General features: G+C 29.0%; 6 protein-coding genes and 1 pseudogene across 8 annotated transcripts in view; 3 read left to right on the forward strand and 4 right to left on the reverse strand.

Annotated features, from left to right (window-relative positions):
* The window catches only part of LOC137826171 (AT-hook motif nuclear-localized protein 5), a 3,487-nt gene extending 1,537 nt beyond the window's left edge, over positions 1–1,950 (forward strand). The window contains exons 2-5 of the mRNA XM_068632047.2: positions 255–322; positions 436–558; positions 790–954; positions 1,396–1,950. Coding sequence (XP_068488148.1) covers positions 255–322; positions 436–558; positions 790–954; positions 1,396–1,779 — 740 coding nt within the window. The 3' untranslated portion in view covers positions 1,780–1,950. The remainder of the gene's footprint in view (positions 1–254; positions 323–435; positions 559–789; positions 955–1,395) is intronic.
* Positions 1,951–9,041: 7,091 nt separating this feature from the next.
* LOC137831856 (GABA transporter 1) lies at positions 9,042–13,932 on the reverse strand. 3 transcript variants are annotated; one of them, XM_068639714.2, is made up of 7 exons: positions 13,579–13,932; positions 11,938–12,168; positions 10,902–10,999; positions 10,558–10,744; positions 10,072–10,202; positions 9,760–9,993; positions 9,042–9,477 (listed from the first exon to the last, which is right to left on the reverse strand). In XM_068639714.2, exons 1-7 carry the CDS (start codon positions 13,685–13,687, stop codon positions 9,097–9,099), a joined length of 1,371 nt encoding a protein of 456 aa, XP_068495815.2. In that variant the 5' UTR covers positions 13,688–13,932; the 3' UTR covers positions 9,042–9,096. The 3 variants fall into 3 exon arrangements, with proteins under 3 accessions (XP_068495815.2, XP_068495823.2, XP_090152998.1); XM_068639722.2 differs by lacking the exons at positions 10,558–10,744; positions 10,902–10,999 and having other exon boundaries at positions 13,579–13,820; XM_090296872.1 differs by lacking the exons at positions 10,902–10,999; positions 13,579–13,932 and having other exon boundaries at positions 11,938–12,077.
* A 4,544-nt stretch (positions 13,933–18,476) lies between these two features.
* Positions 18,477–19,121, forward strand: LOC137833531 (uncharacterized). The gene is made up of 2 exons (XM_068641878.2): positions 18,477–18,560; positions 18,606–19,121. The coding sequence occupies exons 1-2, from the start codon at positions 18,477–18,479 to the stop codon at positions 19,119–19,121; spliced, it is 600 nt and encodes a 199-aa protein (XP_068497979.2).
* A 6,962-nt stretch (positions 19,122–26,083) lies between these two features.
* On the reverse strand, positions 26,084–29,913 carry LOC137831729 (GABA transporter 1). The gene is made up of 7 exons (XM_068639528.2): positions 29,622–29,913; positions 29,257–29,487; positions 27,873–27,970; positions 27,541–27,727; positions 27,057–27,187; positions 26,749–26,982; positions 26,084–26,519 (listed from the first exon to the last, which is right to left on the reverse strand). Exons 2-7 carry the CDS (start codon positions 29,477–29,479, stop codon positions 26,139–26,141), a joined length of 1,254 nt encoding a protein of 417 aa, XP_068495629.1. The 5' UTR covers positions 29,480–29,487; positions 29,622–29,913; the 3' UTR covers positions 26,084–26,138.
* On the reverse strand, positions 29,548–44,757 carry LOC137833540 (uncharacterized). Its single transcript, XM_090297320.1, has 9 exons — positions 44,696–44,757; positions 44,361–44,542; positions 43,683–44,266; positions 43,023–43,539; positions 42,553–42,917; positions 41,797–42,363; positions 37,359–37,564; positions 29,822–29,928; positions 29,548–29,735 (listed from the first exon to the last, which is right to left on the reverse strand). Exons 1-9 carry the CDS (start codon positions 44,755–44,757, stop codon positions 29,548–29,550), a joined length of 2,778 nt encoding a protein of 925 aa, XP_090153446.1.
* A 306-nt stretch (positions 44,758–45,063) lies between these two features.
* Positions 45,064–47,699, forward strand: LOC150023039 (uncharacterized; annotated as a pseudogene).
* Positions 47,700–52,190: 4,491 nt separating this feature from the next.
* LOC137827976 (GABA transporter 1) lies at positions 52,191–57,358 on the reverse strand. Its single transcript, XM_068634364.2, has 7 exons — positions 56,907–57,358; positions 55,404–55,634; positions 53,949–54,046; positions 53,617–53,803; positions 53,213–53,343; positions 52,905–53,138; positions 52,191–52,618 (listed from the first exon to the last, which is right to left on the reverse strand). The coding sequence occupies exons 1-7, from the start codon at positions 57,013–57,015 to the stop codon at positions 52,244–52,246; spliced, it is 1,365 nt and encodes a 454-aa protein (XP_068490465.2). The 5' UTR covers positions 57,016–57,358; the 3' UTR covers positions 52,191–52,243.
* Between the last annotated feature and the right edge of the window lie 14,731 nt (positions 57,359–72,089).

Consider the following 72,089-nt stretch of genomic DNA (forward strand, 5'->3'; position numbering starts at 1 on the left):
TAAATGTTAAAAAATGAAGTTTTGTAAGGTGAAATTAGAGTTATAATACACATATAAGAGGTATTTAAAGTTATACTTAATTTCACTACTTAATAAATTCTACAACTTTTTAGTCTCTCTTACTTTGTTGGCTCGACCATCTCTTAACAACAAATCACTATATTTTAATCTCATGTTCTATTTGGTCTATTTATAAGCATGTCATGCATACAAATGTTTTGATATGTTTCTCATGCTTGAATTATTTATCACAGGTGGGTTTATGCAAGAAACAGCAGGGGGAAACTTCATACCTCACGCACTGAGTGTGCAAATTGGAGAGGTAATAAAAGACTCCTTAAAGAATTGTTCATATTTCAGATTTGTCTTAGTTTTGTAGAACTGTTCTATAAATGTGATATCAACTGAAAATAACATGTTTTTGATCACTTTCAGAATTTGGTAGGAATGATAATGTCCTTTTTTGAGAAAAGCCCGCTATCAGTTTGCATACTTTCTGCTACTGGTGCTATTTCAAATGTGACCATTCGTGGATCTAATCATATTATGAGACTTGAGGTACAAATATACAAACTATCTCCAGCATAACAATGTTCATATGAATCTTACCCTGCTTTCTGTTTCACTTGACATCAAAGTTTTGCATTTGTTACAACATTTATATAGATTTTGGGTTAAGGAAAAAGGAAAAGAGAGACCGAAAACAATTATATATTGAATATTTTGCATGCTATATCCTTGTATTTCATTTTCTGATTTGTTTTTTCAAATTGATTTTGCTGCATACAGGGTACCTATGAGATATTGTCTTTATCAGGAACTTCTACCTTCACTTGTGGCATTAATGGTCCAGTTCGTACAATTGGATCATTGAGAATTTCAATGGCTAAATCTGATGGAAATGTTTTTGGGGGAACCCTTGAGAGTGCATTGGTAGCAGGTTGCCCTATTCAGGTAAGAATTTTACAAGATGTGGTGGAGATTTATCCTTTGATTTCACATAAACTGTGCTATTAAACATTGAATACCTTGTGAGATTTAAAGTAAATTTGGAAGATGATTCAATAAATTACTCAGGAGTTATTTATAAGTATAGCTGTATTGTACATATACCATATAAAAGGTGTCTTTACACAAACTTTAGTTTAAACCTTTGTACTTACTTTTGGAATCTTTTGTTTATCATTGACAAGAGAGTTAATCTTTAGACACTTGTTCTTCAATTATAAGTAGCTTTATCTCAATCTATGCTCAACATTTAATGCAAACCAGTAGACTGATACTAAAATTAGTTTGTTCATAAATTTTGTTAGATGTACTTAGCTTATTTGTTTATTACTGTACACTATTGCATTATGATCATTTTCAATCTTTTTTGTCTCTTGTGTGCATCAGCTTGTTATGGCCACTTTCAAGCAAAACATGAATACTCAAATCAAGAGAAAACAATTGTTTGGATTTTCTAATGTCCCCCTTATGCTGGAAAGTCCAGATTCAGAAAGGGGTAAAATGAAAGTTCCAAAGTGGACAGAAGGTGAGAAGAGTTGTTCTTCACCACCACCAACAGGACTTGAAGCAACAACAATACCTGATTGTGTAGCAGAGAATGTGTTTTCTGCCACACCTAATGGAGGAACAGATAATGGTATTACTCCACACAATGTGCATTCTGCATGTTTTATTGGTGTTGATATGGACAACCAGGCTCCACAGTCTGCATCAGATGATTCAGATCAGAAGACTTCTGCAGACGAGAATGCAAATGTTATAGAATTATGAAACTATCTGCAATAGCATCTTTGTAGTTTTCAATATGGAGATTAAGTTTTATGTTCTCTGATTCATGCCAGAGGTTGAATATTTATAGTGTATGACTTTGTCAAGAATTGTTCATCTAGTTAGTAGCATTGTAACTAAAAAGGAATAAAGTTCCTTTTGATTAATGTGATAGTTTTTCTGTGATTTCATTTTCTGCTTTAAATCTTGAAATGAGTATTCCACTGTCTAAACCAAGTCATATCTTGCTCAATGTGAGAGACTTCCTTTGTTATATAAAGTTAAGAAATGACAAATTCTTCCTATATTATAATTTGAACTTCCTTCCTATCATTTTTCAAACTTTTAAATTACTCTTTATTTTTAATTTGAAAATTCAAAATTTAAAAAACACAATTTAAAAATTAAAATCTCATTCGGAAAAAGTAAATTCAGAATGTATAAAATATATTTCGAAAAAAAAAATCAAAACACAAAATCTGAAAATGTATTTAAAAAAAATCCAAAATGTAGAAATATGTTCGAAAAATCCAAATCCAAAAAAGAGTTTCATAACTATTTTTCTATCTACACCCTTTTCTTTTAAGATTATTTTTATCATTTACAATAACATTTTCATCATTTCACTAAAAAAATTGGGTGCATGTTCGACTTCATATGCGTAGGTTGAATTTCATATGTGCAGAAAGAATTTGTCTTAAAAAATTCTCAATGAATAATTTTTTTCAGTCATAGGAAAACCCAGTGTCTGAGTTTGTATTGATTTTTTTTTAAATGTCTTTTTCTTTTCTTTATCTTGATTATGGAGTTGTTTTATTTAATCTTCATTTATAAAATTATATTATTAAGAACTTTATTTTAGATAATTGTTACACTCCACCGATGAAGCTTTTAAAATTTAGATTATAAAATTGCATTTGAGTCAACTTTATTTATTATTTCATATGATAATACTTTATTATAATAATATAAATTATTAAATTTATAGACATATGTAATAATAATTTATTATTTATATAAATTAGTTCAATCAATAATCTAACTCTTGAATAATTAACTCAATTCGTTATAGTTAATGACTGAATTGATTTTCAGAACCCTAACTTCAATCAAACACTTTAATAAACTAGTTTTATAATTATCAACTTCCAATTTTTCATTCACAGTCACGGAAGAACATGTTAATTTCTAACTAATTTTTTAATTTCACTTTTGTTCAACCAAAGATATCATGATATAAAGTGTAAGATTTAACTAAAATATTCAAAGCTCAACTTTGAATCTCTTTGCTTGCATAGAGTTAAAGATTATAAGGATTAACTTGTTAATTTTGTTTCCCTCCATTCTTAAATAAATATTATTTACTCCTTGAATATTGAGTTTACATAATAGTTAGTTTCTAAGTACTTCAGCACTGTAATTTTTTATCAAAATTATTCACAAAATATTATCTATAATTCTGTATTTATAGATAAATCTAACGGTACATACACATTACTATCTACGGATCAATTTAACATCAAATATTAGTCACAAATTTTAATAGTAACATATTTTAATCTGTCGATAAATTTAATATTATACACTAATTAACAATAATAATATTAACACTATTATCAATATTAATACTGTTATTAATATTATTATTAATATTAATAATGTTATTAATATTATTATTAATATTAATAATGTTATTAATATTATTATTATTATTACTGTTAATAATATTAATATATTATTAATAATATTAATAACATTATTAATACTAATATTAATATTAATATTATTATTACTAATACTAATAAATATTTATGGTATCATTAATATTAATATTACTTATATTATCATTATATTATTAACTGTTATTAATATTATTATTAGTATTTAATAATATTATTATTAAAAATATAAATATTATTATTAATTTTACTTATGATATTAACTTGTTAAAGATGTAATTTATAAGCGTTAACTTGTTAGTTTTGTTTCCTCAGTTCTTAAACAAAATTTTTACTCCTTGAATATTGAATTCATATAATAATTAGTTTTTACACTAAAAAAAATTATGAAATACAAACCAATTTTAGAGACAAAAAATAATTAATTGCTATAGTGACTAAATTAGAGACCATTTTAAACTAAAATTTTGTTTAGTTTCTAAATTAGTTTCTATTATGTTAAATAGTTTCTAAATTTGTATTTAATTAGCTACCTAAGTTTGGTAGCAAAAGCTTTGGTTCCTAATTAGATATCAATTTAGAAACTATTTAATAATAATAGAAACTAATTTATAAATCAAAAATATTTTTAGTCTCTAAAATGGTCTCTAATTTAGTCACTATAACAACTAATTATTTTTTATTTCTAAAATTAGTTTTTATTTCATAATTTTCTTGTAGTGTTAGAACACTACAATTTCTTTTTAAAATTAACCAAATATTAATTCAACACTACATACAAGTTACTCATAAACCTATATTTATAAATAAATTAAATATTACATATAAATAATCATCCATAGATATTATCAATAGGTAAAATTAATATTATTTATCAATTATTACCTACGTATCAAAAAAATCAATTTAGTCTCTATGTTTTTCAAAATGTATCCAAATTTGTTCTTTCCGTTAAGTCCACCTAACGACGTCAGATGTTGCTTATGTGGCAGGGAGAAAGTGTTTACGTGGCAGAGAGAATGTCTATATGACAAAGATAGTGTTTATGTGGAGAGAGAGGTGAGATTGAAAATTATTATTATTATTATTATTACTATTATTATTATTATTAATTTTCTTAATACTATTATTATTATTATTATTATTAATTTTATTAATATTAATATTATTATTATTCTTATTATTATTATAATTATAATAATAATAATAATTATTATTATTGTTATTATTATTATTACAATTCTTATTATTATTGTTATGATTATTATTAATAATATTATTATTTTTGTAACAGCTTGTAAAAAAAAAAGAAACCGAGCAGATCCCCACCCCTCACCCTCACGCACGTTTTCTCTTTTTCTCTTTTCCTCTTCAACTCTCTTCCTTCTCTATTAATTTTCTCTCCCAATCTTCATCTATTTTAGAATCTGATCGTACCACGCTGTAGCTGAGGAGTTAAGGAACATTTCTACCCGATTAGATTTTCAAACAGAGTAAGTTCATTTTTACTCTAAATATCCTTTGTTGTCTATTTTTTCTTAGGATTTAGTCATCAATATTGAAGTTTATCCAGACTGTGGGGAACAAAATTCTAGAAGTTGCTTGGAAAGCAGGCAATTGAGGTAAGGGAAGCTAAATTTAATTTTTAATAGCACCCTAGGATAGAAGATCTGAATGTGGAAGGGACGTGGTCCCAGTATTGAATTTCTCTTGCAGGGGTGTTATTTGTTTATATATTGTGTGTTTGTTTATATATTATTTAAACTTTATAAATATTATATTTTGATAGTTTGAGAGTTAAATATTGTTTTCAACGTTGGAAAAGTTCTGGAATGATATGAATTTTTAAATGTTATGTGATTGAATGATGTCATACATTTGGGATAATATATGAGTTGTTGTTTGATGGTACGTTAAGTATGAAAAGCCTATGTTTAACGGAGATCCTCTGACTTCACTAATGATCTAAGTCATGTAGACTAAGATATTAGGTGGTGAGAAGGTGGGAGGGAGTTCATACACACTGGGTCCCACTGTAGACACTCGGTATTGGATGTTTGAACTTACCCCGATCCTTTCTATTAGATTCGCAGGTAATCTTTGGATCAGGTGTTAGTATCTGGTAGGGGCATACTTAATGAGTCTTCCGGAAGATGAAGTGGGATTGAAATGAAATCCAATGATTGTGATTGAAAAATAGATCCATGTGTGGTCTATATGATTGATGAAATTGATATTGAAATTTTACATGATAACATTTAAAGAAATGCTTATAAATGATTTGTTTGGTTGGTTCTTTTTGCAAGAATTAGATATGATATGCAATTTCACTAGCTTACCCTTGTTTTTCTTGTTATGTTTGAACTGCGATGACTGTACTACGTACACGAGCAGATGATATTACAGGTGTCGGAGGGTCTGAAGAGCTTTAGGGTGTTGACTCTGAAACTTATATTGTAAATATTTATATTTCTATATGTCCTAATCATGTATGAGGAATGTTTTGAAAAACTCTAATTTTGTATAGAAATACGTAGAACGTTTTAAATAGTTAGATGTATTTTCGGGGTGTTACAATTCTTATTAATAATATTAATATTATTATTATTACTATTATTATTATTATTAGTATTAGTATTATTATTATTGTTTTTATAAGATTAAGAATAATAGTAGTAATAATAATAATAATAATAATAACAATAATAATACTAATACTAATAATAATAATAATAACTCTCAATCTTACCTCTCTCTTCACATAAATACTCTCTCCATGCCACATAAACACTTTCTCTCTGCCATGTAATCAACACCTAACGTCGTTAGGTGAGACTTAATGGAAAAGACCAATTTGAATACATCTTAAAAAATATAGGGACCAAATTGATTTTTTTAAAAATCAGAGTACTAAGTTGAATATTGATCCCAAATATAAAGATGAATAAGATAATTAAATCTAATTTTTATTGTAGGTTTAACAAAATGACAATTGGCTTTGCTCCTGAGTCGGATTGATGTTTTCAACCGTCAGCTCACTTTGATTTGTTCGGTCTTACTTGCCAGACTAATCTGCCAGTCTGTTTTTTTAGATTAAAAATTAAAATTAAAATAATTTAATTCTTTTTTATTATATTAGTTGAATGATGCAGATATGTAACATAAGTCATTAACAATTACAAATTAAATTCTAATTATTAATTATAATGGACTAATTTGTAAAAGTAATAATTATTTTAATTTATTCAATTAGAAACATTACTTAATCAATTAAAAACTTTCAAGTTTTTAAAGTATAAAATTAAAAATTAAAAAAGTTGGACAACCTGCTTAAGATTTTCAATTCGTTTTACTATGATGAGTCAACCAGCTTCGTCCCTTTTTCGGCGGGCCAATGATACACTAGATTAACTCGTTTTTTCATCCCTAATAAAGATGATCATTTTGCCAATGAGATCTTACGATTGATGATCTTTAGTATAGGATTGATGACTTTTTACGACAAATGCACCATGTTGTCAAAAGTAATAATGTCTTCCTAATGACGAATATCGAACTCACAAGGAATAATTGAATATTTAAGTAGAAGATTCGCTAAATATAAAATAGAATAGTAAAAGTTAGTTAGAATTTGTTGTGATGACAATAATTTACAAGAAAACAAGGCAAAGAGTTGTTGCTTCAATTGAAAAAATAGGGATTGAGTTTCATCTTTCTTACTCTTATGTATTTTGATTAGCATGGTAACATTATGTCCTTTGATTTATATTGATGCCTGTATAAAATTCATTTATATAAATTCCTCGCATATAAAATTATTATGATGCTTCCTAAGTATCGATTTCTCGCATATTTATAAAAACAATTTAGAATCCAGCTCAGACGTTGATAACAATTAACATTTCAAGTCTATTTCTAACACTCAAATATGTTAAATATTATTGTTTAGGACAAAACTATAAAAATACTTTCCAGTCAGATTTAATATTCTAGATCAAGAATTAGAAGCAAAACAATAATACCAATAATCAATCAAGAACAAAATATTATATTCGGATATCACCTCAATAATTAAGAACTTGAACAAATTACTTCCAATCCCAAATGGTAGAATTAGCCACTCATGATGACTATTACACGCAAGGATGACATGAAAAAAAGATATAGGATGTTTCTCCTTGACGACTACCTCCTCTAATGTTTCCTACACCTCCTATTCTCCCAAGTGGGTTACAAGTCACTCAGTGGTGTTTTCTTCTCAATCTGGCACACCAGGATTGTGCCTCAAGCCCCCTATTTAACCTAATTTGCTAGACTTAAGTGACTTTTTTGCGTGACATTGATAGGCTAATTTGATAGAGTAAAACGTAAAAAGGCCCAATGTCTTTGGTGCTATCTCGCTCAAGCGAGATATAGCTTGCTTGAGCGAGCAAAGCGTCGATTTTGTCTAATGCTGCTGGAGCATTCTCGCTTTGAGCGAGCATGGGCTTGCTTGAGCGATATGCTTTGATGCTGATTTGGGCTTTTTGTGCACTTGTGTGTTATGGGGCATTCCATCTTTCTCCTTTTATCTTATATTATTCTTCTTTAGCCTAGTCATCTCCATTCTTCCCTAAAAACCTGAAATTAACACCAAATTTGGGAATAAAATGTTCTTATTCAAATAAAGATCACAAAATATGAAAAAGGTATAAATTCATAAATTTTGGATTATTTTATATTTATTTTAGCAATTAATACTCATAAGTGCCTATATTTTAATATGAAATATTACTGAAATTAGACACTTATCAAGGATCATTAAGACAATCATTTTGTTAACAAGTTTATGATCTTTATTGTAGGACCGTTAAAATGATCATTTTGTTAATGAAGTCTTACAATTGATGATATTTACTATAAAATCATTAAGACAAACATTTAGTTTTATGTTCGATGACTTTCATTGTGGATTGTTACAACGATTATGTAGTTTATGAAATATTTTTGTTGCTTGTTTTATTATAAGATTTATAAACGATATTCCTAAAGAAGAACAAGTTCATGTAATCCTTAATAAAATTAGATAAAGAGTGTGATAGGTTCGTGAGAGAGAAAGTAGGAATGTAGTGGGTTACCTTGACCAACCTAACTTATTTTAGCATAGATAGATATTAGTTTTTTCAATCGAAGGATGGATGTTGAAAAATATTTGAATGTACCTCAGGATTAGCAATGCCATGATCATTTTAATATTTTATAAAGATCATTTTCATGTCTCGTAGTTCCTTTTGTAGTAGTTGTCAAAATAAATTAGAATAGCACAACAATTAGTTTCAAACTTTAGAGACAATTAATGGGAAGAAAATGGTTGAATATGGTTGAAGAAAATAAAATATCTATTAAGAGTACCTAGTAGTAGTATTCACGGGCCTATTTATATTTTGTAAATGTTAAAGAGCATTGTTGTAGAATTTTAAAATACCTTTGACTATGGTACATAAAGAAAAGAAAGGAGAAAACAAAACCAATTCAATTTTCAAATTATCATTTTTTTTCTAAATTTTATACTATAAAATATTGCCCCTTTAAAGTAGCACCAATATATATATGAATTGTACCACCAGTTTTCATTAGATACTCCGATGTATGAACAACCAGATCATACATTAGCAAATAATTGATAACTTTTGGCATCAAGAACTATTTGTCTAACTGCTGCAACTGCTGCTATTGCTCCCAATGCAAAGAAAGCCACAGCAATAGTTACATTCAACCAATAAATAAAGCTTCGCTTAGATGGCTTAAATGTGAAATTGTAGAAAATCACTGGCAAGATGAAATCAAGAGGGATAAAGCCAAAAGCTCCAATAAGAGAGTTTATGTCTCCAAAAAATGGAAGCATGGCTGCTATAATGGTTGAAATAGTAATAGCCAGTGATCGAGAAATTACTCTGGAGATTACATTGCGTTTGGAGAACTCGGGGCTTTTTGGATCTCCAAATGTTTGCTCCAAAACTTCATTTCTTGTTTGCAAATAAACCTGGATTCAAATGCAATGGTTATTTTGCTTAAGATGAACCCTTTAAAGTTATTTTTTTTAAAAACAAATGATAGTGTTAAAAGTATTGTTATTTGTTTCATACATATAGAATCATAATGAAGATTGAATGTGTAGGAATATTTAATATTATAGTTTGAACATGAATTAAAGTTTAACTATGCATGCTTTAATAAATTAAATTTTCAAAAGTGACATAAGTTATCTCTTAGAAACTCTTCCAGAAGTTAACCAAAAATGAATAATAATTAATATATGACATACCACACCAACTGCTGATAATTGTGTTATAGTGAAAATGTTGGTCATGTAAATGAACCACATGGGCACCAGAGGGTTCCCATTGTCCACAAAATTGCTTAATATGAGGCCTTCAGATTTGTTGCCAAATGCCCAATAACCAGATACAGATACGCTAAAGAAAGTGACTATAAGTACAAAATAGCAAATACATAGTCCCTTGAACATCTTTCCTTTTACTGGTGGTGCTAGTGTTGCCTACAACCACAAAATAAAGACAATTAAGCATAATGAGGTTGCTTTTTTTAATTATGATGATTAGTTATTATGATGAACCTGAATTTCTGGAATGATTCCATTTCCATAAGCCGTGGCAATGATGGCAATTGCATTGAAGATTCCAAATAAGCGATTCTCAGTGTCACCTTTCAAAGAGTAGTCCTTTTTTGGTCCTTTGGATGACTCTCCTATAAAAACATTGTAAATTTCAAACCAAAAGGTTCAATTCAATTGCCAAAGCATAAAGTGCAAATTGCTAAATTACCAAAAGAAGTCTTAAGAAATGAATTTTAATCCTAACTAAATTGGTGAGTTTTGCACTTACTTATATCTTATGAATTGATATTATCTTTAGTCGGTCTAGGATTATGATAGACTTTAAATGGTTTTTATACCATCTTAAATTGTAAACTTTAAGTCTAATTGAACTTTACAAAATTGACTTGTAAAGTGAGGTTTGCACCCACTTATATATTATGAGTTGACTTTATCTCTAATTGATGTGAGATCTCCTATAAGAAAAAAATTAGTTTAAAAAATTACCAATGTAAGTGGAACCAACCGTAGCACAAGCACTATAGGCTAAAGAGAGAATCAACGAGACTAGATTAATGTGTCTGAGTGAGTGGAAAGATGGGATTTGAGCCAAAATTAGCATGAAGCATCCAAATATGATTACAAACTCGTAAAGCTTCATGGTCCCATTTGGATTTGACAGTAGGTAAATTGCCTGCATTTCATCAATTTGATTTTTGTAAAGTCATAATATTGAATATAGAGTCATCTTTGATTAAAGAACCAATGATATGAAAATTATGCACATAGTTTATAATATAAAATATAGTTTCTTTACTGATAAATAAGTGAGATGAAGAGTTGATGATAACCTTCATGCATTGTCCTCCTAAAAGAGTGCAAGCCACTACACAACCAAAACAAACTACAAACTGAATTGGGCCAACAAAATAACGACCCCATCTTGGACCTGTCAAGGTTAGGTTTACATTAGCAAAAGAACGAAGGGGTTTCTTCCTATACCCTATCAAAATTCTTCCTACATCCCATCAATTTTCAAAAATTCTATTTTATCCTTTTTTTAATGACTTTCGAATTATCCTTTATGAAAGTTTTTACCAAAACATACTTTTTGAAATTCATGGAATGTATTTTGAAAAATATTTTTATGGAAACTTTTGCCAAACCATACCTTATATATATTTCAATCTCTTAATTTTATTTTTTTAATATTTTAAAATAAATTATAATAAAAAATAAAATTGTATCATAATATTTTTTTTTACAAAATTGGATTATTTTAACACTAAAGTTGTAACATTCATATACAACTTCAATTATTTTCATTTAACACTAAACACGTGTCATCCATATCATGTATATCTTTAGTGTAATTTTTTAACTAAAGTTATAATATTATGATACGACTTTGATTTCAAATTTCACCAACCCTAAAGTCGTTTTCATTGATCACGACTTCTTCACCAAATTCACGCTTTCAAGACACGATTTATCAATGTTGTAATTTTTTTTTTACCCATTCTTAAAATTACAAAGTAAAATTGCCCCACTTTGATGGAAAAGCTATGTCTACAAAATTTAGTGACAAAATCTTTCATTGACTAAATAGTGATACATTTTTAAATATACTAGTGTAATTATACATCAAACTTTAAAAAACCAAATCAAGTACTATCACTGTGAAATTAAGAACACTTATCTATAACCTCATGAAGTTCTATTTTTTCAAGTTCTATTTTTTCTTTAATGAACTAAACCTTAACCAAAACCCACATATCACACTTAATCTCACATCCTTAGGTTTACAAATTATAGTGACAAAAAAAATAAAAATTAAAGAGGCGATTGAGTAGGAAATAAAAGCAGCATAGTATGAGAGTGAGGTACCTAAAATATCACGAGCCATGTCTCTAAAACGTAGCTGACGTTTACCATCTTGGGCGTAGTGTTCAAGAACCCTAGATATTAAGTTATATGAATAGAAAGTCACCAATGCTCCAATCACCAAGCTTAAGATCCCAGCCGTCCATCCAAGGAAGCTGAATGCATAAGGAAGACTCAGAAGAGTTGGTGCCACAATCGATGTTGTCAAATGGTATCCACAGTGCATCCAAGAACCTGCAAAATCACACACAATAAATAATATCATAAATAATAATTATTATTATAATATCCATTTTTGAATTGTAATTATTTTCTTGTCTTAATTGCTTGGTGTACGTCCACATGCTCTCCAATTATTCAAAACCAAACAGTCAACAATTTGGTGATAAAAAATTAAAAACCACACAGGCAACCAATTGGTTCATCAAAGTCGGCTAGGAAAAGCTAATAACAACAACGAACTGATTTCTACGATGAAATCATGATTCATTGAAAGGTAGGTTTTATCATTAACCTAATAATTATAATATAACCAATATGTATCAATCTGATTAGAAGAGAACTGACTATATTAAAAAAGTAAATAAAGAATACAATGATCAGGGTAATATACTCCTATAAATTCCAACAATACTTCGACAAATTTAGATAAATAAACTAATATTATTTTAATAAAGATATTAGATTTATGAATAAAATAATGTATTATTAAACACTATAAATAATTCTTGTTATCCAAAGTTATATACATTTTTATCAAATATATCACACACTCTTAATATAAAGTAGTTACTTAATCGTTAAAGAAATCATTTACAGGTTAACTCCCAATTTAACACCAAAGAACAAGCACAAAAAGAGCTGAGAAGCACAAGAACACGAAGAAACAAATATGAGATGAAAAAAAAAATAACAAAGAAATAAAAAATAATTATTATAACTAGCTCCGGATCTATCAGTTTGTACAAATACAGTATCTATTTGAATGTTTATATACTTTTCAGTTAATTTTTACGGATCATAATGCTTATAAGTTTGAGACGATGTGCAGAATGTTTATCTATCATATATGGTATATACTTTTCATACTCAATTTGAACAAACATAATTATCTATTAATTAGGGTAACAATTCTCTGTATGGTGTTGGTTTATAAGATGAAACGTGAGAGTTTGTATTTGTTATTTTACTTTTAATTTTTTTTTTAAATGAAATCTAAACTTAACTCAATTAGTTTATACTACAATATTTATATCTATTTATATATTACAAGTTAATTTATTATTAATTGATAGGAGATATTTAATACACATTTATTTATCATGAGATAAGTTAACTTATATATAAGACTAGATATTTATAAATATTCTAAAATAATATATGATATAATAAATAGTAACAATTTTTTACTAAAATAAACTTTAAATAACTATCCTAAACAAAATTTAAACTTAATTTAATCTTGTAAAATTAATTTAAAATGTAATTAATTAATGTGAAATCTTCCCCATTACCAACAGTCTTAAAACAGTGCAAAATATTAGGAAAGCAAGAGGGATAAGAATCCTATGGTTCTAAAGAGTTTTTCCGCAAAAGACGAAGCACAGAAGAAGAAGAAGGAGATACATAATATAAGATAAAAACCTTCAGATTTGAGGACAAAGAGAGCTCCTGCATCAACATCATTTTGGTGGTGAAGCTGTTGAACACCATTTGGGTTCTCAGATTTTTCATCTGGAAACAGAGTTCCCATCCTCTCTTATGAGTGAAGAAGATCTTAACCAAAGAATAGAGTGATTGAGAGCATAATATATAACACCATATATATGCATATATAAGAGAACCTCAGTATTTTTACAGAAAAGAAGGGTGAATTTTGACCAGGATCTATCTCAGTGATGCTACTTTTATAGACTTGTGCACTATGCAATCAGTCCAACTTGGAAATACCAAGATATATGACCTAAGCCTCATTCAGATGATGACCTAAATGGCCTCACTCTACATCTATGCTTCATGATATTTCCACACTTTAGGGGAATTTTCCTGTTACTTTTCCCTTTCTATTTTTAATTCATCTTTCTTTTCCCTCTAATCAATATGCTAATTGATGGACAAATTAGAAATAAGAAGACAAAACGAATACTCACTTCATTTGGTTCACTACAAAATTCAATGACACTGAAATAAAAACAAAAAATATTTTGAACATTCAACAAGACAAAAATTGTTAGAAGAAACTCAGTTAAAAATATACATAAATTTTTAAAATAGTTAAATCTTGATTAAATTAAAAGATTTTTTTTATTAAATATCTTGATGTTTTCCATTTTCTTTTTTACATTATAGGTTGATACGATATTTATCAACCTTATCAATAATTAAAATTTATCAAGGACCAATTATTAAAAATTCGATTGACTATTCTTCGAAAAAGTTTATCAACTTTATTGATGATTAAAATTTATCAAAAAAATTGACCGATCAAATTTTGTAAAAAATTATCAACTTAAAAAATATTTAATTGTAGAGCTAAAAAAATTGACAAGAAAAACAACTCAGAAAAGAATTTCAAGGTTAAATAAAATATTAATATGTAAGATCAATCCACAAAATTAGATTAAAGACTTAATTTAACAACTTTATTGTTACATATAATTTGATTGAAAAATGTTTATATAAATTATGGATGCTCTGAATTATCTTTCTTTTTAATTACATGTTACTAAAACAGGAAACCATGTTCAAGAGAACCAAATTTTGAAAAAAAAAAGCTTATTCGATATATCTTATATTTTTCTAATAAGTTTTGCAAGAATTTTGTCAATAAAAAGTGTGTTGAACAAAAAAAATTTAAGATTATATTTTCCTCGGGCCAGAGTAAGTGTTGTTGTCACAAACAACCTTGTGGAATTCAAATTGGAACAAAGATTCTAATTTGAAGAAGTCACTGAATGAAAGTTGGATGAATGAGTTTCATTACAAGTAAGGTTCTTTTCTTCACATACTTGTCCGTGAACAAATTGGGAGTTGTTACGCCATAGTCAACATAAGTTAGGTAGTTATGAATAAAAATACTAATGATGAGAAACATGATGAACTGATAGTCAGAGGTTAACATAACATGACTAAGGCAGAATAAATGACGGTGTTGATTAGATTGTAGATGGAGCTTGTTGAGCTAAAAAGAGTCGTGTATTGGCCTAATACCCTGTCCCACACCTTTGGAATGGTAGGAGTTGTTGAACCAAGTGGTGTTCAATGTTTTGAAGAATTTAAATCCTTTGAAGGATGTTGAAGCCTCTGCTATGCTTGATGTTGCTGTACTGGTTTAAGCTTTGTTCTGGGGTAGTTTATATGCTGTAATCCACCCTGTGATTAAATCTAAAGCATTAGCATTCTCAATCTTTGTGAAAACAAAATGATTTCAAACTAAGTAAAAACAACCGATTGTTTTGTCGAAACAACCAATTGTTTATACTTAGGTGTTTTGAGAAAAAGATTGAAAACTGTTTTGAATGGTTGAACTGTTAAGTACCAAAACAACCGATTAATTTGAGGAAACAACCGATTGTTTGTTTTGGGACCATAACAAAAAAACTGTTTTCTTTGACTGAGCTTTAAATGATTTAACTGCTTACGCTCCAGTCATTAAATGCTTTGACCAATCTTTTAATGCAATTTAAGAGTTTGTTAAGATTTGATAACAAACTATATCTTTGAATATATTCAGAAAAATAGATTTAAGAATTAAGAATTTTTGACAAAGTTTTTCTAAGAGAGTTTTTCAAAGTGCTGAGATTGCTAAGTGTTTGTGATTGATCAAAGTGCTGGAATAGGATTCTGCTTGTATTGATTTCAGATTATCTTCTGTAACAAGTGTAATCCTTGTACTCTGTTGAACAATTTCGTTTCTGTGTTTGCTGAGATTGGCTGTGTGTTCTTGAGGTGTTCAAGATCAGCAATCTTAGTGTTGGCCAAGGAGAGTGTGTTTCTTGAGGTGTTCAAGGTCATTCTCTTGGTTGTTGTGTAAGTGATCAAGTGGTGATTGCTTACTGGACATCCTCAGGGTTTCTGAGAAGAATGGATGTAGCTCTGGATTTGGAGTGAACCAGTATAAACAACTGTGTACAATCTCTCTATCTCTAACTCTTTAAATTCAGTTTATTTGTTGGTTGCAGGTATAAACAACCGATTGTTTCTACGAAACAACCGATTGTTTTTCTGGTACTATAGCTTTTGCTTGCTGTTTTGGCTAACTGAATTACTGAATCAATTGGTTCCTGAGATAAATTCATTCTAGTTTTGAAAAGTTTGCGAAAACCCTCATTAAACAATTCACCCCCCCTCTAGTTTAAAACCATCTTTTCTAACAGGAGCAACCCTCTGAAACCCCTTTTATGAAGGCATCTTGGTAGCAAAATTTTCCTCAAGTTGGAAAGGACAGTTGGTGATAAGTCAACCTCATCATCTAACCTCCGTAGCACTAGTAAATATCTTGCAAGAAAAAGGGGAACCACTATACCTATTTATGGAAAGGTTCAAAAAGTAGCGTTGAACATCCAAAACCTTAGATCTAAGGTAGCTTTCCACCACATGGTCACGACTTGAGATTGAGGCCACTCGCGAATAACTTGTGTAAAAAGCTAGCGGCCAACTTGGATGAGCTATGGTTAAGGGCGCAAAATTTATGTAATTGGAGGAACTGTGACAATTTATAAGCAAGGACAAGTTCGAGATAGCCCTCAAAGAGAAAGCATGCTGAGAAGTTTAGCCGACAACAAAATACTATCAAAGTTAGAGAACACAAAATGAAAAAATTCACCAAACATACCCCTCTAACTGCAAATCAAAGTCGAATCCTAGAGGAAGCCCTCAATGTTGAAATCATCCCTATGTAGAAAGGTAACAACCCCATCGAACCCTGACACAAGAAATTAATATTGGTACCAAAACAAATTCGGCCACATAATTGAAGAATGCCAGACTCCGAAAGACAAGATTGAGGAGCTAATACAAGTATAACACCTCAAACAATACATCAAGGAAGCCATATACCCAACAAGACCTTGGTCCTTAGAAAGAAATAGTTGGAATAGATATGACTATCGTGGAGGTCATTGTTGAGAAGAGAACGAGCAGTAAAGACCATCCCAATGACCTAGATCAAGGGAAACCCGAGACACCCCCCTAAAGGGGTGATGAACACAATCGCTAACTAATTTTTTGGATGTGGGCCTTCCGCCTCTGCTTGAAAGAATTACCTTTAAGTAGTTCATCAGTAATGCAATGACGTCCTCACTATTGAACAAGGTGCTTTGATGTTTCCAAATCTTCTTTGAAGACTTGAAGAATTTGCTACTGTGTGTATTGTTTAGTAGATTTTGAGTTGTTAATTTACACCTAGTTATGATCCAAGTTCATTTGATTCTAAATATCTTTTAAAAGTTTTGGTTTTCAAATCTGTGTTAATTTTAGTTAGTTCTTGTGTGGTTTAAATAAGTTGAAAAAATTTATGTTCAAAGTTTGGTGACTACAACAATTTTTCAACCGGTTGATTTATGTGACAATTGATTGAATTACACTTAATGTTTCTAAAAGGATTTAAAAATTATTTGTTTCTCTTTTCTCTTTTTTGTAAAGAAAAAAAATCGGTTATTTTGATAATTGAATTGGTTGTTTTATGTGCAATCTTTAAGAAAAAAAAAATCAATTTGTTTTGGAAATCAATCAAGTGTTTTTAACATAATTTTGTTATGTTTTTCAAACTATTTTTAAATGCTTTTAACTGATTTATTTCAATTAATGATAAAATGATTTTAACCTCTTTTTTAAAGTTTATATAAAGACTTTTATGATCATTTCAAGTAGAAGAAGAGAGTTTTATAAAAAAAAACTTTTCCAAGAGAAGATCAAAGAGTTTTTACTCATTCTTGGAGTCTTGGATCATTGCTTGTGTGTGAAGTAGGAATCTAGGTTTTCTATTCAATTGTTCTACGAATTTGTACGAATTTGTAAAGCCCAAATGTATTATATTTCTTTATTTTAATATTGTATTATGGTGTAAAACAGTTTTAGAAAGTGGTTTTGAAAAGTGTGATGTTGGCTAAGAGTGTTGTGTGTTATTGAGGGGTTTAAGATCAACTTTTTTTGTGTGGTTTTGTAATTTGATTTTGATTGCATAGTGAATTCATAGTGGTTAGCTGAGGATTAGATGTAACTCTTGGTTAAAAGTGAACCTGTGTGAATCTCTTTTTCCTTCTCTGATAAACTGCAATATAATATTTTCTATTATGCTGCATTAAACAATCAGTTGTTTCAATTAAACAACTGTTAATATTTCTTAAAGAACTGCTAATCTATTAAATATTCCAGTTGAATAGATAAATCAATTGATTGATTTTACAAATCTTTTCACCCTACTTCCAATATTTGCGAAAACAATTCACCCCCTCTTGTTTAGGCCATACGTTCTAACAATTGGCATCAGGAGCTGAGTTTTTGAAAGTTACTCAAGTTTCAATCCTAAATCTTTTTGAAAGATGGCTAAAAAACTACCCTTTAGAGAGGTGGCTTCTATAAACAGACTACCTATGTTTTGTGGGCTGGACTATAAATTTTGGAAGGTAAGAATGAAAATTTTAGTTGAGTCAATTGATAGAATAATCTAGGATGCTATCATCAATGGTCCTTTTATTCCTAATCTTGAAAAAGATGATGCTTTTATTGAAAAAGCTTGGTCCCAATGGACTGGGAGTGATGGGAAAAAGACTCAATATAATTATATTTCCAAGAACATCATAACCTTTGCTTTGAATTCAGATGATTTTTTCAGGGTTTCTCAGTGTGGATTAGCAAAGAAAATTTTGGACATTCTTGAGGTGACCCATGAAGGTACAACAAACATAAAGAGGACAAGGAAGCATGGATTAGTTCAAGAGTACGAATTGTTTAGGATGCTAAAAGGGGAAACCATCTCTGATGTACAAAAGAGATTTACTCACATAGTAAATAATCTTATTGGTCTTGGCAAAGTGTTTGAAAGAGAGGAGTTGAACATCAAGATCCTAAAATGTTTGGACAGATCTTGGCAGCCAAAGGTCATTGCCATTTCTAAATCAAAGGATCTGACTGCATTGACAACTGCATCTTGTTTGGAAAGCTCAGAGAGCATCAACTTGAGATGAATCGATTGAATGACCAAGAAAATGAAGAAAAGCATGTGAAAAACATTGTTTTAAAAACTGCAGCACAAAAGATTGATCAAGACTCAAGTGACTACAGTGGCAGTGAGACTCTCAATCTGCTCACAAGGAAATTTGGGAAGTTCTTGAAAAAGAACAACAGGGACAAAGCTCAATCATCAAACATGTATAATAACAAGAAAACAACTTTGTTTAATTATGCAAATTATACTTGTTATAGATGTGGAAAACAAGGTCACATAAAGGTTGAATGTCCAACCACTATGAGCAAAGAGAAAGGTGTTCACAGGAAGTATGAGAAGAAAGGCAAAGCAAGAATAGCATACATAGCCTGGCAGATCAATGATGATTTTTCTTCAAGTTCTTCATCAAAGGATAATGAGGAAGTCAACCTATGTTTGACGACAAATGAGGAAGCTAACACATTATCCCTGTTAAACAATCGATTGAAAGGGTTAAACAAATGGTTGAAAAATCGAGTTAAGGCCTTAAAAGAACAGTTAAGTCATTCAAAAACTGATTTTGAAAACCTGTAAATTATTTACAAAAACTCTTCTTGTAAGTGTGCTAATTCAAGCTTTTGTAAAAACTTTGATTTCCTTCAAAAGAAGGTTCACTATCTTTTAAAAACAGTAGAAAAGTTTTCCAAAGGGCAGTCCAATTTTGAAATTGTTCTTGCTTTTCAAAGTTGTGCTTTTGGCAAGGCTGATCTAGACTTTAACACAAACAACAAGAACAAACCTTTTTCCAATTTCTTTGAAAAAAAACAATTATTAAATCATTTCAACTGGCTAAAACTTGCTTTTACTGCATGAAAAATGACCATACTGTTAAATTCTACAAAGCAAGAAGGTTTGTTGTTCCTAAAGATCTTTTGAAATGAACTCGCAAAGTTCAAATTAATACCATTGGACCTATATTCATAAGGGACCAAATCTTGCTCCTTAATCTATTTCTTGCAGTGTTCTTTGATAGCCAAGAAACAACTTTGGTACTTGGACAACAGTTGTTCAAAGTACATGACAGGGGATAAAAGCAAATTTGTCAATCTGCTCCTTAAGCAAGAAAGTCATGTTATATACAGGGACAATAACAAAAATAAAATTTCTTGTAAGAGGAATTGTTGGAAACAAGAACACATTCTTGATCAATGATGTGTTGTTTGTTGAAGGTCTAAATCACATCCTCCTCAGCATACGCCAATTGTGTGATAAAGGTTATCAAATAACCTTCAAGCCCAACACTTGTGAAATATGCTTGCCCACATCACATGAAATATTGTTAATTGGTAAAAGAATCAACAATATTTATTTGCTTGATATTTCAAACTCTGCATCTGAAATAGGTTGTCTCCTAACCAAACATGAGAAATCATGGTTATGGCATAGGAGAATAACACCCATTCACATGCGTCATTTAAACAAGTTGATTTTGAAAGATCTAGTTGTTGGTTTACCCAAACTCAAGTTTGAGAAAGACCATATATATGAAGCATGTCGAAATGGAAAGCAAATTAAAAATTCTTTTAAACTGAAAAATATAGTTTCAACTTCCAGGCCTCTTGAGTTGCTTCACATGGATTTGTTTGGTCCTTCAAGAACCATGAGTATTGGTGGAAACAACTATGCACTTGTTATAGTTGATGATTTCTCTAGATTTACATGGACACTATTTTTGGAATTCAAGAGTAATACATTTTCTACATTTAAAAATCTTGCCAAGAGATTGCAAAATAAATGTTGCAGTAATACTTGTGTCATTTGCAATGACCATGGGGGAGAATTTCAAAACGAAAAATTTAGTTTTTTTTTTTTTTTTGAAAACTGTGTCTTCATAATTGTCTATTCCTAAAACTCCTCAACAAAATGAGATTGTTAAAAGGAAAAACATATCTATTGAGGAACTTGTTCGAATCATTTTAAGTAAATCTTCACTACCAAAATATTTATGGACTGATGTTGTAAGCACAACTTGCTATGTAATTAAAAGAGTCCTCATTAGACCAATTTTGAAGAAAACTCCTTATGAACTATTTAATGGAAGAAAACCCAACATTGGTCATTTGAGAGTGTATGGTTACAAATGTTATATTTAAAATAATGGGAAGGAAAACCTTGGCAAGTTTGATGAAAAAGCGGATAACGACATCTTCCTTGTTTATTCCTTAAGTAGTCATGCATATAGAGTTTATAACAAAAGATTAATGACCGTGGAAGAATCTTTTCATGTTGTTTTTTTATGAAACTAACCATACAGAACATGATTATCTTAAGAAATCCACAAAAGAGGATGATTAGGATACAATTCTGCAGAAGATGCATCTCTACCTTAAAAAATAACTGGATGAAACTGCGAATCAACCAGTTGAAATCCTGCATCAGACTGATCTTTCCAAAGAATGGAGAATCCCAAGAGACCTTTCTCTGAACAACATCATAGGACAAATTGATAAGGGAGTCTCTACTCAAAACTCTATTACTAATTTATGCAAACACATGGGAATTGTTTCTTAAATTGAACACAAACCTATTTCTTGTACCTAAATCTGATTGCATGAATGTCATTAGAACAAAGTGGATATTTAAAAATAAATTGGATGAATCTGGTATGATAACTAGGAACAAAGCTAGATTGGTTGCTAAGGGGTATAATCAAAAAGAAGAAATCTATTATGATGAAACCTTTACAGTTGTTGCTAGATTAGAAACTGTGAGATTACTGCTTGCATTTGCTTGTATGAGTGGCTTCAAACTTTTTCAGATGGATGTGAAAAGTACATTTCTCAATGAATTTATCAATGAAGAAGTTTATGTTTCTAAACCTCCCAACTTTGAAGATCATATACATCCAAATCATGTATACAAGCTTAAAAAGGCTTTTTATGGACTAAAGCATGCCCCAAGACAGTGGTATGAGAGGTTTAGTAATTTTCTCTTATCTCATGGCTATGAGAGAGGAAAAATTGATAAGATTTTTTTTTATTAAAAGGTCTAAATCAACTATGAATCTAGTTCAAATATATGTTGATGGTATCATTTTTGGAGCTACTAATGAAAACCATGATTGTAACAGCTATGCATGGAGAATTTGAAATGTCCTTGATGGGGGAGTTATCCTTCTTCTTAGGACTACATGTTAAGAAATTAAAGCAAGGAATTTTCCTAAGTCAAACAAAGTACTGCAGGAAGATCCTAAAGAAGTTTGATATAGAAAACTACAAAAAGGCTTCCACTCCAATGTTAACAAGCTCTGACATGAATGCATACTTGGCTGGAAAAGTTGTTAATCAAACGAAATTCAGAGGGTTGATTGGATCTTTGATGTATCTCACTACTAGTAGGCTTGACATTATTCAACATCACCTACGAACTATTAGCCAAAGATCTCTATTACCTATCAACTATTACCCATTGATCTTTATTACCTACCAACTACTACCATTGATCTCTATTTACATACCAACTACTACCCACTGATCTCTATTACATACCAATTATTATCTATAGATCTCCATTACCTACTAACTTTTAACCCACGAATATTTATTACCTACTAATTATTATATCTCTATTACCTACCAAATATTCTAATAATAATAATAATTATATACATAATATTAAAAATATTATTATAATATGAATATTTATAAAATGATAATTAATATTCATAAATAATAATAATCAAAACTAATAAATATACATATTATTAATATTATAAAATAAATAATACTAATATAATAATATAAATAATATTATTAGTATTATATTAACAATCTGAAAAATATGAATATTATTAATAATAATATTAATATTATTAGAAATATTAATAGTATTAATAATATTGATAATATGAATGAAATTAATAATATTAGTAATAACAATATTAATAATATAAATACTATTTATATATTAGTAATAACAATATAAATAATATAAATACTATTTATATATTAGTAATAAAAATATTAATAATATAAATAGTATTTATATATAAATACTATTAAATATTATTTATAAAATTAATAATATTAACACTATTTATAATATTAATAATACTAATAATATTTAATAATATTAATAATGCTAATCATATTTAATAACATTGATAATATTTAATAACATTGATAATATTTAATAATGTTAATAATATTTAATAATGTTAATAATATTTAATAATGTTAATAATAATATAATATTCAATAATATTTAATAATATTTAATAATATTAATAATATTTAGTAATATTAGTAATATTTAATAATATTAATAATATTAATAATATTTAATAATATTAATAATATGTAATAATATTAATAATATTAATAATATTAATAATATTTAATAATATTAATAATATTAATAATATTTAATAATATTAATAATATTTAATAATATTTAATAATATTAATAATATTTAATAATATTAATAATATTTAATAATATTAATAATATTTAATATTATTAATCATATTTAATAATATTAATCATATTTAATAATATTTAGTAATATTAATAATATTGAATAATTTTAATAATATTTGATAATATTTAATAATATTAATAATGTTTAATAATATTTATAATATTTAATAATATTAATAATATTAATAATATTTAATAATATTTAAAAATATTAATAATATTTAATAATATTTAAAAATATTAATAATATTTAATATTATATTAATAATATTTAATGATATTAATTTTTTATGATATTAATAATTTTTAATAATCTATACTTATACATACCTCTTTAACTGCTTTCAATTTTTTATTTATTTTATCTTTACTAGCGGGAACACAGGCACTAACGTGCCTGTCTATCCGCATTTTTTATTTTTTTAGTATTTTTTTATTTTTCAAAAACAATTTTTCTTAATAACATTAAAATGAGAAGTTAAAGAGTAGTGGAGAAAGAAAGTGGGAAAGTTGAAAGTAGGATATGTGGGTTATGTGTAGTGGAGAATCATAAAATCTCTTTCTTAAATCAATTTTAATAAAAAAAATATCAGTTTAAATCAGAAAAAGTAACGTACCAAATTTTCACTCTCCGGCTAAAGTGGTCCACAAAATATTACATTATTTAATAGAGAAGAAGATCTTTAATAGAGAAAGTAACTAATCAATCTCTCCACTCTCTCCATTCTCTCCACTCTCCAGTTAAATAATAACAAATAAAATAAATTAAAAAATTATTTTATTAATTTTTGAAATTATAAAATGTCCAAATAACCAAAATAAATTAATACAATCAATTATTAAGTAAGGATAAAATGAAAAAAAAATTAAGAACAGTTAAGAGGGGAATAAGAAATGACACAATGATCATAATACAATAATAAAATTAAATATTAATATAAGGATAAAATAGGAAAAAAAAAAATTAAGAGCAGTTAAGAGGGGAATCCCCTTTATATATATATCCCCTTTATATATATATAATATATATATATAGGTATAGATATTAATATTTAATTTTATTACTATTATGATCAGTGCGTCATTTTCTATTTTTTTTAAAACATATTAAAATAGTTATTCGAAGTAGTTTTGAATATAGAATAGTTTTTTTTAATATAATTTTCTGTAATATATCTCAATTTCTTCCATTTTTGTTGTTTTACAATTTTGTATTTTACCACCATTCTACTCTCTTCGCTTTTTGTTACTTTATCTCTCTTTTTTCACAAGTGTTTGGAAATTCAATAGCATGCTCTCAAGCTCTCTATATCTCTCATACATACAAATACACATAAATTTATATTTTATTTAAATAAATATAAATAAACATAATAATAATAAAAATATAGTAAAAATGCTTGTGTTCCTACTAGTATTAATAATATTAATACTATTAATAATATTTAATAATATTAGTAATATTAAAAATATTTAATTATATTAGTAATATTAAAAATATTTAATTATATTAGTAATATTAAAAATATTTAATAATATTGATAATATTAATATTAATATTATAATAATTAATAATATAAATTATATTAAATATATGAATAATATTAATAATATTTATATTATTATTAAAAATCATACAATATAATAAATAATCATGAATTGATTCACTTTATATTTATATACCACCTGTTTGACTTTGTTGCATGTTGGTGTGGATGCGTGTGGTGTGGGATATGAGAGTGATAAGAGTTAGGTTAAGATTTTTATAAGAAGGGTGGACAATTATAAAGTGAGGGGTATGTGTTTCCAAATGAGAGGGTTTCCAGAGGGGTCAAAGAAATGAGATTTGCAAAAATACAATGTTTTAGGGAAAATATATTTTTGGGAGAATGAGGAATGTTGTGGAGGGAATGAGAATAAAATTATTTTTTGAGAAAAAGAGAATGTTGTGGAGGGAATGAAGAAAAAATATTTTTGGGAAAAAATAATGTTGTGGAACGAATGAGGAAATCTATTTTGGAAAAAATATGAATATTATGGAGGGAACAAAAATGCGGAGAGTGGTCTACTTCATAAAATGACAATTCTAAATGACATATTTTGAAGTAAAAATGTGTCACATATTAAATTGTCGTATTATATGGATAATTATAGCAGTTTTTAATAATTGTCGTATTAAAACCATCACACCTTACATGTTTTCTTAAAGTGTAAATAATTAGTTTGAAAATTTAGAGACTACTAATGGTAAGGAAATTGTCGAATAAAGTAGTTACAAGTTTTAGAAGATTAAATGCATATAGAATATTTCTTAAGAGTATCTAGTAATACTATTAACGATATTATTTATATTTTGTAAATGTTAGAGAACATTGTTGTAGAATTCTAAAAGTTATTTTCAATGTATAAAATACCTTTGAATATAGTACACAAAGCAAAGCAAAGAAGAAAAATAAAAACACGAGTTCAATTCTCAATTATTTATCTTCGTCTAAATATTGCACCTTTAAAATAACACCAAGATATATGAATTGTACCACCAGATTTCATTAGATAGTTCGATGTATGAACAACCAAATCATACATTAGCAAATAATCTATAACTTTTGGCATCAAGAACTATTTGTCTAACTGCTGCAACTGCTGCTATTGCTCCCAATGCAGAGAAAGCCACAACAATAGTTACATTCAACCAGTAAATAGAGCTTCGCTTAGATGGCTTAAATGTGAAATTGTAGAAAATCACTGGCAGAATGAAATCAAGAGGGATAAAGCCAAAAGCTCCAATAAGAGAATTTATGTCTCCAAAAAATGGAAGCATGGCTGCTATAATGGTTGAAAGAGTAATAGCTAGTGATCGAGAAATCACTCTAGGGATTACATTGCGTTTGGAAAACTCAGGGCTTTTTGGATCTCCAAATGTTTGCTCCAACACTTCATTTGTTGGTTGCAAATAAACCTACATTCAAATTCAATGATTATTTTGCTTAAGATGAAACTCTTTTAAGTTATTTTCATAAAAAACAAATGATGGTGTTAAAAGTACTGTTATTTGTTTCTTATATAAAGAATCATAAACAAGAGTAAAAATGTGTTGGCATATTTAATGTTATTGTTTGAACATGAGGTAAAATTTAATTATGCATGCTTTAATAGATCAAATGAGCAATAATTAGTATATGACATACCACACCAACGGCTGATAATTGTGTTATAGTGAAAATGTTGGTCATGTAAATGAACCATGTGGGCACCAGAGGGTTCCCATTGTCCACAAAATTGCTTAATATGAGGCCTTCAGATTTGTTGCCAAATGCCCAATAACCAGATACAGATACACTAAAAAAAGTGACAATAAGTGCAAAATAACAAACACATAGTGCCTTGAACATCTTCCCTTTTACTGGTGGTGTTAGTGTTGCCTACAACCACAGAAGAAATGCAATTAAGCACAATAAGGTTGTTTTTAATGACAAGATTAGTTATTATGATGGACCTGAATTTCTGGAATGATTCCATTTCCATAAGTCGTGGCAATGATGACAATTGCATTGAAGATTCCAAATAAGCGATTCTTAGTATCACCTTTCAAAGAGTAGTCTTTTTCTGGTCCTTTGGATGACTCTCCTGTAACAACATTGTAAATTCAAAACCAAAAGTTTCAATTCAATTGCCAAAGCATAAAGTGAAAAATGCTAAATTACCAAAAGAAGTCTTAAGAAATGAATTTTAACCCTAACTAAACTAATGAGTTCTGCATTTACTAAAATATTATGAATTGGTATTATTTCTAGTCGACTTGGGATTATGAAAGACTTTAAATGGTTCTGATATCATCTTAAGATGTAATACTTTAAGTTTATATGAACTTTACAAAATCGACTTGTAAGATGAGATTTGTATATATATATTATGAATTGACTTTATCTATAGTTGACGTGGAATTTCCGATAAGAAAAAAAATTAGTTTAAAAAATTACCAATGTAAGTGGAACCAAGAGTAGCACAACCACTATATGCCAAGCAGAGAATCAATGACACTAGATTAATGTGCCTCAATGAGTGGAAAGCTGGAAGCTGAGCCAAAATTAGCATGAAGCATCCAAATATGATTACAAACTCGTAAAGCTTCATGGTCCCGTTTGGATTTGACAACAAGTAAATTGCCTGCATATAGAATAGGGAGTCATCTTTGATTAAAGAACCAATGATTTGAAAATTACAGAAAAATGCATGCACATAGTTTATAATATATAAAAATATAGTTTTTTATTTGATAGATAAATAAGTGGGATAAATAGTTGATGATAACCTTCATGCATTGTCCTCCTAAAAGAGTGCAAGCCACTACAGCACCAAAACAAACTGCGAACTGAATTGGACCAACAAAATAACGACCCCATCTTGGACCTGTCAAGATTATATTTACATTAGTAAAAGAAAGAAGAGTGTTTCTTAATGCACCCTATAAAAATTCTTCCTGCACCCCATCAATTTCAGAAAAGAGTGTTTGGGTTACTTTTTTTGGAATGTTTCCAAGACATATTTTCCCGAGTTCATGAATTATATTCCTGGAAAATGTTTTCGAGAACAAAATTTTTGGAATAAACTTTCCAGAATGTATTATATATGTTCTAGAATGTGTTTTCTGGAATAACTTTTTTGGAATGTGTTTTCCAAAATAAATTTTCAAGAGTATACAACTTTTCGGATGATAGTGAATTAGAGGGGCATTTTAGTAATTTTGTCTAAATGATGAGGTGTAGGAAAAAATTTTAGGATGTAGGAAGAAATTTGACGGAGTGCGGAAACCAAAGACAGCTTGAAGAATTATAAGAGAAAAAAAAAAGCCTATAAGCGTTCTACATACTTTTAACTATAGTTTCATAGAAACAAACATACTCATTAACACTTTAGATGATTAAAAAACCATTTTTATGCACAAACTAGAATAATTATCTGATAATGTTTTAAAAATTTATTGTTCAATAAAAGTGTTTTTTTAATTTTTTTTCCTTTAGTAATTATATATATAAATATATATCCTTCAATTTATTATTATTTTTTTAATATTTTAAATTAAATTATAATAAAAAATAAAATTGTATCATAATATAATTAATTTCAAAAAATTTGATTTTTTTAATACTAAAGTTGTGTAATTTATGCACAATGTCATTTGTTTTCATTTAACACTAAAGTCACAATTTTTGTGTAATTTTTTAACCAAAATAGTTATACCATGATATGACTTTTAACTTCAAATTTCACCACACTAAAATCATTTCATTGATCCAACTTTTTCACACAAAGTCATGCTCTCAAAGTATGAATTACCAATATCATAATAAACTTTTTTTTAGTCATTCTTGTACTTACAAAATAAAATTATAGCATTTTATTGCAAAAGTTACTATTAACTTAATTAACTTAATGTCTACAAAATTTAGTAACAAAATCTTTCATTGAATAAATTGTGGTACTTTCTTAAAAGGATAGATGTAATTATACATTTAAGTTTAAATAACCAAATCAATCACACTCATGAAATTAACCTCATGTGAAATCCTATTTTTTCTTTAATATACTAAACCTTAAACAAAACCCACATGTCACACTTAATCTCACATCCTTAGGTTTACAAATTATAGTGACAAAGAAAGATTCAAGAGGCGATTGAGTAGGAAATGAGGTACCTAAAATATCACGAGCCATGTCTCTGAAACGTAGCTGACGTTTACCATTTTGGGCGTAGTGTTCAAGAACCCTAGATATTAAATTATATGAATAGAAGGTCACCAATGCTCCAATCACCAAGCTTAAGATCCCAGCCGTCCATCCAAGGAAGGTAAATGCATAAGGAAGACTCAAAAGAGGTGGTGCCACAATCGATGTTGTCAAATGGTATCCACAATGCATCCAAGAACCTGCAAAATCACACAAAATAAATAATATCAACAACAACAATAATAATAATAATAATAATATCATTCGGTTTCTAAAGAGTTTTTCCGCAAAAGACGAAGCACAGAAGAAGGAGATACATAATATAAGATAAAACCTTCAGACTTGAGGACAAAGAGAGCTCCTGCATCAACATCATTTTGGTGGTGAAGCTCTTGAACACCATTTGGGTTCTCAGATTTTTCATCTGGAAACAGAGTTCCTATCCTCTCTTATGAGTGAAGAAGATCTTAATCAAAGAATAGAGTGATTGAGAGCATAATATATAACACCATATATATGCATATATAAGAGAACCTCTGAGTAGTTTTACAGAAAAAGCAGTGTGAATGCATAAGGAATACTCAGAAGAGTTGGTGCCAAAATCGATGTTGTCAAATGGTATCCACAGTGCATCCAAGAACCTGCCAAATCACACACAATAATATCATAAATAATGATAATAATTATAATATCCATTTTTTGAATTGTAATTTTTTTCATGTCATAATTGCTTGGTGTACGTCCACATGCTCTTCAATTATTAAACACCAAACAGTCAACAGTTTGGTGATAAAAAATTAACAACCACACAGTCAACCAATTAAGTCAACCAATTGGTTCATCAAAGTCGGCTAGGAAAAGCCAATAACAACAACGAATTGATTTCTACGATGAAATCTTGATTCATTTGAAAGCTAGGTTTTATCATTAACCTCCATTAATTGTAATATAACTAATATGTATCGATCGAGTTTAACATTCTTATAAATTCGAACAATATTTCGAGAAATCCAGAAATTATAAGATAAATAAATTAATATTATTTTATTAAAGATATCAAGTACATTTCATGAATGAAATAGTACACTATAAATAAGTCTTGTTATCCAGACTTAGGTACGTTTTTATCAAATACATCACACACTCTTAATACAAAGTAGTTACTTAATCGTCAGAGAACTCTTTGTAGGTTAACTTTCAATCTAACACCAAAGAGCGAGTACAAGAAGAACTGAGAAATACAAGAACACGAAGAAAAGAATATGAGAATAACAAAAAAAGAGTGACAAAAAATAAAAAACAATTGTTATAACTAGCTCCAGATATTATTTAGACTATATCCGTGTGTACAAATACAAAAAGTATATATTTAAATGTTTATATACTTTTTAGTTAATTCTTACGGATCATAATGCTTAGAAGTTTGAGACGTTGTGCACAATGTTTATCTACCATATCTGGTAAATACTTTTCATACTCAATTTGAAGAAACATAGTTATCTATTAATTATGGTAACAGTCCTCTGTATGGTGTTGGTTTATGGGATGAAATGTGAGAGTTTGTAGTAGTTATTTTACTTTTAATTTTTTTTTAAGAAATAAAATCTAAATTTAACTCAATTAGTTTATACAAAAATATTTATATTTATTTATATATCACAATTTAATTTATTATTAATTGATATGAGATATTTAATACACATTTATCATGAGACAAGTTAACTTATACATGTAAGACTAGATATTTATAAATATTCTAAAATAACATAAGATATAATAAATATTAACAATTTTTTACTCAAATAAACTTTAAATAACTATCATATTAAGCAAACTTTAAACTTAATTGAACTTTTAAATAACTATCATATTAAGCAAACTTTAAACTTAATTGAACTTTTATAAGAAAATTATATAAGAAGATGATAAGAAAGAATGAAGATCTCTTTATTCTCTTTCTATATTTACATAACTCCATATACAGTAAAATATAATATATAATATATACAAGTGTATGGAGACTTTCTCTCTCCAGATCACAAGCTAATTATGTAGGATCCATTAATCATGGAATTTTATCATTATTAAATTAATTGCATATAATTGCATACAATATAGTACAATAATGTACTATAGTTGCATACAATAATTATGTATAATTTGATAATTATTATTTACTTAATATTCCCTTCAAGTTGGTAGGTGAAGATCATGACCCCCAATTTGTGTCGTAGCGTCAAAAAATGTTCTTTGCCTAGTGCCTTCGTAAAAATATATGCGAGTTGATATTGTGTCGGTACAGATGAATGACTGATTATCCCGACTTGTAACTTTTCTCGCACAACGTGGCAGTCTATCTCAATGTGTTTTGTGCATTCATGAAATACTGGGTTTACTGCTATATGCAATGCTGTTTGATTGTCACAGAAAAGTTGAGTTGACAAGTTACATGACACCTTTAAGTACTGCAAAAGATATCGCAACTAAACTATCTCCAAACAAGTATTGTCCATCGCGCGGTATTCTGCTTTCGCAATGATCTTGATACATTTGTCTTTTTTTTTTTTTACTTCCATGAGATAATAGAAGAACCAAGAAAAATGCAATACCCAGCGAATTTTCTGACAACCTCCCAGTCTGAGCCGCAATAAGCTATCAAATGTCAGATTGTTCTCGGATGGCAATAGCAATTCTTGTCCCGGTGATCCTTTGATGTACTTTAGGACTCAAATTGCGGCATCCCGATGAGGTTTTTGTGGAGTCTGTGTATATTGACTTAGGGTCCGAACCAAAAATACTATATCAGGCCGAGTAACCGTTAGGTATATTAGTGGTCCCACAAGTCGCATGTATTTGACTGGATCCTTAATAACTTTCCATCGTCTGATGTGAGTTTTAGGTATTTCTCCATGGAAATTTTTCTAAACGAGCACCTGTGAGTCCAGTATCCTGAAAAATATGAAACACATATTTTCGGATTTTTTACCATCATGGGGTTATTTTTTTTGCTTTTTACCAAAATGGGGTCCGTTTAAAAAAAATTACAAATTTAGGCAAGTCGTGCCAATTCAGCACGACTTCATATGCACAAATCTTCCCAACTAGACATGACTTTGCCATGTCATAATGAAGTCGTGCCAACTCAGCATGACTTCTGCCTTATCATATTGAAGTCGTGCCAACTTGGCACAACTTCTGCACGTCATATTTTTTATTTCTTTTATTTTTATTGTTTATATATTGGTAGTAAGTTATATAATGTTAAAAATTAGTTTGATACATAATTTTCTAAGAGGGTTAGTTTTAAGGAACAAAAAATTGGATAATCGTGTATGGATCCTGTTTTAATAGAATGAATAAATACATAGATAAATAAAATGAATGTTCTAAGAGTGTTATGAATGAATAAATACATAGATAAAGAAAATGAGAAAATTAATAATCAAACTTGAGTTGAATTTTATTATTAAGCTTGTATGTGCGGACAATTGCTTCTATTGTGACATTCCGTTCTACAATATGAACATTTTTTTGGCTTATTTGGAATTGAATCATCCATTTCATTACGAATGTGTTGGGTGTTAGGTCTTCCTGATTGATGTCGACGCATGATGAGGTCAGGTAAGAAATTTGGTCCCGTGTAAGTAGACCAATAATCCTGATTTCGAACTGGATTAAATTGGACCTCGTAAGCCTTTAAAATATTGTGCAGATTGTATATTGGGGCCTTTTAAATAGCGACATTTGTGGCTCAATATATAAACAATAAAATTAAATAAAAAAATAAAAAATTATGACATGGCAGAAGTCGTGTCAAGTTGGCACGATTTCAGTATGACAAGGCAGAAGTCGTGCCAAGTTGGCACGACTTCAGTATGACATGGCAGAGTTGTGTCTAATTGGGACGATTTGTGCATATGAAGTCGTGCTGAATTGGCATGACTTGCCTAAATTTGTAATCTTTTTTAAACGGACCCCATTTTGGTAAAAAGCAAAAGAAATAACCCCATCATGGTCAAAAACCCTATATTTTCTTTGTGACATGTAAATACTAGCTTTGGAACGGGAAAATTCAATCTCTATAAAATATTTTAAGTCTCCAAGATCTTTAATGCGAAATTGTTGTAATATACAGTCTCAGTCTTTAACACGCTGAATTTCTGTCAAATCATTTCATATCAAAAGAATATCGTCCACATAAATCAAAAGGGCAGTAAATGATGAGTAGTCCGTCTTGGACTGTTGAAATCTTGCAGATTTAATGACATGAGAAAATGTTGAAAACCATGTCTGGGATGTCTGTTTGAGACCATAAAGGGATTTGTTGAGTCGACATACAATGTTCTCCCCTGTGGATGATGCCCGGGTGCCAAGTCCATGTAAATAATTCATGCAATTTGCCATGTAAGAAGGCATTTTGCACATATAGCTGGTGAATAAACCAATTTCTGGCTACTGCAATGGTGAGGAGACACCTCAAAGTTGTTAATTTCGCTGTTGGTGAAAGAGTTTCACAATAGTCGACACCTTCAATCTGAATGTACCAAGGCACGCCTTATATCTGTCGACACTGCCATCTGATTTGTACCTTATTTTATAGACCCATTTGCATCCGATGGGTTTCTGTCAGACAAGTAACAGTGTCAAGGTCCACGTTTGATTTAGCTGCAAGGCAAAAAACTCTTTGTCCATTGCTTTTTGCCAATCTGGATCAAGAATAGCTTGAGCATAAGTGTAAGGTTCTTTGGTGGTTGTGATGTTAGCAAGATATGCACTATGTGTAGAAGAAAATCATGAATTAGAAAGAAAATTATGCATAGGATACCTAGTTCCATTCGGCCGGTCTTGGGCAGTGGTCGAATGATTGGCTTAGGATCCCGTTATGTAGTTTTGAAGCCAGGAAGGTGGGGTTAGAGCCTGTGGACTGGGCAGATTAACATTTGGAATAAATGATGATGAATGATGAAGTAGCAAATAACATTTGGAATAAATTATTGATGTTGATGCCCATATAAAATTCATTTATATTGATTCCTTGCATATACAATTATTAAGAGAGTCTCCTAAAAATTGATTCCTTGCATATTTATAAAAACTCCTTGCCATTACGATTAGATGTTGATAGCAATTAATATTTCAAATCTATTCCTAGCTTTCAAATTAGTTAAGCATTATCATTTGGGTCAGAAACCTAGAAATACTTTCCAGTCAAATCTAAGGATCTTGATCATGGTAAACAAGCATTACAAATAAAATGACAATACTAATCATCAATCAACAACAAAATATTATATTTAAATTTCACCTCAATTCATAAGAGTTTGAACAGATTACTCCCAATTTCATAGGGTAGAATTAGACACTCATGTTGGCCATTACAAGCATGGAAAGCAGGAAAAGAAGATCCAAGATGTTTCTCCTTGACAGATGCCTCCTCTGGGGTTTTTTATCGCCTCCTATTCTCCCAATTGATGTCTAGGATTGTGCTTCATGTCTCATATTTAACCTAGTTGGGCTTGGGTTAAGTGACTTCTCGCCTGGACAAGTTTGACGAAAACAAGCCCAACGTCTCTGGAGTAATCTTGCTTGGGCAAGATTGGGCTCGCTTGGGTGAAATCCTCTAGGAGATTCTGGCTTGGGCGAGTGCTTGAGCTTTCCAACTTTCCTTTTATATCTTTGTCTATTCTCCTTTTTCCATTTCATCTCCATTCTTCCCTAGAATCCTGAAATGAACACAAATTTGGGAATAAACTCTTCTTATTCAACTTATAATCACAAAATATGTAAAAAGGTTTAAATTCATAAACTATGGGTAATATTACAGTTATTTTATCAATTAATATCCATAGGTGTCTGTATTTTAGTATGAAATATTACTGAAATATGACACTTATCACTACCCTTGAGACCTTATACAGTATTGTATACAATGTTGATGTCATGATTCCAATTGAAGTATAACTACTGCAAGTCTCATCGCCAACCTACACCTACCCAGTGAGGTATGAGTAAAAGCTTAAATCATAGACGAGGTCTGCAAAATTAGAGCATCCAAAAGATAAAACTCCAAGGTGAAATTGAGAACTTTCGACCAAAGAGATCTTGTGTAGAGAATGCAAAGTGAAGAAAAGAAAACCAAGGAAAAATTCTCAACCAACTGGGAGGGACCATTTCAGATTCAAAGTGAAGCCAAAATGGGATCCTACCAACACCAACACCTATCAAGAAAACAATACAAAAGACCTGGCACACAAACCATTTAAAATTTTATTTTAGTTAGCTTTGTAACAAAATGATGTAAGTATCAATATGTACTCTTTCCTCATTCAACCTTTTGTTCCTTGGAAGTGTTTTAGCCGAAAAGGTTTTAATGAGGCACTTAATAAAATTACCATTTTCTAATCAAATTTATTTTGGCCAAAGACGTTCCAAAGTTGTTCATGCCGACAACTAAGTGTTGAACCAAGTGTGTTCAAGCTTTGAAGAATCCAAACCATTTGAAGGTTGATGAAAGGTTGGATGTGCTTGTTGTTGCTAAGTTGTCTTTTAGATCGGATCTGAGGTAGATTTCATGTATAAGCATTCTCAATCCTTTTAAAAGAAAAGTGTTTTTCAAACTAAGTGAAAAACAACTGTTGTTTTGTCGATACAACCGATTATTTTATACTTAGGTGTTTTTAGAAAGTTTAAAAATTGTTTTCAATGGTTGACTTGCTGTCAAACCAAAACAACCGATTGATTCATGGAAACAACCGATTGTTTGTTTTGGGACCATAACAGAAAACTGTTTTGTGCTTTGACTGAGCATTAAATGATTTTATAACTATTTACGCTCCAGTTTTTAATGATTTGACCAATCTTTAAATGCAATGAATAGTTTGTTAAGATTTGATAACAAACAACAACTTTGATTATATACAGAAAAACAGATTTGAGTTTTTCAAGAGATTGAGATTTTGAAAAGTTGAGAATTGCTTAGAGATTGCATTGATCAAAGAGTGTGAGATAGGATTTTCATTTTGTATTGATTTCAGATTTGTTCTGTAACAAGTGTAATCCTTTGTATCTGTTGAAAGAAACTCTGTGTATTGCTGAGAAGTGTTGTGTGTTCTTGAGGGGATCAAGATCAACATTCTTAGTGTTGTTGTGTTGGACCAAAGGGAGTGTGTGTCTTGAGGGGATCAAGGTCACTTCTTTGGTTGTGTTGTAAGTAATCTAGGGTTGATTGCTTAGTGGATTCCCCAGTGGTTTCTGGGAAGACTAGATGTAGCTCTGGGTTTAGAGTGAACCAGTATAAACCTTTGTGTGCATTCTCTCTATCCTTAATCTCTTTAAATTCAGTTTTAATATTTGTGAACTGGTATAAACAACCGATTGTTTCTGCGAAACAACCAATTGTTTTTCTGGTGTTGTGCTTATTTGCTTTGTGTTTTAGCAAACTAAATTCTGATTCAAGTGTTTCTCGAAGTAATTTCATTCTTGACTTAAAAGTTTGTGAAAACCCTCTTTATACCATTCACCCCCTCTAGTTTAAAGTCATTCTTTCTAATACTAAGTTGGCCATGGTCAAAACACATTGATCCCTCCCGAATAAGCTATCGACCAAAGAATATTCACAATCGAGGGATCCCTTCTCATTTACCTAAACTGAGAGGTAAAAAAAACAAAGCACCAAGTAGCAAATAAGAACAAATAACATAGGCAAAATTTTGGGGAAATGAAACTTCATTTATTAATTAAAATACAAGCCATATGTCTTGGTTGTCACTTACAAAAAATCAAGTATAGAATATAAAACTTGCCCTCCTCAATAGCAATTCTGTAAAAAAAAGGTTGTTTGCAAAATAGCTTGGCTAAAGCCTTCACCACGAGCTCCAAGAACATACTTCTGGAATTTCCGAAGCTTGACCTCGACATTCTATTTCCCTGAAACAACTTCCTCATGAGCCAGAGTCATTTCAATCAAACTCAACTCGAGCTTTTTCATTTTGGCATCCATTTTGTTTTCACTTTGCTCCAAGGAAGTACACTTTTGTTCCAAGAACATACACTGAGCCCTCCACGACCTCACCTTCTTGACATTAGCTTCCTGGTCAACTTCAACAATTTGAGCCTCTCTTCCAAGTTGGAGTTAGCTTCCAAAGTTTCCTTCAACAAGTTAGTTGACTCAAGGTGCTCGCACTTTAGTTTTTCAACCTTAGCGAAAGATATTTTGGATGCCTCAACACCAATAACCTTTGTTAGCACTAAAGTCCAACTTTGCATCTCCAAGTAAACCTAGACCAACTCATTCAACAAGGTCAAGGCAACGACCTCCTTCTCGAAAGAAGTTACATAATTAAGGCCCTTTGTAAACTTTAAGTTCCTCCTGAGCAAAGGAGGGATAGTCTTGGTCTCGATATCAAAAAATAACAACCGAGATTGTGTAGGAGATCTCCTCGACAACTTGGAAGGCTTCTCAATTTAGAAACTAGTTTATAATTGTTTTTATTAATAATAAAAACTACTTTAGATACCAATAATTTATATATATAAAATAGTATTTAATTTAGTCAATATAGTAATTAATTTTTTTTGTCTCTAAAATTAATTTTTGTTTAATGATTTTCTTGTAGTTATATTAATCAATAACACAATTTGTATAAGATGATACAATTTTATTATTAATATGGTGATAACATACCTAAAAATGAAAAAACAAATCATGGCAAAAATGTGATAAAAAATTAATATGATAAAATATTTAAAAATTGATAACTTAAGGAAAAATTGAATTTATCTCGTTTGAAGATATGTTAAATTACTATGGATGGCAATGCAGGTTGTCCCACCTTGCGTAAAATATGCGAACTGATTTTATTGGCTAGCTCCGATAATGGTTGGTCGGTGAGCCTGAAGACTAGCCTGCATAAAAAATACTTTTTTCAAAAGGTAATGAAAAATAATTTTTTAAATATAAATTTTGAATAAGTTTAATTTATTTTATTTAGATGAATTAGGTAAATGGTCTTACAATATTATTCTCATGAGATATGAGTAAAAATTTGTGTTTCAGATTATACAATATTCTAGATTACACAATCCAAAATACAAATTTGTATTCTAGATTGTAGAATTTGTAATTGATAATTTTAGAATTTTTTAAAATATAAAATAATAAAATTCCTAAATAATATTAATAATAATATTAAAATGAAAAAAAGTGTAATCAAATAAAATCTTTACACTTTCATTTTCTACAACGAAAATAAGGTGGAGTTAGGACACTTTGTTACTAGCTACTGTTACAAGAACTCGAGGTCTTTGAAAATTTCATTGTTAAGTCTATCTTAAAATTAAATTCGTTTGATAATATATTTTTTTTTCATATTCTGAAAGCAGCAATTTTTTTCTTTGTTTGTTTGACGGAATAAAATTTGTTATTTTATATAGAAATTCTGAAATGTACTTTCTAACCTTTTAAATCCAAATATAGCCTCAAAGGGTGCATATATGAGTAGAAAGAAGAGAGAAATAAAGTAAAAAAAAAGGAAAAATATCAATATATACTATAATAGATGAGATATTGAAAAAACAAATATGTGTAATTTATTTAAATTTTTAAAATAATTTATATTCGTTACAATACATTTTTTATTTTTTTAATCGTTTTGTGATCAAATATATGGTTTGAAAACTCTTATGTAATAAGACACCACTGTAACACTCAATAATTTACATATAACTATTACAATAAAAGTTATACCCGTTTCTATACAAACTTGGAGTTTTTCAAAACATTCCTAATACATGATTAGGATTTATAGAAATACAAATATTTACATATCCATAGCTCAAAATAAAACTCTGAAACCTCTAAGGCTCTCCTGCACCTGTATGGTCATCTGCTCGTGTACATAGTACAATCATCGCAGTTAAAACACAACACGAAAAGTAAGGGTAAGCTAGTGTAAAGAAAATCGATAACATAATTCATGGAAATATAACCAATTTAGACTAATAATTTATAAACATTTCTTTAAATGATTTCATGTAAAACTTCAATACAAATTTCATCATTCGTATAGACCACACATGGATCTATTTTCAATCATAATCACTGGATTTCATTTCAATCTCACTTCGTCTTCCGAAGACTCATTAAGTATGCCCCTACCAGATACTAACACCTGATCCAAAGATTACCAGCGAATCCAATAAAGGATCAGGGTAAGTTCAAACATCCAATACCGAGTGTCTACAATGGGACCCGGTGTGTATGAACTCCCTTTCAGCTTCTCACCACCTGATATCTTAGTCTACATGACTTAGATCATCATTGAAGTCATAGGATCTCCGTTAAACATAGGATTTTCATACTTAATGTACCATCAAATAACAACTCATACATTATTCCTAATGTATGACATCAATTTCATACAATTTTCATCATTCATATATAATACACATCATTCAATCATAACATTTTAAAAATTTATACCATTCAAGAACTTTTCCAACATCAAAACAATATTTAACTTTCAAACTATCAAAATATAATATTTATAAAGTTTAAATAATATATAAACAAACACACAATATATAAACAATTGTTTCCCTTACCTCAATTGTTAGCCTAAGGTACTATTAAATTTAGCTTCCCTTACCTCAATTACTTGCTTTCCAAACAACTTCTAGAATTTTATTTCCCACCGTCTGGATAAGCTTCAAGATTTACGGGCCTAAAGCAAGTTATCCAAACAGAACAAAAATGCAGTATATAGTAGAATAAGTTGAGAGGATTAAACTTCTCAACTGACCCCACCAAGATTGATGACTAAATCCTAAGGAAAAATAGAGAACAAAGAAACTTTAGAGCAAAAATAAACTTACTCTGTTTAAAAATTTGATGGGGTAGAAATGTTCCTTAACTCGCCAGTTACAACATGGTCCAATCAGATTCTAAAATAGATGAGGTATGGAGTGAGATATTAAGAGAGAATATAGAAGAGAGAGATGGAGAGAGAAAGAAATGGAAGAAAAAGAATGGTGTCGTGACAGGGGCACATGTTCTGTTTTGTTTTTTTAAAAACAAGCACGGTTACAACCACGGAATAGATATTTAATAAAATTATTTAGCCAAAATACATTATTAATCCCCTTTAACTCTAATTCTTTGTTTACATGACCAATTAATTAGTTTTATAATTTCTAATTATATTCTCAACCTTTTAAATTTTTTAAGAAATTACATATATTTTTCTCTAAAGACTATCATCTAATCTTATAGGACTACGACAACCTGTTTTTATTTTAGTAAAAACATGTTCAAAAGAAGAATATGTAAATCTAGATGTTCCACTAAAAATTATATGTTTTGCTTCCAATTTACTATTCAATATGTTAATTTTATTTATTTTTAAATTATGTTAAGGTATAATTGAAAAAGAACTTCGTTAAGACACACCGTGTGTCGAATGCATTGAGCTAGGCCGGACACAGCCTAGATTATGGACACGCGGTGGATACTTTTAAATGCGCGGAAAATGCAAAGGAGAACGGAGAAGATGAAGAAGTGACGAAGAAGACTGTGAAGTTCTTATGAAAGAAAGAAGAAGATGAAGAGTTAGGAATTTTTTTTTAAAAGGGAAAGTGGGATTCATTAATTTATTACTGGCATGACATACATGACATGTGTTTGCTGCTTTTCCTTTATTTATTTCAATAGTGACATTCACACGGTGCTGGCTTTGGACTTGCCATTAAATTACATTTTATAATTTAAATTAATTTTTAAACAGTAATATTTTATTAAATATTAATATTATAAGATTCAATTTTAACTTTAAAAAAAAATATTTTAAATCACAATATTTTATATTTAATTATAATACTTTAAATAACTTTAAATAAATATAACTAGTTATTAATTACTACTTATTATAAATATTTATATGATAATATAAATATAATCAAATAATTATTTTTAGGATTATACTTAATCATAAATATTTTTTATGATTATATAAATATAAACACTTAAAAATAAATATTTGTATGATTATGTAAATATAATCAATTAATGATAAATATTTTGATAGTTATTATGATAAATATTTTTATGATTATGTAAATATAATTACTTAATTAATTAATGATAAATATTTATGTTTATTTAAATATAATGACTTAATTATTATGATTATGTAAATATAACCCCTTAATGATAAGTATTTATGGTTATGTAGATATAACCACTTCATGATAATTATTTATGGTTTTTTTTATCGACAATAATAAATTAATAAATGCGAGCCACTTCAGGGGTGGTTAAACCCTTATACAAAGGAAACAAGAGATACCAAACCAACTACTAGCTAAAATTCGCAAACTAACAAACACAATCACTAACCGGACATAGACTTAAACTACATCAAACAACCATTCTCATACACTCCAAAGGTACCATACACCAACTAGAAAAAGGGAAACGAAGCGAATCGAGATCTAGTATTAATCCAAGACCAAACCTTTGTTTGCACCCGTGCACACAGTTCAGACGCATCAGCCACTCCCCTGTTGAAGATAATAAAATTCCTGTGGATCCAAATTTCACCCACCACCCCAACCCAAATTGTGCGCCACACTTCATTAACCGACTTTGAAGACTGACACATCCTAAACTGTGCAAAGTTTAACACCGGATCAATATGGGACACAAACGCCACCCCCAACCACTCTAGGCAAAGGCACCAAACCCACCAAGCAAATCTGCAATCGAAAAACAAATGGCGGTAAGACTCTTCCTCCTTCCCACACAAACAACACAAAGGGCTACCAACCAACACACCTCGCCTTTCCAAATTGGCCCTAGTAGCGATCTTATTCTCCAACACCCTCCAGGCAGTGACTAAAGCAGAAGGTACTACTTTACAGCTCCATAGCTTACTGTATGTCGAGGAGAAAACAACCTCACCATCCCTCCTAAGAAGAGAATAAGCAGAACTAACTGAAAACGTCTGAAGACCCCCTGCCTTCCAAACCCACCTATCCGCTTCTCCCATGACCAACCTAACCTCAAGTAAAGCCTGATATAACTGATCCACCAAAGGTTTCTCTCATTCAAACAAAGATCTACGCCATGCTAAATGCCAAACCCACACGCCATCAGACCAGGACACAATCTCAGCTACCTTTGCATCTTTGATCGGACACAGGGAGAACAGTCTTGGAAATACTCTCTTCAGCGTATCTTGACCTAGCCAGCAGTCCTCTCAGAAAAGAACATCATTTCCATCACCAACTTTCCAACTAATCCCTTCTTCAAAACTACTACCCCACCCCTCCAAAACCCACACCTTTTTTAAGTCTTTCCACCAAAGAGAGCACCTACTACTTTTCTCTTCCTCTCTCAAACTTCTCCAACCACCATATTTGGAGACAAGAATCTCTTTCCAAAGACCATCCTTATCCGAACCCAACCTCCATATCCACTTGCCTAACAAAGCCACATTAAAAGTCTTCAGATCAATGATACCAAGGCCCCCAAGTTCCCGAGGTTTACAAACCTTCTCCCAGGAGGTCCAAGCGATCTTCCTTCCTTCAGATCCCCAACCCCAAAGAAAATCCCTTTGAATCCTGACCAACTTGTCTGCCACCCCGGAAGGCAATTTAAACAGTGACATAAAGAATAACGAGATGGAAGAAAGAACGGACTTGATCAAACACACTCTCCCTGCGAACGACAAGCACTTACCTTTCCACCTGCTAAGCCTAGTCTTAACCTTCTCAATCACCCCATTCCAAAAGTCACTACGCTTATGACTCCCACCAACAGGCAAACCCAAGTAAACAAAAGGAGAACCCATTACATCACGCTTAAGGATATTTGCAAAACTCCGAAGCGAACCATGACTCAACCCCATTCCGCCAATCCTACTTTTCACAAAATTAACCCTAAGCCTAGAGGCAAGTTCAAAGCATTGCAAAATCGCCTTAATATTGAAAATGCTTTTGGTGTTAGCTTCACAGAAAAACAAGGTATCGTCAACATACTGTAACATATTAACCTTCACTCTATCCCTGCCAACCTCCAAACTATCAATCAAATTCTTTTCTTCAGCCATCCTTGATACCCTGGCCAACCCTTCTGCCACAAGAAGAAAGAGAAACGGAGCTAGTGGATCACCTTGACGGAGACCCTTCATTGGAAAAAACTCCTTAGTTGGGCACCCATTCACAAGGACTGAAACAGACGCAGATTCTAAACAACCCTTAATCCAACGAATCCACAGATCACAAAAACCCAACCTCCAAAGCATATAATAAAGAAACTCTTAACTGACCGAGTCATACGCTCATAGTCAACCTTAAAAAAAACACAACTCTTTCTCTTTCTTTTATACTCCTCCAAAACCTCATTAGCTACAAGCACGTTGTCCAGCAAACCCCTTCCTTCAAGGAAAGTCGATTCTCTAACATCTATAACCTTACCAATCACCTTTTTCAAGCGTAGGGAAAGTGCTTTAGAAATGGTTTTGTACATGCAACCCACTAAAGAAATAGGTCTAAACTCACCGAGCTGCTGAGGATTTTCAACTTTTGGTATGAAGCATAGAAACAAAGCGTTTGTACCTCTAGGCCAATGACCGTTAACCGCAAAATCCTTCACTGCCGCCATCACGTCTTTTTTTATAATATCCCAGCCAAATTTTAAGAAACCAAAATTGAAGCCAACAGGACCAGGACTCTTGGAGTTGTCACAACTCCAGACCGCGTCCCTAATCTCCTCTTCAGAAAAGTCACCAATCAGCAAATCATTGTCAGAGTCCGAAATGGAACGGAACCTAACATTATCCAAACACACCTGACAAGCATCATTCTTAGCAAACCTGACATCAAAGAACTCTTGGACCTTGTCCTTGATCACACTCTTATCATCGCACCATTTGTCGTTAACATAAATTCCATGTACCTGATTCCTTGCTCTTCTCCATTTAACTGACAAGTGAAAAAAACTTTGTGTTAATATCTCCCTGTTTTAACCAATTTTGCCTTGCTTTCTGAAACATAACCGCTTCCTGCTTAAACTTACCCTCAATAAGATCAGCAAGGAGAACCTTTCTTTCTTCCCTTTCTGACTCAACTAACCCACGATCATCATCCCGTGCGTCTAAAACATCAATCCTCTTTTGCACTTCCTTGCTAGCAAGATTTACGTCTCCGAAGACTTCTTTATTCCATACTTTAGATCTACTTTTAGCTTTTTCAATTTTTCTTTGAAAATAAATAACCCACTTCCAACGACCTCATACGAAGACCAACATGAACTCACAAACTCCTTGAACCTACTGTCTCTTTGCCATACGTCCAAACACCTAAAAGGTTTCAGACCCCAACCCACAGACACCTCTCTAAGTATAACTGCACCGTGATCGGAGATTAATATGCTTAACACGAGTTGCTGGCAATTTGGCCAATATTCCAACCATTCCTTTGAGACCAACACCTTGTCAATTTTGCTCTTTACCAAACCGTTGGGCTTATACCAAATAAACTTTCTGCCAACCAACGGGATATCAACCAACTCCGAATTTTCGATAAAGTCATTGAAGCCTTTTATTATTATTTATGATTATGTAAATATAACCACTTAATGATAAATATTTATGCTTATTTAAATATAATCACATAATTATGATTATGTAAATATAACCACTTAATGATAAATATTTATGGTTATTTAAATATAACCACTTAATGATAAATATTTATGGTTATAAAAATATAATCACTTAATGATAAATATTTATGGTTATGTAGATATAACCACTTAATGATAAATACAAGTCTATAAATACAATAATGAAGGAGTATTTCTCACTTACTTAATACTCAATACATTTAGTTATTAATCATATATCTTACTTACACTCTTTCTCTTGAGCATCGGAGAGGTAGACTTCCACTAGATTTTCATCGCTAAAGCTCAACAAGACAATTAGTCTCAAGACAGAGATTGGTCTATCTGATCACCTCAGATTCACCACCTTGGACGACTCAATCTCTAACTCGGTTAGAATGTTTATTTTAAAAAATCTAGTATATTATACTACTATTAATTTTTAATTTACTACATGTTTTGTTTTTTATTCATGAATTATATCTATTAGATGAATTTATTTGATTTTTATATTTAAGTAAATTTATTATATTTAATTTATTTTTGTTAGGAAATTAAGAGGAATATACCTAATCAAGCTATCGAACAAGAAGATGAAACAAAACCTTTGTGCAAATATGTTTCAAAGCTAAGAAAAACAACTGGTGGCGAAAATAATATGATCCAATGTAGTTTGTGTAATTTTATATTCAATTTATTAAAACTTACGGGAGCAGGAGTTAGAAGTTATCCGTATGTGACTGCGTCAAAACTTGTTGAGTTAAGAAAATTAGACAATGAAGCAAAATTGAAAATAGAGGGTTTGAAACAAAAAAAAAAAAAGGTCTCTCTACCACCTGTATCTGATGAAGGAAATCAGACTAGGAGTGATGTTAACCCAAAATTCAAAGGTTCTTTACAAGTTGCTTTCAATATTCAAGCGAGAGATACTCTTGATTGTGAAATTGCAAGAATGTTTTATTCTTCAGGACTACCGTTTCATTTAGCAAGAAGTCCTTATTATAGAAGTGCATTTTCTAATGCAGCCAATACTTCTAATCTTAGTGGATATGTACCGCCAACATATAATAAATTGAGAGGTCCTTTACTTTCAAAGGAAAGAAGTCATGTAGAAAATCTTTTGCAACCTATACAAAACTCGTGGAATCAGAAAGATGTAACAATTGTTAGTGATGGGTGGAGTGATCCTCAAAGAAGACCATTCATAAATTTCATGGCTATCACTGAGAGTGGACCAATGTTTTTAAAGTCAATAGATTGGTCTGGTGAGATAAAGGACAAAGAATTTATCGCTAAACACATGAGAGATGTAATTATGGAGGTTGGACACAACAATGTGGTACAAATAATAATTGATAATGCAGTTGTATCTAAGGCAGCGGGTATGCTCATAGAATCTGAATTTTCTTCAATCTATTGGACTCCTTGTGTAGTGCACACCTTGAATCTTGCATTTAAAAGTATTTGTGCAGAAAAAATACTGATAAAAATAGTGATATTTATCATCAATGTTCTTGGATCTCACAAATTGTTGATGATGTTACCTTTGTTAAAAACTTTATTATGGGACACTCTATGAGATTATCAATGTTCAATAATTTTAACTCATTGAAGTTGCTCTCTGTTGCTCCAACAAGATTTGCTTCAACCATAGTCATGTTAAAAAGGTTTAGAAGTTTGAAAAAAGGACTCTAAGAGATGGTTATTAGTGATGAATGGTCTTTTTACAAAAAGGATAATGTGGATAGTGCACAATTTGTGAAAGAAACTTTGTTGACTGATAATTGGTGGATGAAGGTTGATTATATACTTGCTTTTACTGCCCCTATTTATGATGTTCTTAGAAAAACAGATACGGATATGGCATCTCTTCACTTGGTATATGGAATATGGGATTCAATGATTGAAAATGTGAAAAGAGTCATAGACCAACATGAAAGGAAGACAGAAGTTGAATATTCATCATTTTTCAAGGTAGTGGAGTTAATATTAATTGATCGTTGGACTAAAAGTAGCACACCTCTTCATTGTCTAGCTCATTCTTTAAATCCAAGGTAATACATTATATAGTTAAATTATTTTATAATTATATTTTGTTGTGTACATATTATTTATAATATCATAAATTTATAATATTATATTGATTTATGTTTATATATTTTTAATTTTGTACATATTATAGTCGTGAATGGTTAGATGAAGATTCAAAAAGACTTGCCCCACATCAAGATCACGAAATTACTCAGGAAAGAAAAAAAATGTTTTATGAGATACTTTGATGATGCAGACATAAGGACACAGGTAAATATAGAGTTTGCAAACTTTTCAGGTGGAAGAGAAGATTTTGATGATGCTGACTCTTTAAGGGATAGAAGTAAAATGGATGCAAAATCATGGTGGATTGTTCGTGGAACTCATGCACCAACACTTCAGAAGATAGCTCTTAAGCTACTTGGACAACCATGTTCTTCTTCTTGTTGTGAAAGAAATTGGAGTACATACTCTTTCATACATTCTCTAAAAAGAAATAAGATGACACCTAAAAGGGTAGAGGATCTAGTATTTATCCATAGTAATCTTCGCCTTCTATCAAGAAATTCCTCAAAATACAAAGAAGAGGAAACTAAATTGTGGGATATTGCAGGAGATGATTTTTCATTGGATGAAAATGGAATTCTTGAGATTGCTAATTTATCTCTTGATGGACCATAATTAGAAGTTGTATTTTTCAATGAGGATGAACAAATGTAAAATTCAAACATTATAATTTAAATATGTTTATCTTTTGTTAGAGTTTTTTATAAATATTTTTTTTTAATTTTTTCAGATTAGGAAGTATATTAATATTATATATATATATATATATATATATATATATATAAATATATATATGTGTGTGTGTGTGTCGTGTCCCATATCCTATATTTTTCAATTTAGTCATATCTCTGTATCCGTATCGGTGTCGTGTCCGTGTCTATGTTTCATAGATTATGGGTATTGCGTCATTTCCTATTTTTTCTAAAACATATTAAAACAGTTATTAGAAGCAGTTTTGAATCTAGAGCAATTTTTTTAATTTAATTTTTTGAAATATATTTCAATTTTTGAAATTTTTGCTTTTTTTCTATTTGGATTTTGAATTTTTGGGATTTTATCACCGTTTTTCTCTCTTCGCTTTTTCTTACTTTATCTCTCTTCTTTCACAAACAATAATATGCTCTCATGCTCTTTGTGTCTTCAATGCATATTCAAATACACATAAATCTATATTTTATTTAAATAAATATAAATACACATAATAATAGTAAAAATAAAAATAACAAATACGAGTATACAAGTTCGTAATATTATTTTTAATAATAATAGTCTGTGTTCCCACTATTATTAATAATATCGATAATATTTAATAATATTTAATAATATTAAAAATATTTAATAATATCAATAATATTTAATAATATCAATAATATTTAATAATATCAAAAATATTTAATAATATTAATATTATTTAATAACATTATTAATATTAATAACTTTTAATAATATTAATAACATTATTATAATAATTAATAATGTTATTATTTAAATAATAATAATATTAATGAAATTAATAATATAAATTGTATTAAATATATAAATAATATTAAAAATATTTATATTATTAATTACATTATTATTTATAATCATACTAATAAGTATAATAATAATTATAATATGACAACAAAACTTGACTGGTAATAATTAAAGTTTCTTTGGTCATTTGGGAACTTGCCTTTAAGTCTCACATGTTGATATTTAGTTTTAACTTTAATAATAAGAAGAATTTAAATAATAATTAAAAATTTAGAATTATGTTGAATTATTTATGAAATTCTTTCATAAATAAATTGATTTTATTTTATAATTATTTTTAATTACATTTTTTATTTTATAATTTATTTCAAGATAAAAATTACCCAAAATAATAATAATAAATATTATTTTGTGCATTATTTTCAACCTTGGGACAACTTCTGGGTGTCCTTTAAATTCTGGGTGTTTCTTCAAACACTACATGAAATTCTTGGACATTTATTTATTTATTTTGGAATGAGTTTTCAAGAATATTTTTTTATATTTCGAAAAATTAATTCCGTAACAAGAAGAGATGTTTATGAAAGTGAAAAAAAAAAAACTGAAATTTCTAATGGCGGGTCTCGCAAACAAGGACTATTTTTCTTTTATTTTTTTGGGTCTATTTAAGTGTAATGAAAGAAAAAAACCTAAAATTCCAGTGCTGAAGGATTGGACCCAAACTTTGGGACCGTATTGCCAAAGTTAACAGACTGGTCCAATTATATTTATACCACCTGTTTGACTTTATATACCCTCATTTTCTTTTTTATATTTCAAGATAATTTATTCCATTTCATCTCCGCACCACTAATTTTGTTTAGATTCCATCAAAAATAATTTTCATTATATAGTCTAATATATTACAAAAATTAATTTCAGAAATTTTTTTTCTTGCATAAGAAATTCAGTTTCCATAATATATTACTGAAATTAGTTTCTGAAAAAAGTTAATACAAAAATAATAAATAAAGATAAATATTAAGAAGAACAAAAAGGGTGCAAGCACCCTCTCCTTGGATCCTCTCATAATAAGCATGTCAATGATATTTTGTTAGGAAAAAGTTAGAATCCATTCTAATGGTTACTGAGTATTTTTTTTTCCTACACTCTCATGATTACTAGAAGAGGTTGTATTATGATGGAAGTTCTTTTGATACTCAACATTGACTTTTAAATTATTCGATTCAAAAATACATTCAAATGGTATAAATCATAAGTTCTTTTGTGTGAAAAAAAATGGCTTCTAAATTATGTAATGTGAAAGATACTTTTGAATTACCAATTTGGATGTTTTTTTAAAGAAAAATTACTTTAAAATAATGAATTTCAAAAGTTTTTTTCATGCAAAAAAAAATAACTTATAAATTAATAATTTGAAAATAAAAAATAACTTTTAAATTATATAATATGAAATCTAAATAAACTTTTTTTATTACACCATCCAAAAGTAAAAAAAAACTTTTACATTACACAATTTGAAAGTACAAAATTACTTGTAGATTACACAATTCAAAAGTTATTTTTTCATAAATTAGAAATGTACAATGAATATTTTTATATTTATAAGAATATAGAACGAAAATACGGGTATGAAAGAAATCCTTGTTACTTAAAATACATAAATTGAAATGGACAAAAATAGAAAATGAAAGCCCAAATGGAGTTATTTCTTTTGAACTAGAAAGAAAAAAGAAAAAATGTTAATTAAAATTATTGGATATGAAGTAATTCTTATATTACGTAGATAATACAGTTTATTAAATAAATATGAAAATTTCATGACATTTTTTTTCTTTTATAAGACTCTCTTTTCTATTCTAGAAAAATAGGAAAGAAAAAAAAATAACAATATATAAAGGTGAATATTGATATCACACTTTAATTTTTTTTAATTTGGTGGATTCACAGTGGGAAAGTCTATCTCGCCCTATTTTTCATGGGCTAACCATGGACCTGACTAGCTCGTTTTAGCACCCCTAATTAAGGTGTCATTTGTCAACGAGATCTTACAATTAATGATTTTTATTATAGGATCATTAAGATGATTTTTTTTTGTGGACAAGGTCCTACAATTGATGACTTTTATTATAGGATCCTTAAAATGATCATTTTGTTAACGAGATTTTATGGTTGATGATCTTTATATTAAAATTATTAAGATGATTATTTTATCTTATGGTTGACGACCTTCATTATAAGATCCTTATAACAATTATGCTTTTTATAAAATCTTTTTATTGATAACTTTCATTATGAGATTGGTAAACAATTTCATAGTTAAAGAAGATCAAGTTCGTATAATCCTTAGTAAAATCATAAAAAAAGAATTTACTTGTTGAATATGACAATCCTTAAGCATTTACTATTTTTCAAAAATACTAGTGAAGATTCTCACATCCCAATGGTGTGCACTTAAACATCTAGTAGGAGAGGAAGCAAAAGTCAAATTGACTAACATATATAGTTTAGCATTTCCTACAAAATAACATGTGCACAGAGATGTGTAAATATATGCTCTTTAAAATACCGACATTTTGTGAAGAGCTAATGAATAATTGAAAATGTGCAAGGTGAAGGGATAAAATGAGACCGTGTGATAGGTTCTTGAGAGAGAAAGTAGAAGTGGATTGGGTTTCCTTGACCAACCTAATCTATTTCACCATACACAGATATTAGTTTTTTCAATCGAAGGATGGATGTCGAAAAATATTTCAATGAACCTCACGGTGAGCGACATGGTTGTTTTAACATCTTATAAAGATCATTTTCATGTCTCGTAGTTCCTTTGTTGCATGTTGGTGTGGATGCGTGTGGTGTGGGATATGAGAGTGAGAAGAGTTGGGTTAAATTTTTATGAGAAGGGTGGACAATTCTAAAGTGAGGGATATGTGTTTCCAAATGAGAGGGTTTCCAGAGGGGTCAAAGAAATGAGATTTGCGAAAATGCAATGTTTTAGCGAAAAAATATTTTTGGGAAAAAGAGGAATGTTGTGGAGGGAATGAGAAAAAAATTATTTTTGGGAAAAAGATAATGTTGTGGAGGGAATGAAGAAAAAAAAAATTAGGAAAAAGATAATGTTGTGGAAGGAATGAGGAAATTTTTTTTGGAAAAAATATGAATATTATTGAGGAAACGAAAATGTGGAGAGTGTTCTACTTTATAAAATGAAAGTTCTAAATGACATATTTTGAAGTAAAAATGTGTCACATATTAAACTGTCATATTATAGGGATAATTATAATGGTTTTTAATAATTGTCGTATTAAAACTGTCACACGTTACATGTTTTCTTAAAGTGTAAATAATTAGTTTGAAAATTTAGAGACTACTAATGCGAAAAAAATGGTCGAATAAAGTAGTTACAAGTTTTAGAAGATTAAATGCATATAGAATATTTATTAAGAGTATCTATTAATACTATTCACGAAATTCTTTATATTTTGTAAATGTTAGAGAAAATTGTTCTAGAAATCTAAAATTTATTTTCAATGTATAAAATACCTTTGAATATAGTACACAAAGCAAAGAAAAGAAGAAAAATAGAAACACCAGTTCAATTCTCAATTATTTTTCTCCGTCTAAATTTTGTACTATTAAATATTGCACCTTTAAAATAACACCAAGATATATGAATTGTACCACCAGATTTCATTAAATAGTTCGATGTATGAACAACCAGATCATACATTGGCAAATAATCGATAACTTTTGGCATCAATCTGTCTAACTGCTGCAACTGCTGCTATTGCTCCCAAAGCAGAGAAAGCCACAACAATAGTTACATTCAACCAGTAAATAGAGCTTCGCTTAGATGGCTTGAATGTGAAATTGTAGAAAATCACTGGCAAAATGAAATCAAGAGGGATAAAGCCAAAAGCTCCAATAAGAGAATTTATGTCTCCAAAAAATGGAAGCATGGCCGCTATAATGGTTGAAATAGTAATAGCCAGTGATCGAGAAATCACTCTAGGGATTACATTGCGTTTGGAAAACTCGGCACTTTTTGGATCTCCAAATGTTTGCTCCAACACTTCATTTGTTGGTTGCAAATAAACCTGCATTCAAATTCAATGGTTATTTTTCTTAAGATCAAATCCTTTTAAGTTATTTTAATAAAAAAAAAACTAATGATGGTGTTAAAAGTAATGTTATTTGTTTCTTATAAAGAATCATAAACAAGATTAAATGTGTAGGACATATTTAATGTTATAGTTTGAACATGAGGTAAAGTTTAATTATGCATGCTTTAATAGATTAAATTTTCAAAAGTGGCATAAGTTATCTCTTAGAAACTTTCTCAGAAGTTAACAAAAAATGAGCAGTAATTAGTATATGACATACCACACCAACTGCTGATAGTTGTGTTATAGTGAAAATGTTGGTCATGTAAATGAACCATGTGGGCACCAGAGGGTTGCCATTGTCCACAAAATTGCTTAATATGAGGCCTTCAGATTTGTTGCCAAATGCCCAATAACCAGATATAGATACACTAAAGAAAGTGACTATAAGTACAAAATAGCAAACACATAGTGCCTTGAACATCTTCCCTTTTACTGGTGGTGCCAGTGTTGCCTACAACCACACAAGAAATGCAATTAAGCACAATGGGGTTGTTTTTAATGACAAGGTTAGTTATTATGATGGACCTGAATTTCTGGAATGATTCCATTTCCATAGGTTGTAGCAATGATGGCAATTGCATTGAAGATTCCAAATAAGCGATTCTCAGTGTCACCTTTCAAAGAGTAGTCCTTTTCTGGTCCTTTGGATGACTCTCCTGTAACAACATTGTAAATTCAAAACCAAAAGTTTCAATTCAATTGCCAAAACATAAAGTGAAAATTTCTAAATTACCAAAAGAAATCTTAAGAAATGAATTTTAACCCTAACTAAATTGATGAGTTTTGCACCTACTTAAATATTATGAATTGATATTATTTCTAGTCGACTTGGGATTATGATACACACGCGCGCGTATATTATGAATTTACTTTATCTCTAGTTGACGTGGAATCTCCGATAAGAAAAATAAACTAGTTTAAGAAATTACCAATGTAAGTGGATCCAACAGTAGCACAAGCACTATATGCCAAGCAGAGAATCAATGACACTAGATTAATGTGCCTCAATGAGTGGAAAGATGGAATCTGAGCCAAAATTAGCATGAAGCATCCAAATATGATTACAAACTCGTAAAGCTTCATGGTCCCGTTTGGATTTGACAACAAGTAAATTGCCTACATATAGAATATGGAGTCATCTTTGATTAAAGAACAAATGATTTGAAAATTACAGAAAAATGCTTGCACATAGTTTATAATATAAAAAAATATAGTTTTTTATTTGACAGATAAATAAGTGGGATAAAGAGTTGATGATAACCTTCATGCATTGTCCTCCTAAAAGAGTGCAAGCCACTACAGCACCAAAGCAAACTGTAAACTGAATTGGGCCAACAAAATAACGACCCCATCTTGGACCTGTCAAGGTTATATTTACATTAGTAAAAGAAAGGTGTTTCTTACTGCACCCTATAAAATTTCTTCCTGCATCCCCATCAATTTCGAAAAAGACTAGTTGGATTACTTTTTTGGAATGTTTCCAAGACATATTTTCTTGAGTTCATGATTTATATTCCTGAAAAATGTTATCCAGAACAAAAAATTTGGAATAAACTTTCCAGAACGTATTATATACGTTCTAGAATGTGTTTTCTGGAATAATTTTTTGGAAGACATTATATACGTTCCAAAATATATTTTCCAGAATAAATTTTCAGGAGTATGTTCTAGAAACAACTTTCCATAATGATAATGAATTGGATGGGGCATTTTGGTAATTTTGACTAAATGATGAGGTGTAGGAAGAAATTTTAGGGTGTAGGGAGAAATTTGACGGAGTGCAGAAACCAAAGATAGATCGAAGAATTATAAGAGAAAAAAAAAGTTTATAAGCGTTCTACGTACTTTTAAATATAGTTTCATAGAAACAAACATATTCATTAACACTTTATTTAGACAATTAAAAAACCAATTTTAAGCACAAACTAAAATAATTATTTGAGAATGTTTTAAAGATTTATTGTTCAATAAAAGTGTTTTTTTAATTTTTTTCCTTTAGTAATTATATATATATCCTTCAATCTATTATTTTTACTTTTTAATATTTTTAAGTAAATTATAATGAAAAATAAAATTGGATCATAATATAATTATTTTTTACAAAATATGACTTTTTTTAAAATTAAAGTTGTGTAATTTATGCACAACGTCATTTGTTTCCATTTAACATTTAAGTCGAATCATGTATCTACAACTTTGATGTAACTTTTTAGTGGGGTGTAAAGTGGAGCAATGGGTGTCAAACCATCATTTTCCAATTTTTAACAAAAATAGTTATACCATGATATAACTTTTAACTTCAAATTTCACAAACACTAAAATGGTTTTATTGATCCCAACTTTTCTTTACTATCATTATTGTAGTTACAAAATAAAAGTATACCATTGTATTGCAAAAACCACTAAGACTTAATTTCTACAAAATTTAGTAACAAAATCTTTAAAATCTTTCATTGACTAAATAGTGGTACTTTCTTAATAGGATAGATGTAATTATACATTTAACTTTAAATAACCAAATTAAGCACACCCATGAAATTAACCTCATATGAAATCCTATTTTTTCTTTAATATACTAAACCTTAAACAAAACCCACATGTCACACTTGATCTCACATCCTTAGCTTTACAAATTATAGTGACAATAGACAAAAAAAAGAGATTGAAGAAGTGTTTGAGTAGGAAATAAAAGCAGCATAGTATGAGAGTGAGGTACCTAAAATATCACGAGCCATGTCTCTGAAACGTAGCTGACGTTTACCATTTTGGGCGTAGTGTTCAAGAACCCTAGATATTAAATTATATGAATAGAAGGTCACCAATGCTCCAATCACCAAGCTTAAGATCCCAGCCGTCCATCCAAGGAAGGTAAATGCATAAGGAAGACTCAAAAGAGGTGGTGCCACAATCGATGTTGTCAAATGGTATCCACAATGCATCCAAGAACCTGCAAAATCACACACAATAAATAATATCATAAATAATAATAAAATAATAACAATAATAATAAAATAATAATAATATCATTTTTGAATGTGTGGACAATTTTTTTTCTTGTCTTAATTGCTTGGTGTACATCCACGTGCTCTTCAATTAATAAAAACCAAACAGTCAACCAATTGGTTCATCAAAGTCGGCTGGGGAAGGCATTAACAAAAACGAATTGATTTCTACGATGAAATCATGATTCATCGAAAGCTTGGTTTTAGCAATCATCAACCTCTCCAATAATTATAATAGAACCAATATATTTATTTAAATGGTTACTATTTTATTCAATTCAGCATGTTTATGAACTATTCAGTAAATTCTTACAGATTATAATGCATAGAAGTTTGAGACCATTTGCACAATGTTTATCTACCACATGTGCTCAATACTTTTCATACTCCATTTGAAAAAACATAATTATCTATTAATCACTGTATACCATTTTCTTAAAATAGTGTAGGAAATGGTAATACTCCTCGGTATGGTGTGGCTTTAGGAGAAGAAACGTGAGAGTTTGTATTAGCTGTTCTATTTTTAATTTTTTTTATTAAAAAATAATTTCAAGTTTAATTCAATAAAAATGTCTATCTATTTATATATTTTATTTATATATTTTAGTTGATGTGAGATATTTAATACATATAATAAATATTGAAAGATAAGTTAAACTAACTTAAATGTAAGATTAAATATATATGAATTTTTATAAAATAGTTGATTAATTTTTTATTAAAATAAAATTTAAATGATTTTAATATTATATTAAACATTAGTCTAACTTAATTTTATAAAATTAATTTACAATACAAAATTTACATTAACTTATAGTTAACTCGCTTGACTTTACCTAGCAGGATACTTTCTCATACGCTCATTATTCTGACTAAAAGCATACAATGAGATATCAGATAACTATGTAGGTAAGGCTATAATTGGTGATAAAGCAATCAGAAATCTTATATAAAAAAATTATTTCTAGTATTACGGGATATGATTGATTAGTTAATGATTTAAAATTTAATGTTTTCTTACGAGCTGGGCTCGAACCAGCGCTTTTCAGATTCAGAATCCGGATTTCCAACCTTCTGATCGTGAGTTCATGTAAAATCCAAACTCTTAAAACAGTGCAACATACTAGGAAAGCAAGAGGGAAAAGAATCCTTGTAAACAGTTTTCTACAAAAGACGAAGCACAGAAGAAGAAGGAGATACATAATATAAGATAAAACCTTCAGATTTGAGGACAAAGAGAGCTCCCGCATCAACATCATTTTGGTGGTGAAGTTGTTCAACACCATTCGGGTTCTCAGATTTTTCATCTGGAAACAGAGATCCCATCCTCCCTCTTATGAAGAAGACCTTAACCAAAGGATAGAGTGATTGAGAGCAGAATATGTAACACCATATGCATATATAAGAGAACCTCTGAGTAGTTTTACAGAAAAGCAGTGTGAATTTTGACCAGGATCTATCTCAGTGATGCTACTTTTATAGACGCCTTGTGCAGTATGCAATCAGACCAACTTGGAAATACCAAGATATATGACCTAAGCCTCATTCAGATGATGACCAAAATGGCCTCACTCTACATCTATGCTTCATGATATTTCCACACTTGGGAGGAATTTTCCTGTTACTTTTCTCTTTCTATATTTAATTCATCTTTCCTTTCTTTCTAATCAATATGCTAGTTGAGGGACAAATTAGAAATAAGAAGACAAAATGAATACTCACTTCATTTGGTTGACTACAAAATTCAATGATACTTAAATAAAAACAAAAAATATTTTCAGCATGCAACAAGACAAAAATTGTTAGAAGAAACTCGGTTAAAGATATACATAATTTTTTTAAAATAGTTAAAACTTAATTAAATTAAAAGATAATTTGTTTATCGAATATCTTGATGTTTTCCTGTTTCTTTTTTTTTTTTTGCATTAGATATTTATCAACTTTATCAATAATTAAAATTTATGAAGGACCATTTTACAAAAAAGAATTATTAAAAAGTCGATTGACTATTATTCGAGAAAGCTTATCAACTTTATTGATGATTAATTGCATATAAACATTTTGGTTGACTAAATTGTTTGGTTTAGTAGTTACATGCCTACTTATAAACCGGATTATTCAATTCTCTCATGTAATAAATTGGTAATATTAACTTTAAATAATTATACTATAATAATATATAAATATAATAAATAATATTAATAGTAATAGCAATAATAATATGAAAAAAATTGACAAGAAAAACTCTCAGAAAAGAATTTCAAGCTTAAATAAAATATTAATAACTTTATTATTACATATAATTTGATTGAAAAATGTTTATATAAATTATGGATGCTCTGAATGATCTTTCTTTTTAATTATATGTTACTAAAATAGGAAACCATGTTGAAAAAAAGCTTGTTCAATATATATTGTAAGTGTTAAGGTCACGAACAACCTTGTGGAATCCAAATTGGAACAGAGATTCCAATTTGAAGACGTCACTGAATGAAAGTTGGATGAATGAGTTTCATTACAAGTAAGTAAGGTTCTTTTCTTCACATACTTGCGTGCGTCCTACTGTCCGTGAACAAATTCGACCTTGTTACGCCATAGTCAACATAAGTTTGGTAGTTATGAATAAAAAAAATGGATTTAAGTGGTTTACTTTATATGGCTGAAGTCACTTAAATTCGAGAACGATTGTGGAGATCGATTTAGGAAACATGTCTGATCACAGATGAAACCTATCACAAAACCCATTTAAGAAATGAGATTAATGAAGTCTACTTGATATTAGATTGATAATGATGATTAAAACCAAAATTTTCGTGTTAATTAGATTTATTGATACAAGACTCAACACAATTTTATAAATAGAGTGACCAAAATCAAATAAAAATATATATTTAATAACATTTATTATTTTAACCATTGAATATTGACTTAAGTGTTGGTTGATCTTTTACAAGTACCTCTCACTCTTGTTGAGATCTAAATCTCGACCTATATCCAAAAGTTCTAGACCATGTGAGAGCATAAGAGGAGAGATCATCTCGGTCCATACAAGAATAATTGGTGTCCACTGTGAGACGGAGAATAACACTAAGGATACTTTATGGTAATGATGAGAAACATGACGAACTGGCAATCAGAAGTCAAGAAAAAATTATTGAGGTAGAACAAATGGAGTTTGTCAAGCTAAAAAATAAAATGTGGAGGAGATAGCAATACTAAAAAAAAGATTGAGACGATGAGAAGAAAGTTGTCAGAAGGGACACATGTGTGCCAGAGCCCAAAAATGAATCCTCAAAGCACACACCACCACACTCAATGCATTTTCCATCAGTCATGACCAGATCACTAGAAGTTGAAAGTCAAAGAGTCGTGCATCGGCCTAATACCTCATCCCACACCTTTGGAATGGTAGGAGGAATCCTTCTACACTCCTTTGATGAAGGCATCTTGGAAGCAAGATTTCCCTCAAGTTGGAAAGGATTGATGATAGACTGATATGATGGATCGATAGACCCAGACAAATATGTCAATGTATATGTAACCCAAATGAGTTTATATACAATAGACAACATTGCCTTCTGCCGACTATTGTCTACCTCATTAAAAGGCAGAACCCTTAGTTGGTTTACTAGACTTCCACTCCTATTGATTGACTTTTTTTATACACTCGTAGCCAAGTTTGGAACGTAGTGCGTGATAAGTCGACCTCATCATCTAACCTCCATAGCACTAGTAAATATCTTGCAAGAAAATAGGGAACCACTACGCCTATTTATGGAAAGGTTCAAAAAAGTAGTGATGAACATCCAAAACCTTAGCTCTAAGCTAACTTTCTACCACATGGTCACGACTTGAGACCGGGGCCACTCACAAATAACTTGTGTAAAAAGGTAGTGACCAACTTGGATGAGCTACGGTAAAGGCCAAAAAAACTAATGTAATTGGAGGAACTGCGAGACTTTATAAGCAAGGACAAGGTCAAGATAGCCAAAGAGAAATCATGCCGAGAAGTTTAGCCCACAACAAATTACTCCCAAAGTTAGGGGACACAAAATGACAAAATTCACCAAGTATACCCCTCTAAATGCATATCAAAGTCGAATCCTATAGGAAACCCTCAATATTGAACTCATCCCTACCAGCAAAAGGTACTGACCCCACCGAACCCCGACACAAGGAAGAAATATGAGTGTCAAAGCAAATTCGGCCACACAACTAAAGAATTTCAAGATCTGAAAGACAAGATTGAGGAGATAATACAAGCATAACACGTCAAACAATACGTGAAGGAAGCCAAATACCCAACAAGACTTTGGTACTTAGAAAGAATGAGTCGAGATAGATATGACCATCGTGGAGGTCATTGTTGAGAAGAGAATTAGCAGCAGAGACCATCCCAACAACCTAAAGCAAGGAAAACCTGAGACGCCCCACTAAGGGGAGTGATAAACACAATCGCTAGCGGATTTTCCGAACTTTACAATGACCAAATTGTAGACTTCTCAAGTGAAAGGGTTGATAAAAATAGTAGGATGATAAAAATCTGAAACATCATCGTTAATGCTAACACATCGTACAACATTATGTTGAGGAGACCTTCATTGAACAATCTCAAAGCAATGTACATACCATACTTAACTATGAAATTCCCTTCAACTTTAAGAGACATCAGCATGATCCATGTCGACCAAAAGACTTCCAGAGAATGTTACATGACCAGTCTACGTATAGAGCATCCATTGTCGAACATTGAGCTCATATGTTCAAGTAGAAGCATGGTAAGCCTAGTAGATGTCAACCAAGAATAAACGATGATACACAGTTGCGGCCATGATAAAGACACCAAAATCCTCTAACTGAAGAACTGAAGATATGTTAAATTGCATTAACCTCATCTCTTGTAACATTAAAATAGATATTTTTCTCTTTTTATGTTTTAATAAAATAATATTACTTTATTTTATTTTAAAATATTATATTCACAAAAAATTAAATAAATAATAAGAATAAATGAAAATTCTAAGTTTTAAATATAAAATATAAAATATTATTTTTATAAAAGATATAATATCTATAAATAAATTAAGAAAAGTGAGTTACACATTTAAAATATAATAGAGATGAATGTTTTATATTATAATTTTTTTATTTAAAATATTGGCAGTTAATTATATATTAATTTATAAATTATTTATTAATAATAAAATATAATTTAAATATCGATAATTTTTTAATTTTTAAAATAATATTTAATTTAATTAATATAATATTTTCTTTAAAATATATTTTTATGTATTGATTTTCTCGTTGTATATACTAAACAGTAGAGAGATGTAAATGTCAAGTATAATTATTGAGAAGTAAATGTAATTTCAACAAAAATTAATTTTAAAATAGTTTAATTATAAAATAATAAAATTCATAAATAATAATAATGAAAAAATGAAAAAAAAAGTCTAATAAATAAATTTTTTACACTTTCATTTTCCTACAACCAAAAATAAGTGGAGTTAGGACACTTAGTTACTAGCTACTGTTTCAAGAACGCGAAGTCTTGGAAATTTCACTGTTAAGTCTATGTTATTTTTCTTATTCTGAAAGCAACAATTTTTTTTCTTTGTTTGATGAAATAAATAAAATATGTTATTTTATATAGAAATTCTGAAATGTACTTTCTAAACTTTTAAATCTAAATATAGCCTCAATATATTTAGAACCAAAAATATCACAAGTATACTTTATTTTTAGGGTGCATATATGAGTAGAAAAGAGAGAAATAAAGTAAAAAAAAAAAAGGAAAAATATCAATGTATACTATAGTAGATGTAATAGATGAGGTATTGAAAAAAAATTATGTGGAATTTATTTAAATTTTTAAATAATTTATATTCGTTATAAGCAATTTTAATTTTTTTTAATAATTTTGTGGTAATAACATATCACGGAATAGATAATTAATAAAATTATTTAGCCAAAATACATTCTTAGTTCCCTTAACTCTATTTTTTTTCTTTACATAACCAATTAATTAGTTTTTTAATTTCTAATTACATTCTCAACCTTTTTCTTTTTTTAATAAACTACATATATTTTTCACTAAAGACCATCATCTAATCTTATAGGACTACGACAACCTGTTTTTATTTTAGTAAAAACATATGGTCAAAGAAAGAATCTATAAATCTAGATGTTCCACTAAAAAATTATTATATTTTTCACTTCTCATTTTTTGATTCAATATGTTTGTATATTTTTTTAAATTGTGTTAAGGTAAAATTGAAAAAGAACTCCTTTGGTATTTAAGAAGTTATTAGGGTCTTTCCAATTTCATTCACAAAAGTTTCAAACTTCTGAAAATGGCAAAAAAGAATGGCAATTTTTCATTATTTTTAATTTCTTTTTTAATTTTATGATTTATTCCAACATAAAAATCACCCAAAATAATAATAAAAAATATTATTTTGTGAATCTCATGGTAATGCATTCAATTTCAACCTTGGAACAACTTGTTTCTCCTTAAAATTCTGGGTGTTTCTTCAAACACTCCATGAAATTCTTGGACATTTTATTTATTTATTTTGAAATGAATTTTCAAGAATATTTTTTCTATTTCGAAAAATTAATTCCGTAACAAGAAGAGATGTTCAAGAATTTTATGAAAGTGAAAAAAACTGAAATTTCTAATGGCGGGTCTCTCAAACAAGGACTATTTTTCTTTTATGGTAGTTTTTTCCTGTACCCCACAATTTGTAAATTTTGAAACTGACCTGCACTTTTTATTTGAAATTGGGATTTGGGAGTGTGCTACAGATTCATCAATCCGGAAGTGAATCATGTTGCTCGTGTTGCTTTTCAGATGAGGAGGTGTTCCGGAAGCAATGTTTGCATAAATTGTTGATTTCCAGATTGCTAAATCTGAAAGCCTAAATTCTATCACGGATTGGTGGATCCGGAATGATTTTGCAATTATGGATTTCTGAATTTGGAATGGATATTTTGAATTACAGATTTTCGGATCAAGAATGGTTTTTTTAATTATAGATGTTCTGCATTTTTTTAGTGTGGATTAACACTGCCATTCACGGAAACACCAATCCAGGAGATTACCGGACGCAACAATCCAAACTTTTATCCGAAACACCAATCCAAAATTTTACCGGATTTCGTAATCCCAAATGCCAAAAAAATAAATGTACAATTTTTTATAGGGATGGTTTTGTCTTTGCACAACATTGTCGGGGTGCAGGTGGAAAAATGTAAGTGTGCAGGAAGAAACTGCATTTTTTTATTTGTTGGTTCTATTTCAGTGTAGTGAAAAAACTGAAATTCCACTGCTGAAGGATTGGACCCAAATATCGGGCCCGTATTAGCAAAGGAAACAGACTGGTCCAATGATATTTATACCACCTGTTTTGCTTTTTATACCATCATTTGTTTTTTTTTATTTCAAGATAATTTATTCCCTTTCATCTCCAGATCCCTAATTTTTTTTTCTGTAGATTCCATCAAAACTAATTTTCATTATATACTCTACTGTATTACAAAAGTTAATTTCAGAATTTTTTTGCATAACAAAATTCAGTTTCCATAATATATTACTGAAATTAGTTTTTAAAAAAATTAATAAATAAATAAAGATAAACATTAAGAAGAATAAAAAGGGTGCAAGCACCCTCTCCTTGGTTCCTCTCATAATAGGTTACTGCCTCTCAACGATATTTTGCAAGTTAAAGGTTACAGTCCATTCTAATGGTTACTTAAGAGTTTTTTTTTCCTACACTCTCACAATTACTTAAGGGTATTTTCTTACAACTTTGTGGAGTGTGTACATGCTTTCTCCATCTTGAAGATGTTGTATTCTGATGGAAGTTCTTTTGAAACTCATCAATGACTTTCAGATGCTGCAAATCATAAGTTTTTTGTGTGAAAAAAAATCACTTTTAAATTGTGTAATCTGAATGACATTTTTTATTAGATAATTTAGATGTTTTTTTTATGAAAAATTATTTTTAGATTATGTAATTAAAAAAAGAATTCATAAAAAAAATGATTTTGAAATTGTATGATTTGGAAGTAAAAAATAACATTAAAATTACATAATCTGAAAGCCTAAAAAGCTTTACACAATACAGAAGTCAAAAGTTTTTACATTACACAATTTTAAAGTAAAAAATTACTTGTATATTCAAAGGTCATTTTTTTCATAAATTAGAAGTGTAGAGCGAAGATTTTCATATTTATAGGAATATGGAACGAAAAATTTGGGGTGTGAAAAGAAATTCTTATTACTTAAAAGACATGAATTGAAATGGAAAAAAAAAAAAGAGAAAAGCCCAAATGGATGCGTTATAATTTTTGAACTAGAAAGAAAAGGGAAAAAATGTTAATTAAAATTATCAGATATGAAGTAATTCTTATATTACATAGATAATATAGTTAATTAAATAAATATGAAAATTTCATGACGTTTTTTTCTTTTTCTTTTATAAGACAAACTTTTCTGTTCTAGAAAAATAGGAAAGAAAAAAAAATAACAATATACCAAGTTGAATATTGATATCACACTTTAATTTTTCTTTATTTGATGAATTCACAAACAAATTTGTTTACAATAAATTAACCTAGTTGACTATTACACCTTTGTCACTTTCAATTTTTTTAGGTTTTTCTATTCTTCAACTTTAGTAGCATTTTTTATGGTTTTTTTCATGAATATGGTCTAATTTAAATGAGATTTTTTTTTTTATAAATTTAGACAAGTCTTGACACAACTTTACTAAGAAAAAATCGTGTTAGAGACACATGATTTCAAGTTAGGATGTGTTTCATGTGAAAGTCGTGTTATCATGATACCACTTTATCGTCAAATTACTATAATTAAAGTAGTCATAGAGAGACGACTTTGATTGATTATGCAATTAAGATTTAATTAAAGTCATGCATTCACGACTTCAGCATAAAACTAATGTTATTGAAGTCGTCTCATTCATGCACAACTTCGGTTATATGAAATTTAAACGGAAGTCATGCCTCCAAAGCACGACTTTAGCTTATATAAAAAAAAAATTGAAAAAAATCAAAATTTGTTTTTTTTTTTAAATTGAATTATTAATTAGATTTTTTTTATAAAATTAAGAAATATTTAGTTATTTTTTAATTTAAAAATTAATTTAAAAAATGGTGTTAAAATTCTAAACCTAAAACATAAACTAAAAGTCTAAAATATACAAAAACATCTCAAAAATACAAACAAAAATTATTAATAAATGGTTTTTTTTTTAAATTTGGTATCTTCAATCCCTTTTCGGTATTGGCCATGACATTTTATACCTTATTTCAATCAACTTTTATTGTTAACGCATCTCAATCTGATATCAAAGGTTATGACCATTTGAAGTTTTTTTCCTACAAAACATTATAAAAAAAAAACTTTATATATTTTATCACAGAAAAATAATATTTTTTATAATTTAATTAATTATTCTATTTTTAATTAAAAAAAATCAGTAAAACTGAAGTTGTGCTCAACATGCACAACTTCAGTGTAAAATTTGTATAACTAAAGTCGTGCATTGGTGGCACGACTTTAGTAGTATTATTTTTACACTAAAGTCATGCTACCATGATACGAATTTAATTAAGTCTTAATTGCATAATTAATCAAAGTCATCTTTACCCATGATATGACACAACTTCCACGTGGAACACCTTCTGACTTGAAGTCGTGTGCCTTGGACACAATTTATTCTTAATGAAGTTGTGTCAACGACACACGATTTATCCAAAATCATTAAAAAAATTCTCTTAATATGATTTACATTTCAAATTACATCAAATTCGTGTAAAAACGAATCATCACCTACTAACATCTTTTCAAGCACATACTATACATATGATCAACTCAGATAATAATGTAATAATGTAAGGAATTTTTTTTATATATATAGAATTAACAATAAATTGAGGAAGAAAATTAAGGGAGGTAAAAACAACTTATTTAAAGAAATCAATTTTCCACACATATTCAAGATTAACTATCACGGGTTAATAATTTATTATAAAATTGATTAATTATGCATTAATCAATATGAAATTATGATAATGAAAACTTAGTTGATTTTAATTGAACTGGGTTTAGTCAAATATTTTTCTAAGATTTGAATCTCATCAATCGATACATGAGTTCAAGCAATTCAAATTTTAACCTCTAATAATCACATAATCTTAATGAAAAGTTAATATTTGGAATTCAAACTTCCATAATGAAAGGCATGAACAACAATGAATAGTAAATGAAAAATAAAGAAAACAGTGAGAAGATGAAACAAAAGAGAGAACATAAGATAGAAAGAACTTAGATATGAAAATTATCAAAATGAGTAAGTCTCTTTTTAATCAGAACTTTGTTAGTTTATTTATAAGTTTTGATTAGTGATGTATTGTGAGTGGTGTATTTATAAATCTAACAAGTAATTACATATGGATTTATCCGTATGTAAATCTAACAGGTAATTACATACGGATAAATCCGTATGTAATAGTTACCTACGATAGTTTTACATACGAATTTTTGTGTGTGTATATAATCAGTATATAACTATGTTTTACATACGGATTTAGTCTCTTACATACGGATTTGTATTGTATGTAATACTAAAATTCTTATAGTAAAACTTGATTAAAGTAATGTGACACAACAATAGTTGTTTTAACATTAAATTTAATAAGTAATTAAACTATTTTGCTTAAACTTCAAAAAGTCATAACTATGAATATTTGAATAGAGCAAATCAAATTTTTCATTTTGAAATCTTTGATACAAATAATTTAATAAAATAAGAATCAACAACAAATTATATATGTAGTTATAGGAAAAATATAACACACATATGACATTAAATAAAAATGTTAAATCAAAACATTTATGTCAAAATAAGATCGATTTATTAGAATTGATAGGAAATGGTAAAAATTCAAAAAAAAATTGAAAATCAATAAGATATTAAAGATACTATAATTAACAACCTAATGAGTTATGGAATTAAGATTTTGTGACAAGCAACGAGTAACAATGGTGAGGTATTTTAGAGATTATAACGGTAACAACTATATTTGATTTTCATAGTGTTTGAACTTGTATTTATGTTAAGAGATATGACACTAATGTGGATAGGAAGAAAAGTCTTTCGTGATCAAATTTAAAGAGATTACATTGTTTTCTTCATTATTTTAATTCTTTTTATTTCAATAATCACTTAATGTGTGATATCTTCTAGAATATATTTAAATGAAGATGTAAATGGTTTTACATTTATTTACTTTAAAGATGTGAACTTTCTAAAATTAACTCAATATTCAGTTTTTGTTTGGATTGAGTGAAGGAAAATAAGAGAATAAAAAAAGAAATAAAAATATTGCAAGTGATTATAACTTATTTAAAATAATAAAAAATATAAGCTAATTTAATTATTTATCAATTATTCTAGTAGCCCTTATTCAAAAGATAAAGTGAAATAATAACATGTTGTATTAAGGAGAAGAGAGTGAAAAGAGAGGATAAATGACTAAAAAATGTGTAAGTAATTGTGATTGATTTTAAGAAAATAAAAAATAGATGGTAATTTGATTATTTATCCAACTATTTGGTTATAAAAAAATAGTTGGTTAAAAAGTATATACAATAATGTGTTGCATTAGGGGAAAGAGAGTGGAGAATAAAAAAGATAAATGAATGATTTTTTTTTTCTAAAACTAGTGATTGATTTGAAAGAATGAATAGATGATAATTTGATTATTATCCAATTATTGGAGTACCATAGGTTTAAAAAGTAAATAAAGTGAAATAACAATATGTTGTATTAAAAGGAAAAAAAAAGTGGAAATTTTGTAAGTAATTATGATGATTGATTTAAAATAATAAATGATAATTTGATTGTTTGTCTAATTACCATGGTGTTCTTGTTAAAAAAAATAGGGAAAGTTAAATAGAAATAAGTACTTTGCAATGTGGGACCTCCAAATTTTGGAAAAAGATGATAATGACATAATTGATTATGTCCTTGAGAAACATTGCAAAGTGATGTCCTTTTTACCTATATAAATTCATTTTGTAGGTCTTTAATATGAAAAATACAAGTGAGACACGATTTGCATAGATTATGAAACATAGATAATTAATGTAATTATACAAAGTTTAAACCTTTTTTTAAGTATTTTTATTTTAATTTGTTTATTTATTACGGACAATTTGAATTTTTGTTATTTGTTAATTGAATTGTGAAAGTTGGTGATGTAACTCAACTCATTATTTGAAATACTCAAATTATCCTTAATAGTTTTTTTATTTTGAAATAAGAAGTGTTTTTTTTAAGAAAAAAGTGTTTATGAAATAAAAAATGTAAAAGACAAAAAACCATTTCAGAATAATTTTTTTAATATATTTTTTGACTTCCAAAATAATAAATTTGAAATTTATAAAATGTGTTTCGAAAATATTAAAAAAAATCGTATGTATTATTTCTAAAAGGGGGTAAAACAGTCCTTTCATATAATAGGTTGCAGGGAAATTTGTTAAGGGTGCAGAAAGAAACAATCCGAGATAGAAAAGGCTAAAAAAGACTTATAAAATTGTTCTCATCAAATCAATAAATATAAACAAAATTAATTATAAACAATAGTTTCATATGATAATATAGTAATACATTTATACTGCATGGACAATATATTCATAGATCTTTCTTCTTAATTTAGACATTTTTTTTTCATTTTATCTTTAATTTCTGAAATTTCACTACTCTAATTTATTTAAAGAAATAAAAAATTACTACAAAACATTTTTACATCATATTTTATTTATTTAAAACCATTTAACTTTGTCGGTAATTATCATATATAGTAATTCAATAATTATTATATATATAATAATAATTTACAAATAATTAACCTTTTCAAATTATCAAATAATTAAATTATTTATGAGAGGTTTATGTTTTTTGAGCATCTCATGTTGGTGGGTGTATAGTCTTTGTCTCTCTCATTTTTCTTCTTTTTTTGTATTTATATTCATTTGTTCTTACACATTAATTATACATTAATTGTATACTCTGGACTTGGACATTGATGTTTGTACTGTTGGCCCAAAGTGCTTTTATTTTTCTTTTTTTGTTATATATTGAGCTTAAAATGAAGCAATTTATTTGTTATTAGAATTATAGTAAATACCAAAGTAAAAAATAAAAAAAGAGTAGAAAATTAGATGTTATATAGGTTGATAGCTTTTTAAGACACATACATCACACCACAAAAAATTAATTGTTATGACTAAATTAGATATCATTTTAGAAACTAAACAAATTTTGATTTATAAATTAGTTTTTATTATTATTAAATAATTTTTAAATTAGTGTTTAATTAGCAACCAAAGCTTTTAGCAAAAATATTAATTCCTAATTAGACACTAATTTAAAAATTATTTAACAATAATAAAAACTAATTTAAAAATAAAAGTTTTTAGTCTCAAAATGATCTCTAATTTAGTCACTATAACAACTAATTATTTTTTTCTCTAAAAATTAGTTTCTATTTCATGATTTTTTTTTTTTGCAGGTTAACTATGCTTATAAAAAAAATTACAACAAAATATTTTACATCATTTTTTTTATTTTATCTTTGAACTGTATAACTTTGTCAGTAGCTATTTATATATATATATATATATATATATATATAATTAATTACTAGATATATAATAATTCATAAATAATTAACCTTTTCAAACTCTCAAATAGCTCTTTAATTGATCTTTTTTACATTAAATTTTACTTTTGTATGATATATTTTTTCTAATATACCACCACACACACAGAAAAAAATTATTTTTAACTAAAAAAACAATACAATGCACAGGAAGTTAATCATTTTAAACCTTTTATTTCTGGAAAATTTGTTTATGTTTAAATATTTAAAATGATTAAATAATTTGATATAAATAGTAAAAGGAAAAGACATTTTCTGATGAGTAAAAGAGATAATTTATTTAAACAATTGAAATTATATTACAAAAAATACCTTTATTATTATAACAATTTAACCAAGATTCAATTCATTATTGAATCCCATTTCTTGTTCAAGTGATTAAGCTGCCACTGGTGAAGCCACACACAGTATTCTGCAGACTCCAATTCAGATTCAATCTGAAAGAAATGATGATACCAGAACTTAATATTCCATTCATGATTATAATTAAATAAGGTATAATTATTAATTATAAAATGATTAAGAAAGTTGGTCCGTGCAAGCATAATGAAGAGTTGAACATTTGGAAGAAGATATGATATGAGTGTCAAGTGGATGCAGACAAGTCCTCACAGAGCCAGCTAAGTTGGTACTGTGGATCAAGTAGATATAAATTGTACACAGCTGCATGGTGGGATACCTTTCTTTTAAAACATTTATCTCAAAAGTTTTTGTCAGGGTTACAATTTTTTCAAGAGAAATGTCGGAGATAGTAGAGGATTATAAAAAGTTGATTTTAAGTATAATTTAATTTTAGCTTTTTTGGTACAAATAAATGTTTCATCTTGGATTTCGATAAAAATATGTTTTGTTTTGTTTTTTTATTCTAATTGGTGTTTGGAATCTTTAGTGTGTATGAGAATGATTTCTTTAAATTTTTACATTATTTTTAGTACGGGTAGGACTTTTGTTAGTTAGTTTGATGGTATTTATTAAAAATTGAATTTTGTGTATTTTACATAAGGATTAAACCATCCTGAAGTGATTTTCATTTATTTATTTTTTATTATTGATAAAAAAATATAATTTAATTTTATAAAATTGATTTATAAAGTAAATTTTATATCCATTTGTGATCTAATTAACTCAATAAATTTTAGTTAGAATAAATTCTGTTATGATATCATATTAAAAAATAAATTTTAAGACAGAAGTTGTACCATTTATATATTATGAAATTTTTTTTTTTTTTTTTTTTTAAGATTTGCAAACAAATAACATGGTTAAGTTGTCTCAGAAATTTGAGAATGAAACAAAGAAGAAGAAAGTTGAACTGTGGAATTTTCAGGTAAATAATGTTGGACTTGGGATAATTGTCAAATACCATTTATGCAAACATGTGCTCAAAGGGGGGACCCCAAAGGAGTTCTTGGGTCCAAACCTTCATGGTGAATGAAAAATCAACACATTTCAAGTTTTCAACTGATATATCGGTAATTGGATGACACAGAAGTGGTGGCCTTACCACTGGCCTATAAATATCATCATTCTATAAGATTTCACAAATTGAATAAAAAAAATTGGTTCAGATTATTTCTTATTTTTTGCATTTCAGAGGAAAACAGACTGAATAAATCTTTGATCATATCAGACATACAGGCCATTACATGGAATTTTGTAACTATCTCAGAATCTTCATGTGATGTGGTAGGAAGGGTTTGTCTTATTTGCATCCAACTCAATGTTCTAAACTGACAGGATTGTTTATTTCTATCAATAAAGAAAATTGATCACCAGAATAAATGGCAAACAAATGAAAAAAAAAAAATGAAGTGAATTGAAAATAGACTGAAACTTGAATGATTGGAGATGCAAATTGAAAACCTGGACTTAAGTTGAAGCACTTAAAGTACATGAAAAGCAGATTTACAAGAGAAATAACTTCTGGGAAATGTAAATGGAAATCATTGAAACTGTAAAAGTGCTGGAAAACTAAGATATGCAGAGGTAAAATACAGAAATGAAATTGCAGAAGAATGTGAAAATTGCTGGAATAGAAAAACTAGAATTGGAATGATTAGTTCTTGAGACCCACAGTAGCATATTTGAGATTTTGTACCAGAAAAATGACTATTCCCTTTTACTGGTAAATGACTAAATTCTAACTCATTATATTATATAAACTGATATATGCATAACTGCTGATATAACTCTTAAAAAGATTTCCTAATACATTGACAACTTTTATTTGTAAGTTTCATTTTCAGAGACTTATACAGCCTTGATTTTCAATCTTCTTCACATTCTAATCAATTGAAATGTCTTTTTAACATAGGCAAAATAATCTGTCAAGAACAATAATTTTACCATAAAACATCAATCCAAAGACTATTATAAACTATTTTTCAACACTTAGTTGAAAAAGATGGTGACTTTAACAGCTACTAGACTGGTCCTTAAATGAATTCACCAGCTTAATACAATTTGATAAATTATCTGCATGCAGAACAAGATTCTGCCATAACTCACCATATTGGTGCAATCTGCCAGTGACTGTTTGGTTGAGTAAGGTTTTGGCTAATAACATTGATTTTTTTTTGCCACATTCATGCTTTCAAGCAAGAACATTCTGATTTTCTCAACTTTTTTCACCCATTCAGTGACAC

This window comes from Phaseolus vulgaris, chromosome 11 (assembly GCF_051622355.1).
Source record: "Phaseolus vulgaris cultivar YP4 chromosome 11, ASM5162235v1, whole genome shotgun sequence".
Classification (NCBI taxonomy): Eukaryota; Viridiplantae; Streptophyta; class Magnoliopsida; order Fabales; family Fabaceae; genus Phaseolus; species Phaseolus vulgaris.

Excerpts from the sequence above, each read along its gene's own strand:
- LOC137831729 (XM_068639528.2), bottom strand. The coding sequence starts at position 29,479 with ATGCATTGTGGATACCATTTGACAACATCGATTGTGGCACCACCTCTT. Across the intron at positions 27,971-29,256 it reads CATGGCTCGTGATATTTTAG|GTCCAAGATGGGGTCGTTAT; the intron begins GTACCTCATTTC and ends TAATCTTGACAG. Across the intron at positions 26,520-26,748 it reads AATTATCAGCCGTTGGTGTG|GTTTATTTGCAACCAACAAA; the intron begins GTATGTCATATA and ends ATTTGAATGTAG.
- LOC137827976 (XM_068634364.2), bottom strand. The coding sequence starts at position 57,015 with ATGGGATCTCTGTTTCCAGATGAAAAATCTGAGAACCCGAATGGTGTT. Across the intron at positions 55,635-56,906 it reads CTTTGTCCTCAAATCTGAAG|GTTCTTGGATGCATTGTGGA; the intron begins GTTTTATCTTAT and ends GTGATTTTGCAG. Across the intron at positions 53,344-53,616 it reads TGTTGGATCCACTTACATTG|GAGAGTCATCCAAAGGACCA; the intron begins GTAATTTCTTAA and ends ATGTTGTTACAG.
- LOC137833531 (XM_068641878.2), top strand. The coding sequence starts at position 18,477 with ATGGCTAAAAAACTACCCTTTAGAGAGGTGGCTTCTATAAACAGACTA. Across the intron at positions 18,561-18,605 it reads TGGACTATAAATTTTGGAAG|GATGCTATCATCAATGGTCC; the intron begins GTAAGAATGAAA and ends AGAATAATCTAG.
- LOC137831856 (XM_068639714.2), bottom strand. The coding sequence starts at position 13,687 with ATGGGAACTCTGTTTCCAGATGAAAAATCTGAGAACCCAAATGGTGTT. Across the intron at positions 12,169-13,578 it reads CTTTGTCCTCAAATCTGAAG|GTTCTTGGATGCACTGTGGA; the intron begins GTTTTTATCTTA and ends GTGATTTTGCAG. Across the intron at positions 9,478-9,759 it reads AATTATCAGCAGTTGGTGTG|GTTTATTTGCAAACAAGAAA; the intron begins GTATGTCATATA and ends ATTTGAATCCAG.
- LOC137833540 (XM_090297320.1), bottom strand. The coding sequence starts at position 44,757 with ATGGTTGGAATATTGGCCAAATTGCCAGCAACTCGTGTTAAGCATATT. Across the intron at positions 44,267-44,360 it reads CCTTGCTGATCTTATTGAGG|TTAAATGGAGAAGAGCAAGG; the intron begins GTAAGTTTAAGC and ends TTCACTTGTCAG. Across the intron at positions 42,918-43,022 it reads TAGGCTTAGCAGGTGGAAAG|ACAAGTTGGTCAGGATTCAA; the intron begins GTAAGTGCTTGT and ends CCGGGGTGGCAG.